Raw genomic sequence first — 71,600 nt, forward strand, 5'->3', positions numbered from 1 at the left:
TTCACACAAGTGTTTGCTTCTTGAGGTGGAGAGAGATAGGTGAACTGACTCAACATAAAAGTAAAAGAAAGGCCCTTCACAGAGGGAAGCATTGATTGCTATATTTGTGCTAGTGATTTGGGAAAACAAGAAACAATTTCGTCAACGGTAGTAATAAAGCATATGTATCATGTAAATTATATCCTACAAGTTGCAAGCCTCATGCATAGTATACTAATAGTGCCCGCACCTTGTCCTAATTAGCTCGGATTACCTGGATTATCATCGCAATACATATGTTTTAACCAAGTGTCACAAAGGGGTACCTCTATGCCGCCTGTACAAAGGTCTAAGGAGAAAGCTCGCATTGGATTTCTCGCTTTTGATTATTCTCAACTTAGACATCCATACCGGGACAACATAGACAACAGATAATGGACTCCTCTTTAATGCTTAAGCATTCAACAATTATTAATTTTCTCATATGAGATTGAGTATATTTGTCCAAAACTGAAACTTCCACCATGGATCATGGCTTTAGTTAGTGGCCCAATGTTCTTCTCTAACATTATGCATGCTCTAACCATTCTAGTGGTAAATCTCCCTTACTTCAGACAAGACAGACATGCATAGGAACTCACATGATATTCAACAAAGAGTAGTTGATGGCGTCCCCAGGAACATGGTTATCGCACAACAAGCAACTTAATAAGAGATAAAGTGCATAAGTACATATTCAATACCACAATAGTTTTTAGGCTATTTGTCCCATGAGCTATATATTGCAAAGGTGAAAAATGGAAATTTTAAAGGTATCACTCAAGCAATTTACTTTGGAATGGCGGAGAAATACCATGTAGTAGGTAGGTATGGTGGACACAAATGGCATAGTGGTTGGCTCAAGGATTTTGGATGCATGAGAAGTATTCCCTCTCGATACAAGGCTTAGGCTAGCAAAGTTATTTGAAACAAACACAAGGATGAACCGGCGCAGCAAAACTCACATAAAAGACATATTGTAAACATTATAAGACTCTACACCGTCTTCCTTGTTGTTCAAACTCTTACTAGAAATTATCTAGACCTTAGAGAGACCAATTATGCAAACCAAATTTTAGCAAGCTCTATGTATTTCTTCATTAATAGGTGCAAAGTATATGATGCAAGAGCTTAAACATGAGCACAAAAATTGCCAAGTATCAAATTATCCAAGACATTTTAGCAATTACTACATGTAGCATTTCCCGATTCCAACCATATAACAATTTAACGAAGAAGATTCAACCTTCGCCATGAATACTATGAGTAAAGCCTAAGGACATATTTGTCCATATGCAACAGCGGAGCGTGTCTCTCTCCCACACAAAGAATGCTAGGATCCATTTTATTCAAACAAAAACAAAAAACAAAAACAAACCGACGCTCCAAGCAAAGTACATAAGATGTGATGGAATAAAAATATAGTTTCACTAGAGGAACCTGATAATGTTGTCGATGAAGAAGGGGATGCCTTGGGCATCCCCAAGCTTAGATGCTTGAGTATTCTTGAAATATGTAGGGGTGAACCACCGGGGCATCCCCAAGCTTAGAGCTTTCACTCTCCTTGATCATATCGTATCATCTCCCTCTTTTGATCCTTGAAAACTTCCTCGACACCAAACTCAAAACAACTCATTAGAGGGTTAGTGCACAATCAAAATTTACATGTTCAGAGGTGACATAATCATTCTTAACACTTTTGGATATTGCACAAAGCTACTGAAAGTCAATGGAATCGAAAAATCCATCAAGCATAGCAAAATAGGCAATGCGAAATAAAAGGCAGAATCTGTCAAAACAGAACAGCTCGTAAAGACGAATTTTATTGAGGCACCAGACTTGCTCAAATGAAAATGCTCAAATTGAATGAAAGTTGCGTACATATCTGAGGATCACTCACGTAAATTGGCATAATTTTCTGAGTTACCTACAGAGAATTAGGCCCAGATTCGTGAAAGCAAAGAAATCTGTTTCTGCGAAGTAATCCAAATCTAGTATGAACCTTACTATCAACGACTTTACTTGGCACAACAATGCAACAGAATAAGATAAGGCGAGGTTGCTACAGTAGTAACAACTTCCAAGACTCAAATATAAAATAAAAGTACTGTAGTAAAAACATGGGTTGTCTCCCATAAGCGCTTTTCTTTAACGCCTTTCAGCTAGGCGCAGAAAGTGTGTATCAAGTGTTATCAAGAGACGGTGTATTGACAGCGGGGTTTGGAGTTTTCTCAACCATGCATAGTATTTTGGATACATAGGTTTCAGCGGCTCCCTTTTCATTAGTCTTGGGCTTGCTACTCTCATCAAACAAATTTTCAGGAACAAGCCAAACATAATTATCATCTAGAGCTTCATGCATCGCTAGGAGCTTACATGGTATTGGTGCTTTAATCTCCCCACCATCATTAACATTATTAGTGTACTTAATTCTATCCATATCCATCTTTTCAAGTGTTCTTTTAAAATCGGTGATCATACCAAGCCTCTCATGCTTACTAAAAACTTTCATAGCTTCTTTAGCTATATCCGCAAATTCTTGCACTAGGACTTTTAGAACAAAATCTCTCTTGTCTCCCCGCTCCATATCAGAAAGTGTAAGAAATATGTGTTGTATCATGGGGTTGAGACTAATAAATATAGCTTCCATCATGCGTACCAAACAAACAGAGGCATCTTCATAAGTAGGGACAGCTTTTGCAAGGGGTATATCTTTAAGATCTTCATGCATACTAACGTGGGTGAATTTTTTTTCTATATTATCTCTTACAATTATAGACCCTTGTCCCACAGGTATATCTTTTACAGTAAAATTAAAAGGAAACATGTTGAAATAAGTAAAGCAAATGCAAGTAACTAATTTTTTTGTATTTTTGATATAGAGTGCAAAACAGTAAATAAAGTAAAACTAGCAACTACTTTTTTTGTATTTTGATATAATGCAGCAAACAAGAAAGTAAATAAAATAAAGCAAGACAAAACAAAGTAAAGAGATTGGATTGTGGAGACTCCCCTTGCAGCGTGTCTTGATCTCCCCGGCAACGGCGCCAGAAAAAGAGCTTGATACGCGTACATCACGCGTCCGTTGGGAACCCCAAGAGGAAGGTGTGATGCGTACAGCGGCAAGTTTTCCCTCAGTAAGAAACCAAGGTTTATCGAACCAGTAGGAGCCAAGAAGCACGTTGAAGGTTGATGGCGACGAGATGTAGTGCGGCGCAACACCAGCGATTCCGGCGCCAACGTGGAACCTGCACAACACAACGAAATTACTTTGCCCCAACGTGACAGTGAGGTTGTCAATCTCACCGGCTTCCTGTAACAAAGGATTAGATGTATAGTGTGGATGATGATGTTTGCAGAAAATAGTAGAACAAGTATTGCAGTATATTGTATTCGATTAAAAGAATGGACCGGGGTCCACAGTTCACTAGAGGCGTCTCTCCCATAAGATAAATAGCATGTTGGGTGAACAAATTACAGTTGGGCAATTGACAAATAAAGAGGGCATGACCATGCACATACATGATATGATGAGTATAGTGAGATTTAATTGGGCATTACGACAAAGTACATAGACCGCTATCCAGCATGCATCTATGCCAAAAAAGTCCACCTTCAGGTTATCATCCGAACCCCTTGCAGTATTAAGTTGCAAACAACAGACAATTGCATTAAGTATGGTGCGTAATGTAATCAACAACTACATCCTCGGACATAGCATCGATGTTTTATCCCTAGTGGCAACAGCACATTCACAACCTTAGAACTTTCTGTCACATCGTCCTGCATTTAATGGAGGCATGAACCCACTATCGAGCATAAATACTCCCTCTTGGAGTTAAGAGTAAAAACTTGGCCAGAGCCTCTACTAATAACGGAGAGCATGCAAGATCATAAACAACACATAGATAAATTGATAATCAACATAACATAGTATTCTCTATCCATCGGATCCCAACAAACACAACATGCAGCATTACAGATAGATGATCTTGATCATGTTAGGCAGCTCACAAGACCCGACAATGAAGCACATAAGGAGAAGACGACCATCTAGCTACTGCTATGGACCCATAGTCCAGGGATAGACTACTCACTCATCACTCCGGAGGCGACCATGGCGGTGAAGAGTCCTCCGGGAGATGATTCCCCTCTCCGGCAGGGTGCCGGAGGCGATCTCCTGAATCCCCCGAGATGGGATTGGCGGCGGCGGCGTCTCTGGAAGGTTTTCCGTATCGTGGCTCTCGGTACTGGGGGTTTCGCGACGAAGGCTTTAAGTAGGCGGAGGAGATAGGTCAGGGGGCCACACGAGGGCCCCACACAACAGGCCGGCGTAGCCAAGGGCCAGGCCACGCCGCCCTGGTGTGTCACCACCTCGTGGCCCCACTTCGTGACTCCTTCGGTCTTCTGGAAGCTTCGTGCAAAAATAGGCCCCTGGGCGTTGATTTCGTCCAATTCCGAGAATATTTCCTTACTAGGATTTCTGAAACCAAAAATAGCAGAAAACAGCAACTGGCTCTTCGGCATCTCGTTAATAGGTTAGTGCCGGAAAATGCATAAATATGACATAAAGTATGCATAAAACATGTAGATATCATCAATAATGTGGCATGGAACATAAGAAATTATCGATACGTCGGAGACGTATCAGCCAACAAAGGTGGGAGCTACCCTAACAACAAAGAGTTGCTGTCAGGGCCACCTCAACCACTATACCAAACCCAACAGAGAAGCCATGCACAAATATCATCACCCAGATGGGTTCAAAAGAAAGCTAGGGTTCCCAACAGATGTTGGCATCCCTCTAGCTCAATCAAATTAACTGTTAGATGATCACAACTGCAAGCAGTTCACATTATTTATCCACTTAGCCAAGCAAGACAACACAGATAAATGAATATACAAGTAATCAATATAACAGAGCCTTGCAGTGGATCCAAGGGATCACTGCAAGCAACAGCAATTGCTTAAGCCAACCACAGCACACACCAATACTAATCTGTAACCACACACATCTCAAATTGAGCACTGGTAAGGTACAAGATGGAGCACCACATCTCTTACAAGCAACTGATGATCATAGGATCATCAGAAGCTTGCTAGAGCATGCTAGAGCATCACTGGCATCACACAGGAATAATATAAATTAAACAGCCACAGTTAAGCAACAATTGAATCACAGACTAGCACATAAATCACTTTTATGATTGTATCCAGAAGCATATCATCAAGGAATTGATGTATATGGACAACAATTAAGCAAGGCCAAGCCTACCATGAGCCAGAACTCAATAATCATCACACAAACCACACTGTCTCTTGCTAAACAGCAAGAATCACTCACAGTAATGAACCAGGGGAGCCAAAACATATCACAGCACAAGCCAGCAAGCAACAGCAATGGCTAGTGATGCTCAGATGAGCATCTAGACAGATAATAGCATGTATAACCACAAGGGTGAGCAGAGACTAGAAACAAAGGAAGCACACGCCACAGTAAGATTTGCACACGAGCATAGACTAGGGCAAGCATGGCGATGGCAAAGACAAGAAGAAGCATACGCACAGCAAAGAGAGCTCGGCACAGCATAGGCACAAGGAACAGCAGGCCAGTGGCCAGAGCTAGCTTAGAAGGACAGGAGAAGAGGAAGAACAAGCAGTAGAGCAGAAGGGAGGCGGTGAGCACTTACCAATTAGACGGAGAAGGGCACGGCCATGGCGGCATGGCGGCACACGCCGGGCGAATGGCGGCGCTAGGCCATGGCCAAGCCAAGCCAGTTCATCACCGAAGCGCAGGGGCTCCAACGCAACCACGGCGGGGCACGAGGCCACACCACGGCGCCAGGCTCGTCGGCAACGACGAGATCGCCGCGGATTTCCCCACGGCCATGTCGCAGGAGGATTGGGGAAGAACGGTGGCGGCGAGGGAAAGCAGATCGGCACGGATCAATCGGAGCGCCGTCGAACGGCGGTTCGATTGGCACCGATCTCGCCGCCGGAGTTGGCCGGAGACGGCCGGAATATTTCGGCGAAGGCGGCGGCGACCACGGCATCGCGAGAGAGGCATGGGGAGGTTAGGGTTTCTGCGCGAGGAAGAGAGAAAGGGGCGAGTGGGCCGACCGAGCCCAAGTGTGGCTCGGGTTAGGGTTAACCCGCTGGGCCACCCTGACAGGTGGGCCCAGGGGCATTATTGTCTTTTCACAAATCCTTTAAATTACAGAAACTTTGAAAATACACAAGAAATATTTAATAGCTCTAAAAAATAATTAAAAATATGAAAATTGATCAGCATAAAATGCTCTATCTGAATAAAATATCAAAGTGAATTTTTGAAGACAACTATGAATAAGTACAAATTTGAGGATTAAAATAATCATTCAAATCATATATATTATTTTCAATAATGAAAATAAGTCCCTAAATTCATTTGGACTTTAAAAACACCTTGACAACATTTCAAGGTTGTATTTTGCCCTAAACAGAGTATCCCCAAATCATTCTTAGTATTAACCTCTTACATGAAATAATAATGACATCGGAAGGGGGGAACAAACCCTAAAACTGGAATCATGCATAATTGCTTCTTTAACCATTGCCCTTATCAGACAATGATGATATTTTTCAGAAACAGAGGAGAAGGGTCAGTCCACACCATCCAACTGCAAAACTTTGCAGTGTTCAGGCAAGTTCATCACTTGCTCATGTCATTTGAGTATTTCTATCAAATTACTTGCAAAGTACTATGGTTATCACTATTGCATAAAAACCAAAACCACTATTTTCATAACTATGAATATGACTATGTGGTGGGCAATGGAACCATGGATTGTGTTGATATGGTGGAGGTTCCATTGCAAGGGTTTATATCCATCTAGGATTAAACAACAAATGTCGTCCAGTGATTCTTGTGCCGCAATACCCGTGTTAACCATAAGATCCGGAGTGGGACGGAGTAGTCAAAAGTGTTTCCACCTCTCGTTCATCAACGGATGCTCATTACCGGGTGCACATGATCTTGCGAGACATGATGCAGGGGTGGGAACCCGTATAAGTCCCAACGGTAATGGGGTCTATGATGGGTTGCAACTGCCGGCGTAGGAATGTATGGTAGAGCCCTGCATTGACGTCGTGGTCGGAGTCCACCCTGAAATCTATGGGAATAATGGGGCCAGCGCGGACCCAGGGTCGGAGTTTGCAGCAAAGGGTGGGTGTTCGAGGTAGCGGAGGAACATGATTGGCTAGACCTTATACCGGGCCTCACACCATAGGAAGTGTGGACGGGAAAGCTGCCCGGTTGGCACCAAGGTTAAGATCTCTTATGGGTAAAGCAACACACCTCTGCAGAGTGTAAAGAATCGTGACTCGTCACTCCCCTCGTTCGGGATATGGAACTGCGAACGCGGCCGGAAAGGAGCTCCATGAAGTTCTAGTAAACCGGTGAAGGCTGACGGACATAGCTCTTTGAAATAAAAGCAACCTTTTGAAGAAATGTTTATCAAAACCTGCATTGGTATTAGACTTTCTGGTCTAATATCGTAGCTAGTGCATTAAACACCTCTTATCTACAATGAACTTGTTGAGTACGCTCGTACTCATCCCACTCTTAAATCCCTTGCTTAGATTGTCTGAACCGTCTGGAGGAGGACTACGACAACCCTGAAGGAGCCGAGATCATCGGCTATGAAGAACCAGACCTCTGTGGAGGTGTTGAAGGCGTAGACTACCTTATAGTCTACGGAACCGGGGAGGCTTCCGGAGGAGATCAAGCCTAGAAGCACCGAGTAGTAGTAGTAGCCGAGCAGTGCGAACTCTTAGTACTTAGCTGCTCGAGGAAATAAATGTATAACCTAGTGAGACTTCTATATTGTAAGTTAAGTTGGGTTCGCCTCGAACCTAGGAGTATTCCTCTTAGGACCCAAGAGGAGCTCCGAGACGATATGTATATTATGCTTGTAATAATAAATGAATGAGTTATGGACCTGCTATGTTCTGTTGTACTACTCTGAGGGATGTAATATTTGCGGAATGGTACTTCGTGAATGTTATATCAACGACTGGCATACTACAACATGCAGTGGTATGCAGGGTCACCACAGGATCCTGGGGCCTGGAGTTGTTACTGACCATGACCTCTTGATGGTAGGAGGGTTTTCATTTTTTTTCCAGACTCTTTGCATTATCTTTTTTAGGATGGTGAGACGGCAGCTACATCCTGAAGTTAAAATACGGTCCTCCCCGCCCTATCCTCGCTCTAGTGGTGCGTCCACCATCGGCGGAGGACGCGTGGAGTCGTGTGCCTAGCATATCTCTTGGGATCCTCCCGGTTCTCGTGCTCATTGGTGTAGTTTCAGGTTAGTCTTTTCTGGTCTATTGTTGTCATCTTTGGCGGTAATTGTTGCTCTGGTGCGTTGGTTCTTTGGGCCCTTAGCACGAAGACTTCTTATTTTGTCTACTACAACATGCTCTAAAACGAAAAGTTTTACCCATCTCCGGTGATGGAGGGACAAGAATGGTGGTACGCCTTCGGCTCGTGTCAGTGTATTTAGTCGTTGCTAGGTGGTCCAATGACGTACTTGTAACTTTATTGCTTTTGAGTTTGTTTGTACCGCTATTTATTATTATCAATAGATTGGCAAAATTTTCGCAAAAGGAGAAAGCTACTTAAACTAGTGTATGCAATTTTACTAACACAATTAGTGGAAAACAAGGTGTGGCGGAGCTTGGGCCAAGTATCTCGAGGTGCCGGGAATAGGCTGGGTAGGTGTTCTTGTCCAATTAAGTGTGTAATGAACCACTTAGCTAGGGTTCATAGGCCAATTTTTCATGGGCTCGGGGAAACCCCTCCCCCATTCAATAGTTTCACCATTGAATACAATACATCAAAGCAACATAATTGAGTAACAAGTGATAAGTGATTCTCCCCAGGTTATTGGAGACTTAATTGGCAACATATGTTAGAGCACTAAAAGTCAACTTGAGAGACTTAGGTTAGCCTCAGTGGCGGTTGCACTAGCGCAGTGACACTTCGACCCTTGAGACGGATTCCAAACCCAATTATAATGGAATGGCCATACATTCTAAATGTTTATGCAGGGATCTCTAAACCTACATTTGCCAGTTTGCTGTCAAGCACCAAGACTACTCTGTAATTATAAGAGAATAACCGCAAGTATATCATCCATTCACTTGAAAAATTGTAAAGATGGCTTCCATTCATTAAGAAAACGTTGCAAATGGAGAAAATACATTTACACAGCACATATGATATATCCAAAACCACGTCTTCCTATTGTCAGCTGGAACGCATCGAACCTTGTAAGGATGATGTCCTTTGAACCACTGCAGTCGGCCTACCTCCACGAGGCCTTAATTTGTGTTTCATGCATCATAATGTTTCTGCATTTCATGTATATATTGCAAAAATATAAGTATCACAAATAATTCAAACGCTTTCTTTGCCCAAGAAATATAAAATTCATTTGTTTCATCTTTAAATCTTAAAAGGTGTTGCTTTAGAATACGCACTTTCAAATCATGATGCAAGATTTTCCAATCCATAAACTTCAAACTTAGTTCGTGATCATTTGAACTTCAGGTATATATTCTAAAAACAAGTCTAAAGTTATATTGAAGCTTCATACCCATTATCATAACACCTTCATGAGATGAACTTGTCCTAATAAAAGCATTGTCATGATAAATATTATAGAAAGCATTGCTATGGCAAATTCATAAATAGCTCACGAATTGATTTGTCAATTACCATATTTTTTATATATCTCCACATTACCACCACAATTTACTACGTGGATATGGGCAAGCATTTTAAATAGTAGATATCTCAAAATTTTCACAATCTACCCCAATATCCATAATCCATCACAATTCTTTCTAGATCTCTCCACATAACTACCACAATCTCCATGATATCTTCGTGAATATCGTCATAATAGTCCAGGGATACTCTAACCCGACCCAGGACACAACACATAATACTTATCACGAGAAACACACCTCATATCTTTCGAGATATGCATAAAAACCAATTCACTCCAATACTTGGAAACAAATCGTTTGTTCTTTCGTGGCATCATATTGTTGCATATCTTCCACATAAGCAATTAAACAAATCGTCACGTAAGCAATTGTCACAAGAAGATGCAACTCACACCTTCGAAGATATGTGTGGAAACTAGCCCACTCAAACTGGAGACTATAAACAGAACTCGAGCACGAGGGAGGCCGGATTTTGGAGAACTTCAAGATTTTCATGTTCCAAAAAGTGCATGAAGATGTCTAGCATGTACATATTTTTGATACAGTTACGCTTTCAGATGCGAACAACAAAAAAAAAATGCCAAATATGTGGACCACCATGGATATTTCTAATGTCTACATGAAACCGTATTTTTGTGTAATCTAAAATACAATTCAATTTCAACAAAATTTTCATCTTTATATGAATAAACTTTATGTGTTGTGCAACAAGAAGTCATATTTCCGAAAACTTATAAACACCATTTCTTGTTTTTTCAAAAATAATGCTATGTACCTTCAAATTCTTGTGCGGCTTCGACGTGTGAGATTATCAAATCGAACCCATGACGTTGAATCTCCTGGATTGCGCGATATACTCTAGAGGACACTTGCACATCATGCTAGATAGCAATCAGATAAGCACCCTCTCTTATTTGGATGAAAAAAAAAAGATATGCACCTTCTTCGGAGCATCTCTATCGGCGTTCCCGATAGAGCTCCCAATAGCTCTATTAGAATTCTAGTGAGAGAATGCGCCCGCACCGACGCTCCCAAAGAGCACCGGCATGTTTTGGAGCCCCATAAAACAGCCGGCACTCCGGAAAGGATCCCTATGTTAAGGGTTTTGATTGGGAGCGCCGACATCAAATTTCTTCACAAAAAATGCTAGCCGGCCACCATATAGGGGACGCCGGTGTGGGAACATCATCCCCAAATAGAGGATGTTGTGCCGGCGCCCCATACGGTAGTGTCAACGCCCCTGCCGGCGTATATTTGGGAGGCACCGGTGGAGATGCTCTCACGTTGCAACAAAACCTCTCTTCTTTGGATGAAAAAAGATAAGCACCCTCTTCATGACGCAACAAAACAGGTGCTTGGTGCCATGCCACACATCATGGATTCCTCCAAAGGTTGCTGTTCGCTGGCTGGTTCTCCACGATGAGAGGAGACCAATACGGCAAAACTGCACAGGACCATCCCATACGTGTCTCGTCACCAGGCAGCGCTGATGCTCTCGGTCTCACCCAATCAATCGGCACACGTTTCCTTTTCCGAGCTGCACGCCATGACGCAACCACCCACGCCAAACACAGAAATTCCCTTTTGCTCCCTCACAGCCCCCATCCCAGCCGCCAAACGCAGATCCGACGGCGCCCAGGATCGCCACGTGTGAGTTAATCGGTAACGCAAGCGCAGGGGCCAATCTGCAAAAAAGCCGGTCGCTAGATACTGGCCCGGCGTCCGTGCGCGTTTAATATTCGGCAGAGTATATTTCCGCTGCCCCGGAATATATTTTCTCTCATTATTTTCTTTTCTCCGAGAGACGAGAGACAGAGCGCGCACGCCCAAGGCGACGAGCGAGCGAGAGAGAGAGAAAAATAACGAAATAGTAAAAAGAAATAGGAAGATCTAAAATAAAAAACGACGCAGGATACCCTAGGGCCGCGAAGGCGGCGGCGGCGGCGGCCGTGATCTCGGCGGCGGCGCGTCCGCTGGTGGGTGGGGGCGATCGCGGGGCGCCGTCACGCGCCCATGTGAGGAGATGCTGGGCGGCGCGAGGCGGACGGAGGCGGGCCGCGAGGAGGGGGAGCTCCAGCTCCACGACGGCGGCGGCGGCCCGGGAGCGCGCGGCGGCGACGAGCTCTTTGATCCCGACTCGCTCACGTACATCGTAAGCGATTGCTTCTCCGTCTCCGTCCGCTTCCTGTTTGTTTTTGTTTTGTGTTCTTCTCCGCGTAGATTGGATTGGATTGGATTGGATTGGATGGCTCATGAGCTGACGGTGCCGTGCCGTGCTCGTCTTGTTGGTTCGTGCGGCGGCGATTTTGCTGCTACTACCTCGGTCGTGGCAATGTGAAATCGTGCGCTAGTTTTGCTCTCTGTATCCGCGGCTGGTTGACGACGCGATTACTGATCAGTGCCGCTGTTCCTTTAAATCTAGAACGTATTTACCATGGCTGGGGTTTTGCAAATTCGGGGCAATCGCCTGCCCCCTGCGGCCAGACGAAAATGCGGCCAATGTGTTGGCCTCAGCTGATTTCCTGGGAATTATGTGTGGGGTAATGAAATTGGAGCCGAAGCGGGGCTGTCCAATTAGTTCATGAAAATTTACTATGCTGCTATATTAGTTTACAGTTACTTCCGGCACATCCTTTAGGTGAGTTCAGGAGCTTTCATAATTTTAAGCCGCAAATAGTTGTTTTTGTCGCCTGCATCGTCTCAGCACATGATGAAACTATAATGGTTTCGCTTACATTTTGTATTGGTGACAAGTGTGCGAGGCGGCCACTTGTTGTGTATAAATAGAATGGAGTAATTGGTGCGGGAGTTGACGTGGTCACGTGGCACCGGAGCCGTATACGTTGTTGTGCCAAGTTCATGCTTATTAAATATGATAGCGTATTTATCTTTTGAATGGTAGATTCTGTACATCACTATCCACATTTGTCAACGCGCATAAAAGAAGATCTACCGGTCAAGCCAAACCACTTGCTGTTGTCTCATAGTTGCTTCTGATAAGCTTGCCTGTCAGCTTCTAACCTAGAAGCAAAGTAAACTTGGTAAAACATATCTGTTATTGTTTTTTGGTTGGATTATATCTTTTATAAGATCATAAAGAATAAAAATGATCTGTTAGAAGCTTCAGATTGATGCCAAATAATTGGGTATACCTGTATTTTATCGTTCGTTAGCTGACAACATTGTGCATTCACATGACTCCTGCTTCAAACATTAGCTGACAACTTTTTTGATTGCTATGTTTGTAATCATACACTTTACCATTCCTTATTTATTACACATGTGAATATGTGTGCTAGTAGGGTTGGTAGAAATATGAGCACTGATTTTGTGCATCAGGAGTTTGAGTACCAGGTTGCATACAGAAAGTTCTGCTTTTGGCAAAAGTAGAGTGTTCTATACACAGATCTATGAGCCCCTGTACATGGGATGGGCTCCCCTACCTGTACCGTATAAGCTCTACTTATGTCGCACAAATGGGCTGGTTAGGTCACATACTCGCTGTTAGGTGGGTGATCAAACGGATACCGATTACCAAATTTTTAGAACCTTGCAGAGATAAGAGCTGAATAGTTGATGGATTAGGAATGCAGTATCCTATGAGATTTTCGTTGTATATTAGAAATTTGATTCAGTATCCAAAATGGTTTTCAGGTGGATAATTGTTATTTTGTTGCTTGGTATGCCTGCGTCTTTGCAGACCTATTGGTGCAATGGTCTAAAATGACATACCAATAATACCATATCCCATAGATACATATATCAAGTATAGAGCTATTCATGGTCTGCATTCTGGATCCTACTTTCATTACTAAAAGTGAGGCATGTGCTGATGCTACTTCTGGCATATGGATCACATAACTCATATGGGTTTGTTTGAATTAAGTGAGATGGATATTCTGGACTTCTGCACTCCTTATCTCTTGGTTAATATTTGAATTTCAGCATTTTTCTGGCATGGACCTTTCTTGGTGGACATATTTAACTGTTGTTAATGAGCTGTAGAAACCAGGTCTTCATTTTGAGTAATTGAGTTGCTGTGCGTGCTCTTAAATAGCGCTTTTTTTTTCTTTCACATATGCTCCTTATCTTTTGTATGAATTCTTAAGCAAGCATTTTTCTCTTTATTGAAGCTTAACTTTTAAGCGAAATATATCTCTGCAGGATGAAAAACTTCAAAAATTGTTGGGTCATTTCCAGAAGGACTATGAAGGTGGAGTATGTGCTGAGAACTCGGGTAAGAGGAAACAAAGCTGCCACCCTGCCTGCTCTGTAGAGGTACTGTTCATGGATTGCTGTATCTGAAAAATCTTTTCACTACATAGGGTCACAAATGGGAGGTTATGGTTCATTCTTGTACCCCCAGCGTTCTCTGTCTATTATATCTCAATCTAGAAGTCCCGCAGTTCCTCCAAACCATGGCAATGCCTCTAGATCACCTTATGTTCCAGTGGAGGTATACTTCTGCAAATTTCACCTTTATATGTTGACTTAATAGGATCCATGCTGTACTGCCTATATACTAGCACCGTATGAAATTTTATTATGTACTTCCAGAGTGCACAGAAGAGTCACTTTGTCAAGACTGAATTAGATAGCAAGAGAAAAGATGATTATTGTCGAAGAACATCGAATGGGATCAATGGTAATCCTCATCAACAGATTTTGAACAGAGCAGCCAATGGTCCTGAGCAAAAGGCACCTAAAATACGTATCAAGGTGAACAGCAGTAGAAGTTTGGCAAGAAATACTGCTGCTGTCTACAGTGGTCTGGGCCTCGACATTTCTCCTTCATCCTCTATGGATGACAGCCTTGGTGGGAGCGCTGGAGCTCCTGAGCCCAAAAATTTACCAGATGCATCTCCGCATACCATTTTACAGGTTACATTTTGCTCCATTAATAAATTTAATCTTGGTGAAAAAATAGTAGATGATTGATTTAAAAGAGTTATCCACTGTGTTGTTTGAACAGATAATGACCTGCCATCCTATTCCTGGAGGATTCTTGCTTTCACCACTTGCAGACAATATTATGGCGCTGAGAAAAAAGTCAGCATCTGTAACAAAGGAACATGAAGCACCTGAATTTGATTATGACAAAGCAGAACTGAACAGAAACTGTTGTCCCACGACCTCTGCTGCAGGAGATAACAAAAATAAGGTGTCAAATAAAAATAAGTATGTTGAAAAGAAAGATCACCTCCCAAGTATCAAGAATTCACAATGCAGACATAATGATTCAGCAATTGTGAATAAGGGGACTATGCCTCAGTTACTGGATATGTCAGATGATGCAGGTTCAGTCCTCTTACCTAGAAGCATGAAGACAGAACAACATTCAGTTGAGGAATCAGAAAAATTGGTGGCTGATATTCCCAATCACCTGAAGGAAACAAAGAATGGTCCACTGAAAGCACGAGGTAGGGACGCGAGTTCTGTCAGAGATATTGAGTCAATAGTAGATGTTAAAGCTGTTTCAGCAAATGATGATAATCATAAAAAGGGTAAAGCAAATTTAAAAGCAAGTATAGATTTGAGCAAGGACAGTAAGACAGGACCTACATTTAATGAAGGATTTTTGGATAAAATCAAATATGATTCTGATGGATATAATGATCGACCTTCTACAACTCCAAGTCAACCGCCAAATGTTCCTCCTAACAAAACATCACTTGACAGAGACAAAAGAAAAGTTTTGCATGTAAAAGATGAACAATCTCAGTGCGAAAGTAAGGGCATGGGGGGTCTAGTTAGTGCAGTATCCATGGATATCATCACAGAAAATGTAGGTGGAAATCCTTCTGGAATGCTGAAAAGGAAAAAGAAAATTTCCTCCTCGCAAACTGCTCTGCCTGGGAAGAAGCTGAAGCTTAAGGCACACAAACAGTTGAGCGAATTCACTAGAAAATCTTATGTCAGTGATACGAGTGTGAAGCCTGAGAAGGAGACTGTTTCATCTGGAGAAACTGATAAGGGCAAGTCAGATGGTGGAAATGACCATGACCACAAGATCTCTCCCTTTAGTTTTGACAGATCAGCTCCGGTGCCATCAGCATGTGCGAATAAGGCTATGGAATTATCCGTGGCTGCGCCTGTTGTGGAACCTGTTGTAATAAACGAACAATGGGTTTGCTGTGACAAGTGTGAGAAATGGCGCCTTTTACCCTATGGGATGAATCCAGATATACTTCCCAAAAAATGGCGTTGTAGCATGCAGAGTTGGCTCCTGTAAGTTTCTGCAAGTGACATTACTCCCTGTTTTATGCAGTTTTAGATCTTCCCCTGTCTTTTCTTAGTCATACTCTTTTATATATTCTCTAAACTGCAATATAACTCACTGGACTAAGTGTTCTTTCGTGTTATTTTTAGACTTTTTTGGGGTGCAATATTTCTAACTGTTCTGTTTCCTTAGAGCAACAAAATATATTGAATTCATTCTGGTTTATTTTGGAATTTGTATGTTTGTGTTCTGCTTCCAGAAATTTCTTCAAACTTAATCTCTAGCACTGCTGAATATGCTGTTCGCTTCTGGAATTTGTATGTTTGTGGTCATGTATAGATTATTGGGTGTGCAAGCACTGCTGAATATGCTGTTTGCTTTACATCTCCATGATTTTTTAACGGTTTTTTTAATAATTTCTTGTAGGCCTGGAATGAATAACTGCAAAATAAGTGAGGATGAGACCACAAAAGCCCTTCGCGCGCCTGAAAATAACATTAGTTTGGGTGTTCGCCATGATGTTGCTACATCAGGAGTATGCACAACTATGACTTCACGAACTGTTGAGGGCGATATGAAGTCCACTACATCTGGGACGCCGAAAGTTGAATCCAATGCAAATGTATCAAATATAGCTGAGATGCCAAAGTCTTCAAAGAAGCTACAGACTTCTACAAGTAGAAATCCTGATGATGTTGACCACTTCCGTAAACACAGGGAAAAACGAAAGCGCATGGGATTTTCAGATAAAGGTACAAGGCCTAATCATTTTTCTCTATCTAATTTCAGTAGTTTGATTCTAATGGTTTAATTTCTGCAGCAGAAACTATTGCAGAAGATAAGACACATCCAGAATCGAAGAGTAGTGTTGATCATGATAATCTTAGGGCATCAAAGAAAATGAAGAAGGAATTCAGTGAGCCAGCCAAGCGCCGTCTTTCTGAGCTTGAAATTAGCAAAAGCAGTCCTTCAATCAAGGAAAGTCCAAAAAACTTGCAGCCTGATAGTGGTGTTTCATCTAGCATGGGAAAATATGGTCCATCTTCATCAATTAAATGCAATGATGATAAATTTATCTCAGACGGGGGCATTAGAACTTCAGATAAGGGGCGATCTGATCGTCCAGAATTATCCATTAAGATAAGGAAATCAAAACAAAGACAATTAAGCAAGCGTGGTCTTGAGCCTGTAGCTAGCGATGCATTTTCAAAGCATATTGTAACAGAAGGTGAAAGTAATGGTGCCAAGGAAAAGCCCATACAAGAGCTGAAGTTTTCAAAGACAGATGATAGGAAAGCTGCCAACTCCAGACCCCCCGTTTCTGGGACTGGTAGTGATACAATATATGCTGAGAAAGAGTGTTTAAGTGAGCAACACCACGAGAATATCCATCTCCAGCATTCATTAGTCTCTGAAAGCTCCATGCGGAGGAATATGTCATCTACAGCTGCCGCCTCCAGTTCATCTAAGGTGTCTAGCTCCCACAAGAGTAAAGTTGATTTTCAAGAAACAAGGGCCTCTCCTGTAGAATCAGTTTCTTCTTCACCCTTGAGAACTTCTGATAAGAATCTTGTGGATCAACATAAAAGGCACCCATGTGTTGTCGCAGAAACTGTGCCTTCGCAAGAGTCAGGGAAAAGTGGTTTGTCATTTTCCAAGGAAAACTATGATTTGGGATCCAATCCTGATCATTCCAAGGCTCATGGTTCTGGTTGCTTTAATGGAGACTTGCATCCTCATGTTTTGAAGGATGGGGAGTTGGAGGACAAAAAAGACAACCAATGCTCAAAAAATGAAGATTCTGGACTTGGTACAAGGAACAGTCAATTGAATCCATCTAAGGCACAGAAAGTTAATTCACATATCCTTCCGGTTCATAGCAATGGCGATGACAAACAGACACCGTCCATTCAAAATGGAGAAAGACCGCCTCGTTTAAACTCAAACCAATGTGACCATGCAAAGTTGACTTCCGGGAAGCATCCAACTCAGGTTAAGCCTGATAAAGAGAATGCAGAACACAAGGACCTGAAAATACCTTTGTCAACTGTCAAAGGAAGTAAGCAACAGCCAGCATTAAATAATACAGCAAATGGCGATGTCTCCTACAAGGCAAAACAATTAAAGAAGGCTGTTATCGAAAATACAAAGCAAGCAACTCTGAGTCGCGATGTGCCGAATCCAATAAACACATCTGTCCTACTGAAGGAGGCTCGAGATTTGAAGCACTTGTCCAAACGTTTAAAGGTTTGAATGTTTGGTACATTACTTGAAACATTTTCTACTATGTTTTTGATGCAGACTCTGATGTCCTTCACGTGCATCCCTTGCTGCAGGAAAAGGGCGATGACCTTGAGAGCGCAAGCATGTGCTTTGAGGCTGGCCTGAAATTCCTCCATGTTGCATCTCTTTTGGAGGCTCCAAGTATTGATAGCTCCAAACAAGGGGATTCTATACAAGCTATGAGACTATATTCTGAAACAGGAAACCTTTGTGGGTAAGCAACAAAGTCGTCTCTAAGATGCAGACAGTAGTTACAATCTGTTGATAGTATTTGGTTTGATGTACCCTGCCTTTATTGCCTACTTATTCCTGCTGCTCTATACTTAGTATGTTAGGGCTTCCATCTTTTGCAAGCACCTTTCGCTTTATTACAGAAAGTCTGCATATTTAGTGGCTAGTTGATTATTCCAGCTCTTATGTACATATTTCAATACCATGGGATGCTTACTAGCAGTTACCTATGTTAATATCTCACTGTTGACTTGTTTCAATAGATTTTGTGCCCGGGAATTTGAGCGACTTAAGAAAATGGCAAATGCTGCTTTGGCCTATAAATGTGTGGAAGTGGCATATATGAAGGCTGCCTTCTACAAACATCCTGGTGCAATTAAAGACAAACATGCATTGCAAGCAACGTCTTTGATGGTTCTTCCAGGTTTTTCCGCATATGCTTTAACTCATCTAGTTGCTTAGTTATTTAAATAGTTCCCGAAACCTCTGCTATTAGTTAAGGGCTTGCTATGTTTGAGGAATAAATTTCTGGAATAGTTTGGTGCATCGCCAGGCAGGCAATCTGATTTTTGTGGAACTATTTTGTTCCTCATTTTTATGGAATTGTATGGTGATGAAAACCAATATATCCTATTTCTTGACCCAACGTAAATTTCAGTTTCAGGGTTACCATTCCACGAACCAAATATACCACCAAAACTAGTAAACTTTAATATCTGAGTATCTGATCTCTACTCTTTCTATCATAAAGTGAAGTGTAACAGCTTTTATTTTGAAAGCATTATTTGAAAAGTTATTTTTTTCACACGCAACCAGTTAAGGACTGAGGTGAAGTAAGGTTTCAATCCATGATCATGGTGCACCTCTTATGTGAAATTTTAAATGCATCTCTTTTCAGAATGGGGAGATGTCTAAACATCTGCTCCAGTATCAGATTTATTAGACAAAGCCAACTTTTGTCTTATCTGGTCATATCAGCGTAAATAAGTATGTCATTCATCTTTCTTTGAATCGATTGACCTTCTGATAGCTCAAATTCTTCTCTCTTTTTTTTGGGCTAGCTGAGTCGCCGTCATCTTCTGCTTCAGATGTTGACAATTTAAATTACCAGAGTACAGCTGCTAAGGCTGTTTCTGCAAGAGCTTTGTACTCTCCTCAGATTGCTGGAAATTCCATACCTCGGAACAATCATCACTTGATGGGGTTGCTTGCTTATGTAAGTGTTTTTGACATTCAGTATCAGAATTGCAAGTTATACATTGGATGTGTAGGAGCTAATGCTCATGATAAATCAAAATCGACTTTAGTTAGCCAATAATTCTAAAACGTTTCATTGCGCAAACTAGTTTTTCTCTATTGATGATAGATCATTCAGTTTAGTGTGGGAAAATACTGCTGATTGTAATATTATCATGGAACTCAATGTTTGCAAATTGTGCCATCTTGCTGTTCTGGTGGAATCTTTTTCTGATCTTTTCAGTTTTCTAGATGGCATGCAATGGTACTAAAGAGCGTTCATATGCAAAAACTAGTGTGTACGCTACATATAGGCCATCCTACTCTTTTCGTTTCGCTACCTATGTGTCAGAAGATTCAGGTCTAATTATAAAGGATTACCTGACACTGAGGTTTGACTAGGCACCAACGTTCCCAAATTATGTCCCTTACATATAGTACAAACCATCATATACTATTTTGTCCTGATTCCTTAATTTTTGTGGAATTCTTTTGACTTGATTCTCATACACATGGTGAAGCAGTCCCCTATTTTTGTGCAAATGCACCTGTGCACCTGTGCACTTGTTTGAATATGCATGCACTTGTTTGGCAATTGTTGTGACACCACTCTGCATGATTGGGGGAAAAATGAAGTGTTGCTCTACTTTAAATTCAGGTTGTTCATATTCACGAATACCAACAATCTTCTTGTTGTGAAGTGTATAAGTGAATTGTACCAGCCCTTTCCATCAATTTGGACTTTTGGTTGCGTTGGCTAGTGCATTAAGCTTGACACTTCTAACCATTTGGTATATTATGTGTGAATTGTCTTGTTAGTTCAGGTTGGCTAGTTCTTGGTAACTACAAGACAACAAACACCCCCTTGTTGTGGTGGACTACTTGTAATGCATGACAATGTCTCACGAATTATCTTTATGATCATCCAGTGAAGTCCTGCTCGATTTGCTAGTATCGAGTATTTTTTCTTGACTCAGTTTTTTACAGGCAGATGACATTAATTATGCATTTGATGGAACAAGAAAATCACAAAATTCATTTGCTGCTTATGTTGCTGATATTGGAAAGAGTCAGGTTGATGGCATTGCTCTTGTAAGAGAAGTCCTTGAATTCAGTTTCCACAATGTCATGGCGCTGCTGCAACTGATTCGTCAGTCGTTGGAATCTATCAACCATGAAAGTGTTAAATAACAGAACAAACATTCTTCCTGTGAATAGTGATATGTCATGGCAAGTTGCTTTGGCATCTCCCCACAATGATACCACCAAGAGTCTGTCAGGATGAATCAGTATATTGATCTGAATGGATCTATGGAGGGGAGTCACCTTGCCATGGTTATGGATCATAATTTTGACAATTGCCAAATGGGTTTAAAGTCGAGAGTCTCCTGCGACATTAATTGCTACATTCAAAATTCTCAGTGTTGACATATGACAAATTACAGAATCCATGTTATTGAAGTCAACTGAATTTCCAACTGTTGTACTGGTAAGAAATGTTTGTGAAATTATGTTTTTCCTTAGAACCTCGCCTCTTGTTTTGTACTACAATATGCATGCCCTAGTGTCCACTAAGTTGTAATTTCCTTCCTATTTTTCCTGCAGGATGATGTAATTTTTTTTTCCATGTATGTTTATTTCTAACAGATATACATGCTTTGTCAAACAGGGAGAAGATTTCAGCAGGAGGATGTAAAACATATAACTTTTTAACTTATAGTTCCTACAGAAGCTTAGATGAGGGCTCAGGAGAACATTCTAAATTCCCCCACCTTCTGTTTTTGGTGTCAGTCATGAAGGTACCGAAGGTACCAACAGGCAAGAATCTTCACCTACGCTCACTATTTGCTTATATTTATCTGCTTAGTTTAATCATTTTGGATAATTAAATCAGAAAGGGTTGCATAATTACATGTTTTTGGTGTTTGTGCACTTGATATGTTACCTCAGATAGATAGGCTAAGTAGCAATGTTTGCAAACAAAAATGAGGATTATCTTGAAGGCGAGAAATAGGGGTCATGAATTTTAGTGGTTTATTTATTGAACTGCCTTGGATTAATTTTGATCCCTGTTTACATTTAAAAAAAGCCACTGTAACTTCACTGCACTCTGGTCACGTTGGATTGAATTATGTACCCAAATCTTATTACATATTCAGCTGTACTGATTTTGTTAGAAGCGGTTCTTGCTACAAACATACAGGGATATTGTTGATTGTTAAGTTGACACGAGACCTCTTCTATTGCATCCAGTTTTGGACTCAACAGGAAATGAAACCTCTAATGAGGGAACTTGCAGAGGCTGGGCGAGGACGCAGCAACCACCTGACTCTTTAACTTGTGTATATTTGCACCACCCTGAGTTAATTGCTGCCATTTTTTCTGATACCTGTGTACATTTATATAGAATATCACCAAAAGGCAAAAAGGATTTTTTAATATGATTTTGGCTGACGTATGTGTTATTTTACTTGACAAAGTTCATTCTGTTGCTGCTAGAGTTAACTGATTATTTAGTTAACATGTAACTAAATGCTTATTTGACTGCTGCAAGCACATTTTTGGGCTAACCTAACAACACATGATGGTGGCAGTGTTTTGCTAATCCGAATGTTGTTTGGGGTCCTGCTTCAGGGATGCCGTTGTACTGATCGGTGATGTAACTGAATGTGCTGCTATTGGCAATGAAAGAATATATGTATTTTGACATGTTCCTTTTTTTTGGGTTCCTTTGGTTGCCATATTCTTCGTGCATTGATTTGAGAGAAAATAGTGAGCGAACTTTTGAGAAACTGGCGTCATGGAGTAATCCAATTCGATTCATCAACATGGAGAAAAGTACATGCCTAGGAGATATATCAGTTGTGCATAGATTTCAAAGATACATCTGGTCATTCCTCGGGAGCGGCGTTTTGGAACATGGGTGCATATGCTCCCTATATTTCGAAATGCATCTTACATAAAATTGAAACTAAAAGTTTGCACGTACATCTTCACGTGCTACGTGCTCAAAAAGTCATTTCATAAAAAATCGACTTATCATGTGATGTGTGTAAAAAAGACAAAATTAAGTGCTAAAAATAATGTTTTTCACAAGATAAACTTTCTCTTTTTATATAGATCACACAAAATATTGGTTTTTCGTGAAACTTGACGAACGCACGTATATTATGGAGATATACATGTAGAATTTTTTGTCTAAATTTTTCAACATTTCAAAATATGATTTTTAGAAGAGGGAGCATACGCACCCGGGAGCCGAATTGAATTTCCGTCATTCCTCCATCTAGTCATCAACTTATTTGCACCGAATACATCAGGAGTGTGGATTTTGTACACCCAAGCATGGGTGTGGGTGTACTCTGTACCGTTGATCCGAGCCTGGAGATTCGTGCGAAGGCTGGCCTGGTGAAACATTATCCTGCACTTCTCAAATTTTCCTGTCACGTCCGTTCTCCTTTTCTTCCGGCTTTTTGCCACGCGACACGGTACCTGCCAGGGACAGGAGACGCACTAAGGGCATCTCCAACCGGCTGACCCAAACGGACGCGCTGGGCCGTCCGTTTTGGGCCGTTCGCCCCGCGTCCGCGTGTCCGTTTGGGTCGCACGCTGCGCCCAACGCAGCGGCCACCCATTTGGCCATTTGGCGTATTTTTTTGGGAAATAGGCCATCTGGCCACACATACTTATAAATAGTACGTAACAAATATAGAAATAAAAGTAAGTTTTGATAAAAGTAAAAGCTTGCAACCATAAAAACTTGGGATTGGTAAAGTTTCCTAAGTAAATACATTGCACTAGTATAGCTTGCTCATGGTAAAATCTTGCATTGGTACTAGCTTGCATTAGTAGAGCTTGCCTTGAGTGGTACAATTGTCAAAGTGTTCCTCTTCTTCTTCGTAGAAGACCTCTTTCTTCTCGTAGCCTTCAGTACTAGCGTCTATAAACGGATACGAGGATACAATCACCAAACAATACTTGAGTAGACTAAGTAACCATAATGGTTCACACAAGATGACCTATTATCATCACAATCATCCATACTAGGGTTTCCCTTTATTTTATTTCTGGGAGAAGTAATTTCCACTCTTTGAGAATTACTAAGATTTAATATCCTCAAATAGTAGAATATTGGGCTCATGGTGACCAAAGTCACCACTTCATATTTATTCATTTGGGAAAATGATTTAATTGAGATACTACATCTCATACAATTTAAATACTACTTTGAAAATGATTTAATATTCTCAAGTAATAAAATATGAGGTCATGAAGACTAAAGTCATCACCTCACATTGATTTACTTGGGAAACTGATTTAAATGAGAGGCTACATCTCATAAAATTTAACTACTATTTTTAAAATAATTTAAATGAGCTAGAAATGACTACATAGCCATTATTTGAATCCAGCCCATGATCATAGGAAACAACCATGTCATATTTTTACATATTTAGATAGAGTATCTGAAATGTGAATTTTGAGAGGTGGAATCACCTCAAAATGAATTAGGGTTGATTTTATAAAAATGTTTGAATTTGGCAAAGTTAATGCCTTGCTATTTTTACTGCAAGTGTTCTACAATTTTTCTGAGGTTGAAACCAATTTATTTCGCTAGATAATTTCCTAATCTTTCCAGAGAAATTTGAATCAACGAATTTGGCTTAGTAGATATTTTTAAACTTTATTTTGAAAATGCATGCATAGCTAGATCCAAACTAAATTAGAAAATCTCGATTTGAATTAAAAGGGCCACGCGGGAAAACTAACTGGGCCGGCCTAGCTACGCTCCAGTGCGCAGCGGGCTGCCTGACAGGGGGCTCCACCTGTCGGTGGGCTGTTAAAACCCGAAACGGTATGAGCGAGGAGGGCCGTTGGATTAGATGGCGATTGGACAACGCACGGTCGTCTCCATCCACGATAGGAGGACGTCGAGTTCTAACCCTACCGGCGGCGAGGAGGGTTGCTAGGGGGTACCTGGGGCTCCGGCGAGGCTCGGCGATGCGAGCAAATGAACTGCACGACGTCGGTGAGCTGAACGAGGGTCGGGGGAGAGGCTGAGGAAGACGGGAGCGTCGCCTCCTTCTAGCTACTGCCGCGGCGAGCTCCGGCCAAATTCCGGTGAACCGGGAAGCAATGTGGAGGGGCGAATGTGCTAGAGTGCTCAAGGAGGAGAGGGGAGTGAGATGGTGTGCTCAGAATGCTTGGGTAGAGGCTCCTTTTATAGGCTCCGAAGAGGGCCGAGGGTTACGAACATGGCAACGGTGTGGACAGTGCTACAGCAGCGCAGAGGCATGGGCGACGGTGTGGACGGGGCAGCGTCGTCTGGTGAGCGTCAGGGACGTTTCCTTGCAGCGAATGGGACTCTCCATCAACGGGCGTCATGCGGCGTCCTTGCGGAACATTGGCGGCGTTCGGCGACGATGATAACGGCTATAGGGCGCTCTGGGCCAAACGGCGATGTCTGGGCGCGTGCTGGAGGTGAGGTGAAGGTTCGGCAGAAGCTGAGGTCAGGGGGAGGTCGGAGGCGATGGAGCGAGGCCATGCTCTGGCGTGCTCGCGTTGGCGTCCATGCACATCATGGCGTCCCTGGGCTAGCACGGGCACGTCGCGTTCCAGCCGCTACAGTGGTCCACTTGGGTCAAGTCAAGCATGGTGGTGATCAGCGAAGTGAGGCAAGGCTATTTGACAAGGCGAGAGGGACTAGAGGAGTGTGGAGCAAGGGGCATGGTTGAGGTGGTCAAGTGGGTGGCATGATCATGGCATCTCCAAGTTGGTCAAGGAGCAGGGGTAGGAAGGGCATGGCTTGATGCGGAGAGGGTGCAGGGACACCGTGGATGAGCTAGGAGAGTGGGGTGAGGTCAGGTTTGTACCACAAATAGTGATTTGTACCTTATTTGATTCTTGCCCACCAAGTGTTTGTGAAAATGGCCGCAAGAAAATTATTAATTGAATTTGGGGAAACTAAATTTTGTGTGTGTTTGTATAATTACTAAGCATCTCTGAGTAGTTTTGGTTTGCCAAGTGGAAGTGGTTTGATGAATTTCAAAATTGAGGTGATCTTAAATCTGTTTCAGAGTTGCCACTTTGGATGCTTAATTTAAGAATTTGAGAGTGAATCAGCAAGGTTAGCCAACACCAAGTTACTCACCTTCATGTGTACTTATGATCTGGGCAAGAAGGTTACGAGGTTTGGTTTAGAAAAGAATAACCACAGGGGCTCAAAGTAGGCATCCTGATATTATTTTCAGAAGTGACCATTATCACATGTGTTGCTATTTTGATTTTGATTTTTATTTGTTTGGCTTTTCTTTGACCCAAATGTTATTGTTTTGGGTTCAGAGGTATTATGTTGAGGTTATTAATGTTTTCAAACCATCTAAACAAAGTAGAACATGACATATGCTAATATTTGCAAATGTGGCAATTTGCTCATATATGCATCTATTTTTATTAGTTTTTATTTTGCTTTGTTTCTCTTTGATCCAACAAGCATGGTTTTGGTTTAGAAACATTTTCAAACATTTCAAACAAACATTCATGGCCTAAGCAAACATTCATTCCTTCACATAATAGAAAATAATTTGAAATAGTCAAGTTTTTGTTAACCCTAAAAATTGGATAAATGAAAATATGGTTCTTATTTATTTCAAAATTTTGGGGTGTTACACTCTGGGATCATGAAAGTTGTCTTGTACCCTGATATTTGCACTAATAACTTCTACCTAGCATGCCATCAAGTATCTTCGATCATCGCGGGTGCACCTGAAGCGTCATAAGAATATGACTCCCTTGGCAATCCCCTTTGAACCCTGAGGACATCGCCATGAGAAGGGGTAGGCGGTGAAGAATCCCACCCGAAGGTGACCGCAATGAGGATCGTGAAGCCGAAGATGACCGTGGTGAAAATCGCGAAACCGGTGACCAACGCACCAGAGATCGGATCCAAGTTCGGATCCCGCTAGAAACTTTGGACAAGGCAAGACAAGCTATGAGTGGCGCAGTCCCTATGGCACCAGACGCAACCCGAGAAGAGCTTATGGCATACCAACACCTGCTCCATCGACAGAAGTGCGAGTTGATCAAGACAAAGCGACAACTCGACAAGCGAAGGAAAGCAGCCAATGAATCGAGCCTTCGTTGGGCGTAGTTAAGTTCTACCGTAAACATAAGTTTCGGAGCAGGTGGACAACCGAGGAGGGCCAGTTCTCGGTTGAGTGCCATCCCCGACAATGAGAGGTAAAATTTGGTGAGAGATCTTGATCTACCCTTCATGTCGATGGACTCAAGGGGAAACATAAAGCCACACTCGCCATGATTTCCTAGCCCTGGACGACGAAGCCCCCGCGGATTATATCTCTAGACACGTGGACTACGCCGAGGAATTGTCTATTCGATTGTTGGAGCAATGATGAGATATTCTCGTGGCTAGGAGGTATCACCTAGTTACAGGGATCACCAGATTATCATTGTCATCGAGCTCTTCCACTTTACTAGGTGAGTTGATATCTACCGAATCCCGTTAGTGCAACTAGATAGTATAGATCTAGGATATTCTTGTAGATGTAATTTTTTGAAATACATACACAATGCCCTTAAGTGGTCAGAGCATATCTATCTTTAGTTGCTTTATTTCGATATAGCAAGCACATGTGTGCTAGTAGTATCATCTTCTGTTGCTTCTCGCTGCTATGCATCTTGTCGAACTCCTGATGTATGAAGGCTATGAACTTGAGTGGTCTCTACATTCTGTCACAAATATCCGTTGGCCACCACATACAAACATGGACCTGGACTTCCTTGATCTCCGTTGGCCACCAAATACGAACAAAAACAGACATAATAACTATCCAAAATGCGATGATCATGGAAAAATGAAGTGTGTTTTATTGAAGCAAAATAATTTTTCATGAGGTGTGACCTAAGATATTTTTCCTATAGAATTTGCACTACATTTTTTTAATAAAATTATTTCCTATATGATATGTTCCTATGAATCAAATAACTTATGTAGATTTTTTTGTAAGATCTAAATTATGCACAATTTCTATATTATTTCTATAAATCAAATATGCCTATATTGGGGTCGCAGCTGAGACGTCTCACTCGTCTCTCATTGGGTCGTACCTTTCCCGAGTTCTAGTTCTAGACAGAAATATTTAGGAACTAGATGGACACGCGCGCTTCGCCGCGCCATCTGCTAGACGTTGTTACATGCCCTGGCTTATGTGGTGCACCTGTGCGGCATTCAGTTTATTACCCTTTTTCATGGTGTAGACACGGTGTGTGAAGTGATGTCAATAATGTTTAGTGAGTCAGTTAAGTGTTGTAGATGGGGTTTAGTGAATTAGTTAAGTGTAGAGGCGGACACCTATGCAACAAAAATGTTGTATCTACCACTTGCCAGCTAAATATACACTGACCTGACAGATCTAAATGAGTATTGCACATAATGAAATCATTTACCGATCCATACATAAAATCAGCCAAGACTAATCTTAATGTGCCCACATCCACAGCCGAACATACATGGTGTCACACAAGACCACACTATACAAACAACGGGGCGTTTTTGCACCTAGGAGCACATGCTCCTAATTTTAAAATAACTTTTAAACGTAATTTGAAATATTAAAATATTCTGAACAAAAAATTAATGCGGACATCTGGACTTCTACCTGCTCATAAAGTCAATTTGCAGCATCATAATATTTTTGTGTTGTGTGCAAAAAAGACAAACTCTAATGCTTAAAAAAGCTTTTTAGATACATATTTTAATATTTTTACAAAAGACATCAAAATATCAGTTTCCATGAAGTTGGCGTGCACACATATGATGTCAACATATACGTGCTAAATTTTAGTTCATATTTTTTAAATTTTTAAATGCTTTTCTTATGAGCATATGCTCCTAAGTTTAAAAGTGGATTTCCAATTCCTGTATCTATTTCAAAAAGTACCATAGCCAAAAAATACATGGAGTCACACATACCCACGCCAGCACAATCCACCCCACCTGGAGCTCGCGCTATATTTGTCATACACCAAAACACCAGCATCTTTTTCAGCAAAACACCAGCTACTGAACGTGCCTACAACAGATGCCCAATCAGGACGACCACGGCACAATACAAAAAGCTCACCGGAGCACATCTAGCACACCCGCACGCTCTACCTTCCCCAGCACTGCCATCAACCTGGTGGTGCCCCTATTTACCCTATCCAACATGCGCTCCAAAAGAACATGCACCCGTCAATCATCTTGCAAGATCAGCGGTACCACTCGCTAAGACCTAGGTTAGCATATGCCACAGAGGAGGGCTCCTCGCACGTGCCACAAATGGAGATCAAATCGTCGATGGAGACCAACCCCTGCTCCAGCAAACAAAGCCTTCTCAACCGCCTGCTGCTTCTTGCCAAGGCAGTCAGAACAACTGATCGGAGCTGGACCGCTTGTTGGCGCATCCCTCCTAGGAGCACAGCTATCCACTGCCGACACAAATCCACCAGACTTCCGGTAGGTGCAGTACCTTGCGTCGGTGCCAACATCTCTCAACAGTGCTTCTCTAAGCATCATACAACTCCAAATATGCACCACCATCTGGTCTTCTTCTGCATGCAAGAACGACATATCAACAAAGGAAGCATATGCAAAAAAAAAAAAAAAACCTGAGAGCCCTGATCGATCACTCTTCAGGTGGAGGCCAACACTTTGATCGGAAGACATACTGCATTCTAATAGTTAAATCAAATCCAGTTAAAAAAAGACGTACTTATCAGGTTAATTGATATCTCACTTGGAGATATTTGGTTCCAGAGATGGAGAAGTTGTAATGCACTGACAACATAGATCATTAATTGACACGTTTTTTTAGGCTAACGTAACCTCTTGAGACAAAGGACAGGGCAAAGAACTTCACTAATGATGGCATTAGAAATTCTCTAAAGCCATATCTAATAGCAACAGTGTCCATTTAAGGGAAACAACATAAGATATACCAGGATATGGTACCATTACGCATGCAAGTGTAGTCACGCCATCGCCGAGTGCTAAGGCTAATGAGAAAGAAGAGAGAACATAGTGACTCTACAATGATTGGTTGGGCATCTGCTAATAATGTACAGATTCATGAGTGTTTCTGTAGGGCAAAATGCAGGCTGACATGTAGATAGTAATTCACATACTTCAAACAATAAGAAAATACTGCATACATATAAATATTGGTTCAATGTGCAAAGGAGTGAACATTATATGGGAATCATGGAACCCAAATGACATGAATATTTTTACTGCATATAAGACATCAACCAGCAGGACAAAATATAACAAAAAAGCAAGACTGGAAAAGTGGAAAAAGAACACGCCTTAGAGAAGGAAGGAGAACGCAGAAACCACTAAATAACAGAACACAAGCGGAAATCGACAGGAGTAAGAGAAACAAAGAGTTTATAACTTTTTTTTAGAGCTCCAGAAATACAGTCGAAGTGGGACCCCCTCCCTCCCAAGACCAAGCACTTTAGAAGTGAACCTAAAACAACTAAGAAAATAAATCTATAGAAAGCAAATTCAAGAAATTGGGCATAGGTGATATATGCAGTCCAATGGGTCTCCCTGTCCTAAAAACAACAAAAGAGGAACAATTGTATGACATTGACAAAAAAGAACATCATGCGAGTATTTTATTTTGCATTGATGGAAGAATGGTTACATTTTTGTTAGAAAAGGGGAACAGCAACAGCCTCTGCATTAAAGTGATGGATACGACCTCTTATTTCAAAAAAAAACTAATGCATTGTGTGGGGATAAACGCTAATTTTTTGGGCTTGAGACATTTAACATTTAATTGCTTAAAAAGTTAAAAGTTAAACACCAAGCTCAAGTAAAAAAAACTAATATATCGTGTGGGGATAAACACTAAGTGTTCTCATATTTCCGCAAATTTGATCATTTGATGATTGACACCTAAATGAATGCAATCATCACAACAATATAACCGCAATTCTGTAAATTATCTTATTATCCTATATATCTAGGGGTTAATTCTACTGAATTTTTGTAATATGAAGCTGTTAAATGGCCTCCCCTCACAGATAACAATGTTGATGATTTTCTGAAATCAAAGGAAATGGATAAAACTTTGCTACTGTGAGAGGATCTCTTTTCTTTTCCCCAACGGATCACAAGGTATATGATTTTCTTGCGACATGTCTTCAAAACAATATAATTCTATCCTTTCCATGTAAGATAAAAATAAGTAAAACATATTCAAATAATTTCATTATCTTTCATTACTTAATACAAGTACTAAGCAAAAGTGGAAAAAGGATGACTGCAAAACAAACAACACTGCTTTAAATAGAGGCAAGATTTTCGATGCCTAAGTCAATCTGCCTAGAGAAGCATAGAAATGCCACATCTGCTCTATTTAATACACAAAATAAATATTCTATTTTGAACTCCTAACATAACAAAGAAGTTATTCCTGACAGATAGCTTATCACTTCAGCAGATATGATATAGCCAGAACAAACCAACTTACACATTTTGAAGCCCTCTAACTTTATGTGAAAATTACATTCCAACTATGATTGGCTTTGTAAATGGATGGAGAGTTATAAAACAAAGGAAACCAGATATGATTTTAGTATATTCAGTAGACCTTTGAAAAACGCGAAATCATTTTCAGTATATATCAATTGGCTTTGTAAATGGATGTAGAGTTATAAACAAATCAAACCAGATATTTGATTTAGAACAGTATGGTCAACTGTATATTCACATCATTTTCCCATAAAAAATTGTAAGATCAATGAACACAAAATGATCTCGTGAAGCTACTATAGTCAGAAATCGAAAGGCCCAAGTGGAGAGGAAAATATATATAAGCAATTTCCCATAATAGAGATGATGTTACCATAATCAGGCATGACTTTTCATTGAAATGCAAAGAGAACTTACGGTAGCCGCACAAGATTTTGGGTGAAGACGTGACTGCGACTGGGACCACGACACAAACACCAACAGCAGGGTAGTGCATGAGGAGAAGCGGAAGGGGAGTCAGGTCTGCTAGCTGGAGAGTCGAGGAGCGGCACCGACAATCTGAAGGTTGGCCTCCCCACATCATCCGTGCCGAGCGTGGTGTCGTCGTTTGCGGGGAACTGGTCGGCGAGGAACTGCAGCACCGTAGCGGCCGCACTCTAGCTCGCCCCTGCCCTTAATCGACTCCATTATTTGAATCTCATCTCTTCATCCTTTAGATACATGGTATGTACATATACGCTTAATTAGCAAGATGCAGCTCATTTGAACCAGAAACAATAACTTGGTAGAAATTGTTAAAAATGAATACAACAGACAAAACTAAAAGAAAAGAAAGTTTCATAAACCTTGCCGACAAATGCATATTCTCACCTACACTACAATATGGTTTTCTCCGTCTCTGAGATGATTAAATCAGGAATCAAATAACAAATCTATGTACTATTTACGTGACATATTATAATAAATTTGACCTCAATAATTACTTGCATTTGCGAGAAACACGTCTGGCTAAAATCTAGAAGAAATTACTTGAACTAAATAAGGCATATGAAGAACAATTAATTCGGAACCCATAAATAATCGGCAAGGTAGCAAATGCCAGCGTGAGGGGATGTTAAAATACCAATTCTTGGATAATCGCTGATCACCAAGAACCTTGATCACACGTATTGTATCAGCACAGATCTGCCTGTATACCTTGGCGGGTGTGTGGAATCAAGGTGTGCCTGATGTCATCGGTATGGTGGCGGCGATGTGTTCCTCTCTTCCGCTGCGATGGGCATCCTCCCCAACGGCGTGGTCATCGTCCCTTCCGGCACCGGTGATTCTCTGCCCTGCTGGCTGGCCGGCCTGCCTGCTCCCTCTCAGCTCTAGCGGCGCAGGGTCTCTTCCTCTCCTCCAAGACGGTGGAATCCCCTTCCTCCACGGCTTCGTCCCCGAAGAGACCAAGCTGCAGCCGCCGATTCGTTCTCATGCATACTGCCTCCTTGGCACCATGACCCCCACCTGGAGCATGACTTCCCCAAACCCCTGTGCCTTGTTATGTGGTGGTCGATTTGAAGCCGATGGAGGCAGAAAAAGGGGGCGCGGCTACGCATGCTGAGCGGGGCGTCGGCCGGAGATCCATAGGCCGTGGCCAGAGATTTGGGAGAAGATGCGTGGGAGATGAAGCGGAAGAGAGAGAGAAACCGAGGGAGTGGTCTGGGGTCAAACTTACGCTTCCACCGTCCACATCGATCAGCATCCAGGGGTATATATGATGCCCCCCACGGAGCCACCACGTTCGTTTGGATTCTGAGCCATCCGATGGAGCCTTCCAGCAGATTTCGTCCGTTGATCTTTTTTCACCAGGCCCATATAAAATGAGCAGCCCACAGTGAAAACCTAGCATCCTCCGAGACACCCGCGCTCCCTTCCCTTGTCGGCGCCTGCGCCTGCGCTCGCTGGCCACGGAAGGGCGGCGGCGGACTCGTCTCCTCCCTCCACCCCCAATCAACTCTCGCGTCCCCTCCACCTCCCCTATAGCAGGCGCAGCGGGATGGCCAAGAAGCCCGCCGGAGACGCGGAGGCGGAAGAGCGGCGGCGCCTGCGCTCGCTGGCCGCGGAACAGCGGCGGCTGGCCGGCCCTGGAGTAGCACGCGAGGGATCAGCGGTCGAAGCTCTGCCACCGAGCCCTCCTCCGCTATCCTCGGTGACCCTTGGTCGTTGCCTCCAAGCTCTCCTATTAGGCTACCATGGCGGCCTACAGTGGCAGGAGATGTCACGTCTGCAGGTGTCTAGGGTCTGCTCTTCATCCTCCTCCTGCTCCTCCTCTCTCTCTCTCTCTCTCTCTCTCTCTCTGAATCATATATGTTTGAGCAGATTATATGCACATATGCATTCAAGGTGTTTGACAAAATTCCAAGAAGATTCCTGTTATATTTTGTTTCATTGTCTTCTGATTCTTGGTTGAATTGAGATACACAATCAAAACTGAGTTGTTTGGTCAACAAATTTATGTTTTGGTTAGCACTTCTATACACCTATATTGTGCCTATAGAAAGGTAAACAAGTTTAGTTTCTTATTCGGTTCCATAATTTTGCTCGCGTATGGTATAGTCATATCTTGCGGTGAACCTTCTCATCAAGTGGGTATTGTTGTTGCAGACGTTGCGCTAATTTCGTCATATTTCTGTGCAGGCTGTAACATGGACAATAGATGCAGTACTAAATACAATCAACGGCTATCTTGTGTTGGATTTCTTCTCATCAGAGCTATGAGGTCCATTTTATGGATATGTTCTCTGTGTGGCAGCACTTCAAGGCCTAATATGTAGCATGCTACATCAATGCATGGTAAATACTCCATTTTGCCTATTTTTCTTGTCTGTACATTAGAGAGAACTTCATACATTTTATTGCTTCGTTGGTAGATTCCTTTTGGGTGAAAACAAAATGATATTTCATATTGTCAAAGTTCTGGATCAAAAACTCTAAGCTACACATTTTAGATTTATCATTTGCTGATCGTGCAGGTATGAGAGAACCGGGATGCAAATGCTACATGCAGCTTCTGTACCAAGCTTGAAGAAATTCAGAAATTAAGGAAGCATAAAAAATTCAAGATCTTTTACATCAGAATGTTGCTGCATGGTATACCCTTTGCCTTTTCATCACTATCAATTCTAATGAAACTTATATTTTGTATTGTCTTCAACTTTGATTTAACTAATCTTTAGAAAATTCCATATCCAAATGACGTGTTAAGCCCACAGTTTAAAACCTTAAAAACTGTAGTGATACTTATGACGCTCATGCTCTTATCAGTGCCCAGTTTCTTATTGTGTAATTTGGTGCTTTTTAGTTTTGTATAGATTGGTAATGCGCAGCAGCTGCAAGAGGTTACAATTGTAGGTAATCACTTCTACTACTACTATGTGAAGAAGATCAATTATACATGTTCAATGTTGTACCTGCAAGGGAGGTCATCGAATTTTGATTAATCCCATTTAGAACTGCAGATTACTCTGTTGGAAATACGCGCCCTCATGACCCCTTCAGCGTGGCATTATCACTCCATGTCACCATGTCGTATGCACAGGTAACCGACTCAATCTTGTGGCCTACTCCTCCTTGCATCAGTAGTCTTCAAGCCTGTCATAGATTAGAGTGGTGGATTTGCAGATTTTCATTGGAGACTAGCCAATGAAGATTGATTGTCGTTTCTTGGATTTCTTGTGATTTGAGGCATTATTCCCATTGATTGGTACTTTCCCCAAACTATTTCAGTATGATGCAGTCTTGATGTGCTCAGATGACTATTTCCTTGTATTTTGTGTGTGTTGGACTTGCTGTAGTGATGCATATAGTTCTCTGGATCCACAGTACTCTTCTTTGCCTATGTTGGATTTGATGCAGTTGCTAATTTTGCCAAGAAAGCTAAAAGACCACTGTTAAATTCAATATTTCCCCATACTATCACCTTTAGGTATTTTTTGTCACCATAATTCATTTTCTTCGATGAATTTCGAAAATTTTCTCAAAATTTTCAGTAGATGTTTTCTCCTTTGTCACCATAATCCATTTGATTCTTAGAATTTTGAAGTGTTCAGCAATTCTCATTAAATATTATTCTTTTTTATCTTAATGTTTCATTTTCTTCTTACACTTTAATGATCTTCCTTTTGGTTATCATAACCCGTTCTAAGTATTCTTTTGACTCATGCAAAAAAATTCGTTACTGATAATGAAACGAAATTTTCTAGAGGTAGCCTTCTGGTATGTGTCATACTATATACATTTTTGTGTGCCTGGTGATTTCTGGAATGGTACCATATACATTGCTTGGTGAAGATGCTCCCTTGGCTGAGGCTTTTGCTGCTAAGAGGTTGAGATTTGTTACTGTGTTGAGCATTGGAGCTGTTGCTGATCTTACTACAACACTTCTTGTTGGTCTGTATGTTCAGGTAACCTCTAATGTTATTATCTAGCACTAATAGTTTCTTCTAAGTCATGTTGTTTAGGTGTATGTTCCTGTCATGGAGTTCATATGGTCTCCGTGTTCTCTGCTTTCTTCATTATGTGTTTATTTGCTTAGGTTAGTACCATTTTTATTCTGGCAATTTCATTAAAAAAGTTTAGTGCTTTCCCCCTGTGGCGGTACGGTACCTTCATAGCCCTTTTTAACTAACAATCATTGTGACTAAGGGCAACTGATAATGACATAGCATAAGGTGAATTGATCACCAAAACAGCTCACCTCTTCCAGGTTTAGGATGCACACCAAAACAACTGAACTTAGATTGCTATTTTATTTTCTGTCCAGTCCGTTCATTTTTCATGATGCTTTATAAAGTTAAACATGGATTTTTGGTTCCTTCTATTTTACAAGCTATACCAATGTCACTTCATTTTATTATAATACATGCTACTCGATCTTGCAGTTCCCGAAGTCCTCATCTGCCAGAAGCACAACTATCTGGTTGACTGGTCCTCTTTGCTTCTTCCACCCTTGCCGCCAGAGGACGCCACCCATCAGCACAGAGCGTTTTGGCTCAGGTGATGTTCTTTACATTTATTCTATTTCTCTCTTTCATGATTCCTTTCTTCTCCTCTTTCTATTTCTGATTTTTTCTCTTTTCGTCTTGAGTTCTTTGTTCTCTTCTCTTTCAAATTTTGGTTTTATGTCATTGGTTTCCATATGGGGCCCATCAACATTTGAATTTGTTGAAATTTTCAGAGGCTATTTTGAGCAGTGCTGCCAGAAGATGCAGATCAGGAAGGAAGCAGAGCAACCAGGCGCGAGTAATGGTATCATCAGGGCTGCCTCATAGGTGATCCTGATGACCTGATCAAAGTCTTATCAAGGCGTATTTAATTCTTCCACCGTAATTTGTTTTTGCTACCAATTTTAAGATACTAAACTATGGAAAGTTACTGATGTTTCTTTTGCAGGTTGATTTAAAAAGGGTACAGTATCCAGAAAAGAGGATTTTTTAGCTTGAAAAGACTATTCCACTGCACCATCGCTGGTCAATTATTACACTACATACCTCGCATGGAAAATTGTCACGTTGCTGGATTTTGCTTCAAAAGCTCATTGAACGAAATAATAGCAATCAAGAACACGTACGTGAGCTGCTAGCTCTTAAATTGTTCAATATTCCAGTTTTGCTACCAAGTTCTGCTCGCCCTAGCTAGAAGTGTAGCTATTGAATGCTTAGAAGCTTTGTTGAACGTTGTTTTTCATAGAGGTGAATCTCCGCTGTAACTTGCTTGCTGACGACACCATCAAGGCCATGGCGAAGACGGACTGAGTAGGCGACATGTACCTTCTGCCGCCTCCTGAATTCTCCTGAATTCTGACCCAATAAAATATCAGAAGCTATATAATGCGCTAGAGATCGTAACACAGTGTGTACATATTACTATATGGAGAGGTTGAAATGCATATTTTCTTCGTGGCAGAATAGCGAGTAATAAGGATTGTACGCTACATGATTTATAATTCAGTACAATCGGAATAAGCAATTCGAAAGATGCATTTCAAAATTCGAAATAGAAATTTACATAATGGTTTCCTGCACACAAGTTTACTTTAGCTTTCATTATTAATTGCTTATGTCATATTACTCATCTTTGTACTTTGTTGTTGTTCAAACAAGTGTGAAACTCCAATCTGAATCTGAACTCTGTATTTACACTTGAAGTATCCGTTAATCCTTTAAAATCTCGCTAAACTTTGCTCCTTTTGTTAGTTCTGCCGTGTAACTTGGACTCTGTTATTTGTGATTTATGAAGATCAATATGCCTATATATTCATCATATTATTACTTTTTAGCGCCTTCTCTTAATTTTACTGTCATCTGCTGTTTCAGGTGCTGCTTCATCAGGCCAATTCTTCCGCGCAAGACGCGGAGGCCTTCATCGAGCTTCGCGGAAACCTTCGCAGGTCAGATTCTGTTCATCGCTTGCTTGCTTATCATCCTCGAAACATTCCTGGCGCACCGCTAAATATAGTCCAGCAATGTAGCAACCAATTTCAACTCACACTCTTGAACACTTATCTAAGCATTTCCAGAAACTAGAAACAAAAGTAAGCTGCAGGTAAATATTCAATTGCATCATAGTAACATCATAGCACTGATTTGTACCGATTTGTACCGATTTAATATATCCGAAGTCTGCGTCCTACAAAACTATATAGCTGATAAAAGCATATGGTATACAAGTCAGCATGCTGCTGGACAATACTTAACTCATCTTCTTTTATCTTTTACTTCAATCCATTTCAATCATAAACTTCTTAACATGTGTTCTGTAGTTCTTAGAGTACTTATTCATATACATACTCCTAACTTCATGTTGCTCTACCTTCTTTCGCCGTTCTACTTCATGATCAAATAATATTTGTATGTCTATAACAACTTCCATGGAGACTGTAAAGATTCCAACAGATGAGCTTCTGGAAGCCATGCTAAAGAAGCTGGGTCTTCCATGTCCCAGGTACGACAACAAGCACGCTGGCGGAGGATGCTTTGAAGTAACCCTGACATACTACCCTCCTTGGCATTATCTGCAATCTTTGATTCCTCCGCACTCAGTTAGTACCTTTCCAGTGAAGTCCTTGGCTTTACTTAATTCGACATGATTTTTATTTGGTTTGGTTGCAAGTATCTCACTATATTTTGTTTTGTGATTTTGTCCAACACATATTTTGCCTGACAATGGTCGTTTTCTCTCAAAGTCAACCATTGTTCTTTTCTTTTCAGTTATCTCTTTACTGTTTGTTATTGTGAAACAAAGATTGGATGTGTGTCTATTCTTTTATGCTGCCTGCATTTTTGGAAAACAAATTTTATGGTTTGGTAAGTGTTTGCAAACAACTTAGGTTGCCGGAGTACTGTGCAAGTCCATGAGAGTTTAGGAGGACTAATGAACAAAACTGGATTTGTTTTGTGCTTGCAGAAATAGAGGTCTGCGGGGTGGTTATCGAGGATGGCGAGTTCATGTGCAAGTGGATATTTGTGTTGAGCGGGACCAGGAAGGCCAAGTGCATCTTTGTTGCTGAGCACATCAAGGAATCTGTATATCAGTCAGCTAATATTCAGCCTCCATATACATACCAGCGCTGCATTAGCCTTCTGTGCATTCATCGTCGAACAGCATACAAACATTTATCTTCTTTCCCCAGGAGAAAAAGGGCACCTTTCAGCGCTCTAGGTTTCTGTTGAAGGTGCTACATCTGCTGCGGGGTGATTACTTGTCAAAGATGGCAACTACATCGGTGGACCAAACTGCACATTCTTTAGTTATGGTGAATGCAACTATCTAACCATTTCAAGGATGTGTTAAAAGCAGGCTCAGTTTATGCTATAGAATTCTTCATGGATAAAGGAGATTATGACCTAGCCAAAAATAGCTTGCCACCGTTTTATGATACATTAATGCTAACTTTAATATACTCTTTTATCCTAATATAAGACCTAGATATAAGAAAATTATTGGTGTCCTGCATTTTTTAGTGTTTTATAAAATAAAAACTGATGTGAAGTCATGGGATCGATCATGAGATCGTGCGCCAAGGAGTGCACTTGTGATGAGCTGCATCTATATTGTGTTGGTTACCTTTGGTGCCGTATTTCTTTGCATATAACTTCTACCCCACCCACAAAACTAAAAAAAGACTTCTACCCCTACTGTGTGCACTATTTATCGCTATATGTTATGTTTCAAACTGGCTCACGAGTAGCTACTCATATTTTCATGTTTCCTTTGCATCTGTATGCAAACTAACTTTTGTTTGCATGCCTTTGGTTCTATCGTAAAATTTACATGATATTTTCTGATCCGCGTGGCTATGTCATATTTTTTGTTAGTTAGTAAGCTTGCGTGAGTTAACAAATATCTAAAATTACCTCTCAGGGTCTGTCTACAGATCATTTAAACTTTGTTCTTTTGGTGCGCTTGAAAATAAACCAGTACAAAATGTATAACGATTTTTTGAACTTATTTCTATCGTTGTTTTATAAAATGTAAATCAACGCAAATTTCACGGGGTCGTGCGCCAAGGCGCACATCTAAATCTAGTAGGCCCACAACCAGCCACCCACACTCGCGGCAAGTGGCCTGAGAACACACCGGCCAATTACGGAACGGCCGCCACCTACACCTGCGATGACCCACCGCTCACGCGCACCGTCAAAACGCTGGGAATTAAGGCAGCGATTGCAACAGTTAGATAACTAGTTGATTCCTCGCACGTTGCCGCGAGCATTGGAGATGATTTTCATAAACGCCAAAGCATGAATAGAATATGAATATAATGCTCATTTGTATAACATTGATGCAGGACATTAGTGCAATATATTAAGAGATGCAAAATGTGTGTTGGAGTTATTCATTTCCTGGAAAATATTTAGAGTAAGGTCCAATTTAATCAAGAAATATGGATGAGAAAAATCTGAGTACGTAAATCTATACAAATCTGAGTCACTTATTTCCGAACCGAGAGAGTACATTTTTATAAGAACTGATCAGTGATCATGGTACCTCAACCCTACATGCAAAGAGCCGATTAAGCAATGCAACCACCAACACTATACGATAGAAATTATAGCTCTTGGTGGTGTAACACAACGAACATCTTCATATTGTACCATAGCAAATTGAATATATGGTAATTAAGCTGGCCAACGTGGGCGTGGATGATTTAAAAACAACGATGTGGCACATGCCGAAGAGTGGCTTCGTGGTATTTTATCAGTACGTACTGAAACTTCAAGGTAGTACGATGGAGATTCATTTTTAGCACATATTCACTCCAATAAATCTAGACCTACGGACTACTGTGGCTACGGAAAGTTTACGGACAAACGTGGACTCAATTGAGTGGCTGAACTTGCTTAATAATCGGGAGCAGTTTCTGTTTCAGCCCAACGTGATGTGCCACGTTTGAGTCTGTAAGATTATTTTGTAAAACTTCTCCGTATGTGTAGCGTTACTCTATTCACTCTGAGGCAGAGTGCATGTCCTCCGAGCTGCAGCTACGGCAACAATGGACTGGGAAGAGATGCGGGAGGATGCGCGTCGGCAACGCGCAGCGTGCAGGTAATCCCACTATGAAGGAACCTTGCTGACATGTGACACTGACACCTCGCTGTACAATTCGCTGCTGTTAAGAGCTGTGACCCTGAATCAACTTAATCTTAATCAAAAGAAGCTTGGAAGAATATAAAAGGAAGCCAAACAGCAGCCTGACCAGCGCCTCACTTTGTTGCTCAACCATCGCCTGCCCTCTGCGCGCAACTTGTCAGACGGCACGAACGCATCCGGCGAAGAGCACGATGGCGAGAACCGAACGGCAGCCCACGCCGAAGGCAGAGAAGAGCATGGCAGCGACAAGCGGGGAGCCCGTAGCGACCGTGCGACCAGGCGTTGGGCGGCGAAGAGTGGCGGCGGCGACCTGTAGTATTGGTGGATCGTGCACACTTCAATGTCATCGTTGCTTGAGAGCAAGGCGCCTGCAGAGGTGCTAGCACAGTAGCGGTAGTGCAGATGAAAAGTTGCAGGGAGGGGAGTTTATGTAATTCCATGGCAGCCTTACAGCTTCTACGTTTCCAGAAAAATGAAAAGAAGTGGGTTGTCAATGCGGCGATAGTGGGGACTGGGGAGATAAAGCGGTTGCGTCGTCGTTTGGTTTCATGCCCCATGATAATGAAAATAGACTGCACCGCTAGATAGTTAAAACGTGACCATGCAAAAAATCCAGTGCGTCTATAATTGATCAAACAGCTCAGGCAAATTGAGGTGACGTGGCTTACCGTGAAAACAGCTTGCAAACATTAAATGCAGAAAGTGGGGATCAACTTTATAGATACTAGATAACACCCCGCGCGTTGCTGCGGAAATGAAGCCAAATAATATAAATTATTTTGAATAAACTATTTGGTTAAAGCATAGTCATTGAAAAGTCGGCAACAAATGTGTCAAACACAATCTATTTGTAATAGACTACTATACTAAATAGAAAGAGTGTTGGGTATACTGTTTAAACTTACAAATAAGCGATGACAGTAGTCAGCCAGCGAGAATAAAGCATCATTGCTATTGTAAAGTAATACACATAAATTGCTGGTATGATTTAGTTCTTATAAGGTATCAAGCTCCATGCAATTGGTATATCCAACAATCTCTTCTACAAAGGCAAGAACAACACAATGTAGTTTACCTTCCATTAATACAATACACATCACCCAATACTTGAAATTTTATTTGATACAAAAGTAGATGAATTACATGCAACCAGTTTGCATGTAACAGTAAATTTCTCCTGTCCCGGAATAAAACAGAATCACACAGATTCAGATCACTAACGTGGGGATATACAATTTTACACGCTTATGGTAGTAGAGAAATCATCATGTGCCAACATCGATATTGTTTCTGCAAATGGTTTCTGAAATGCAGACCGGGACACATCCTGTATGTTTCTTAATAAGAAACTTGACATCGTTACACGTAAGATAGTCAATAAGAACTTGGAAAGGGTTAAGCAGCCAAACTATGGCAGAACTGAGGATTCCTGTAAGGGGACAACAAAGGAGCTAATGTGAGGGAACACTGATAAATCTTCAATTCAAGAAAAATTATGACATGTGAAAGATTAAATTGCCTGATATAAAAAACAATTTCGATTAGATTTGTAAGCGCCATCTGTCGAATACCTACAGTGCAGAAGGACGATCAGTAATCATATGACATGAATGAGTCACAACACAGAAAGAAAGGAGAAACTAAATATTGGATCGCACAACATACAGAAGAAAGAAAAGTGTGAAACGCACATCTGTAAGCTGGTACCGTTTTGGAGCCTTGCAGGGTGCTATCCCATTTCCCTTGATACTTAGCTGAACCAAACAGAGGACCAAACACCCATCAGGCGTGGGGAGAGATGACAGAACTTCAATTTTGTCTATTCAAAGCGGTGGTTTCCCAAAGACAGAAATCTGCTGAATCTGTAAAATCTCGAATAGAGGAGGACGGATACGGAGCAGCTCTCGAGCAAGAGGCGAGCAGGAGGTGTGGAGAGGATGGAAACGGAGCAAGTGCAGAATTTATATTGGAGAGCCACCCTCCATTAATTAGTGCTGCAGCTCTTAGACGTGGAAGATGAAGGAGATGGGAACATCATCAGTTTCTTCCGCACCAGAGAAACGGGATCTGGTGGTGTAGAAGATGAATAGGGGGATGGAAATTAATAATTGGTAAAGTAATTTTAGAGTTAGAGAAGAGCGTGGCTGCGTTTGGTGATAACTCCTCCATGTGGGGAATATGAAACGAACAGACACGGACTGAACGGCACGCCCAATTTTTTTTAATGGCGTCAGAAGATGACATGGCATCAGCTATAAGACGTGGACCAATTAGAGATATGCTGATGTGGGTAGCCTGCATGTTAAGAGAAATAAGGTAGTGGGGGATTCCTATTTAGAGATAGAAGATTATAGATTTAGGAGGGTCAATTTTTTTTTTTTGAGCTTATTAGGAGGGTTAATTAATGCTGTACCATTCATAATGGGCTACTTCTATTTTCTAGCACCGGGCTAGAATAGGCCCTGAGAAAACAGCGAGGAGTAGCCCAATTACGCCCGCACAAGCCAATCCTTCCGAAACCCTAGCCCATCAGTCTCAGCTATATAACCTCAAAGGTTCCCTCCTGGTTTCAGCATTCTCTTTCCCTGGCGCCGCCGCCGCAACTCAGCCTGTGAACCCGATCTGTCTCTTATTTTCGTAACCAAGATCTACAAATTTTATCCTTCTCCGTTAGGGTATGCTTGATTTCTGCTCGTCGTTTGCTTTTCTCCTGTCGTTCTTTCCCTAGAAGTTTGTGGCTGCTGTGATGCTATGGTAAAGGGATTTTCTGAGGGAAGGAACTTCGTTTTCTTCCTCCTGATTGATAGAAACCAATGGATCCTTCTGAGCCCGCCACTGAAGTTTACTACAGTTTTCTTTCTTGGTCTTTGCTTTTCCCTTCTACCTTGTCCAGCGCAGGTTGATGTGAGGATAAACCTTTTCAGAAACTTACTGTTGTGTTGACCAAAATACAGACTACAATTATCTGATCAACCATGAAACTTTTGCTCTGAAGATTTTCTTGATTTTCGTTTGCCTTAATTATTTGTGAATTTTTGCCGTGCACAACAAGCCGATGCTCTGGACCGAGGTAGGAAGGAAGCATGGTACTGTGCACGGAGAGCACCGGTACCGGTGGTCTGCATATGTCTGCTCGCCTTGATGCCTTCGGGCCTTGATCTCGCGGGCCTGGATTTGACCAACATTTATCTCCAGTTTGATAGTTAATACGTTTTGTTTCTTCAGAAACAATTTAGCCTGTGACGCTGAATGAAAAAGTAGAACAAATTTAGCCAATTTGCAGAGCAAAGGGGCCTGAAAAAGTGGCGAATCTTTGCATTGAAGGTTGGCCATAACAAATGCAGTTCTCCGTGCCGCTCAGATTTTCTCTGCTGTGACGGCCTCGAACAATCTGCTACATCTCCATCACGTAGTTGCTTACTGGATTTTCTTGTACCATCTATTGTCTGATTCTAAATCTTTGATAACGATTATTTTGCCTGTATGACGCTTATTCTAAGGCTGTTTGTCATAAAAAATGAAGAATTTAGCCAATTTGCAGAGCAAAGGGGCCTGTTTAAGTGGCGAATCTTTGCATTGAAGGTTGGTGATATCAACTGCAGTTCTCCGTGCCGCTCAGAATTTTCAATGCTGTGACGGCCTCGAACAATCTGCTACATCTTCATTTCGGAGAAGCTCACTGTACTTTCGTGTACTATCTATTGTCTGATGCTAAATCTTTGATACTGATTATCTTGCTTGTCTGATCTTTTATCAAAGTCTGTTGTTACAACAAGGAACAATTGCAGTTCTCCGTGCTACTCAGATTTTTCCCCGTTATAAATTTCTTGAACAATATGTCACCTTTACTTGATCGAGAAATGCATTTGTGTGAATAATTATTTTTCCTCAAGAACTACATGTCCATTACTTTCTGAACTGTGTTAATCTTGTTTTCAAATGTAATGGAAACAGTGTGCAGCTAATATGCTTTAATGACATTGCACGAATAAACATTTCAATTTGCATGAAATCCTTTCGGCTTTGCGTTGGTATTATCTATTGAGAATTAAAAATAGTCACCAGCTCGCCTTAATCGGCCGCGCCAGTTAATTTATCTGGTTAATCAGATTTACCATTGGTCCACTGCAATGCGTTGTTCAACAGAGTAATACATCTTAACAGAGTTAGCCTTGACAAGAAAATCGTACAGAAGTTGACACTTCGAAGGAAAAATCTTGAATAACTTCCATGTACATGAAAACAGTTAATTTAATGCTCGTAAGCAATTCAACATGATACTAATTTATGGCTTATAACTGCAAAGTGTTGAAAATGGAAATAATAAAATAGGAAGAATTGGTTGTACTTAGGACCGAAATATCCACCTATTTCAATCCAGAAAGAGACTATCCAAACTTCGTTATTTTAGTTATTTGGACGAAACCAAATGTAATTTATGACTTCACTGAACAAATGCCCAAATTATATGTCACACGGATATCCCAAATCAAGAACATGGCCTTTGGGTTGAAGGCGCAATGCGCTAGCGCATTCTCATACCGTGGCAATAATTATGTTGTTAGGCACCCGGGAGTTGCCATAGATCCTTGTTGAAGAAACTGGGTGTCAACGGAGCGGCTAGCAGGGTCTTTTGCTGGGCAAGTGAAGCCGCCGTCTTCTTCTCCTGCTCCACCACCTTTCGCTCCGCCGTCTACAATTTGCGATGCAGATAGTCTTTCTGCCACCTTTTAATGGTCTAGCTGTTCAGCTTTGTCTTTGCTGCTGGTGCCTTCCATGGCGAAGGGTGCCTTCGGCCCCTTCGTTACTGTCTCCTTGATCGGTGGCTTGATAGCCGATTGCTGGGCCACCTTTTTGGCGCGTGTTGATGCCATGGCTGGGAAAGAGTAGCGGCGACGGGGGGAGAGAGCAGCGGCGGCGGAAGGGTGTGAAATGTTTTGATGGGGGAGAGAAATGTGCAGCTGGCGAAGGTAAGTGGTAGGAGGGCGTGATGTGGTGGGAAATTGGTTAAATTTCAATGGGTCAATGATAATTAGCACTAATATAATTCTATTAATACTCCAACTCATCATACTGTCACACCTAATCAATCTGGATGAGACAATTTCAAAAAGCTCTCCTGTTGTTGTTATTTTTGAAATTAAACTTAAACCATTTAGAATTTCTTTAAAAAATCAACACGAAAAAATTGCGCCTAATCAATATCTTTTCAACAAAATTTCATTTGGAATCTGGTGCGTCCGGAGCGTCTCCCGTGGGGCGGGAACTGGTTTGAGGTGCCACACAACATATTGGACCGCGCCGGGCGGAAGGGGTGTTTAGGGCACTCTACTGGGGCCGAAAAATATCCAATGTGCCCAAATACTTTGGAGAATGTGACTGGAGATGCTCTTAGTTCTTTCTACGCAGCATCAAACTCATCTACTGGGAGCCTCTACACCTTTTAAAAATCTTCAAATGTTTCTTGGCTGCTCTAAATGTTCCTAAGATATTCCTTAGCTTTCTTCAGGACATGGCACTTGCCAACACGATGCAAAGCATTGGGAAAAACTGCAGCCACTGCCATGAGCTAGCAATTATTTGGAACATAATGTACCAAAATCAAAAGCATGAATTATGCGCACAAAAAAGGAGCACACAAACTGGCATGTAGGTATATACTTTCAGCATCCATGACTGGAAATACCAGAGGGAAACCTACCACGAACAACCAAAAAAAAGAAGAAAGTAAAAACAGTAGCCGAGGACACACAGTGTGCAGGTCGTCCTTGTAGACGAATTCGCATGTTCAGCAACAAAGTTGCTCGCCCACCAGCCCTTTGACCTTGAGATTCACCACCTCCATCCTGTGCTCTTGCCTTCGACCTGGTCAGCGAGCTCCTCGTGGGCAACACTGTCGCAGCCATGGTGACGTCCGAAGCGGTAGAGTCCAGGTATGGAAAAGATCAGGGCCTCCTTCTGGGAGGAACTTTGGTAGGGGAAGGGACTGGGGCAAGTGGAATCTAAAGGTATATATGATGCCCCCCATAGGGGGCCTCACAGAGATTAGCTGCTCGTAGCCGTTGGATCTTCTCCATCTGGCAATCTTGTCCGTCCATTTTTTCACTGGTGGAGTAGTCCAGGACGAGGCCCTCGTGCGAACCCGTTTTTTATCCACGGGTCGATGAAGCCCGCTCGGCCCGGCGTTGGCGCGTCGTGCCCTAGCCGTCTCTCCCCAATCGCCGCGCACTCCCTCTCTCCAATCCCTGCTCTGCTCGTTGCCTTCTCCTCCCCCAATCCGCCAATCGTGGATAGCTGGTGTTCCTCACCCCGAAGCTCCATCTCCCGCCGCCTCCTCCTTCCCTGCTCCCGCTCCCGCTACCCATCTTCTATCCGACGAGCCGTCGCCGGTCTCCTCTCCGGCGGGCGCCATCAGCCGCGTCTTCCCACTCCGGGTGCGGCAGCAGTCGTACGACAGCAGGACCTCCTCATGGTATGACGAGGCAGCGATGTGCAGAGGACCTTATCTCCTCCGATTTGTGGGCACAGCACCCCAGCGTTGCAGCCCCACTCCAGCCGCCGCCTCGCCCTCCTCCCCTAAGGTTTCTGAGGCGCTTCTGCCCTCCTCCCCTTCATCCTGCTCAGCAAAGGAGGGAGGAAGTGCAGCAAGAACGCGGGAGGGACGAGGTCCGGCGGTGCGGCACCTCGGGGAGCTCGTCCACCACCGTATCTCCTCTGATTTGTGGGCGCAGCAGCCCAACGTTGCAGCCCCACTCGAGCCGCCACCTCGCCCTCCTCCCCTAGGCTGAATACAAGGTTTGTTAGGCGATGCTGCCCTCCTCCCCTTCATCCTGCTTGGTGATCAAAAGGATTAGCACATGTTTGGAAGTAACGCCAATGATGCCAGGAGCGGACGAGTTATCTCTGTGTGTGCTTACACTGATAATTTGATTAATCTCGGTTTTGATCGGTATGTAATTGATCATCCCTTTCTTATTTCTCACCACTCATGATGTGCAGGTTTGTCGTACGGATATATGAAACATGTAGATACACTATGGAAATCATGGAAGGTGATGCTCACGTGCTTTTGCCTTCTATATCTGAGGATCTTTTGCTTATTATTTTTAAGTTTCCATTGATGTTAGCTCTATCTACAAAGGAATGGTTGTAATGCCTTAATTGTACTTTGTTCTCTTATATATTTATCTGTGAAATAGGTTATGTGTGGAAATTTGTTTGATACGTAAATATGGTAAACTTATAGTTAGTTGTTCAGATCAAAATAGTGTCCCCAATGCATAAGCTATTTTTTCCGAGTACATAAAGTTTTATTTTGCTTCAGTTTGGTGTAAAACAAATGATCAGTTGTGCGTATGAAAATACATATGTCTTTCGAGCAATTAATCATCTTATTATGAGAATTGATGTTTTCTAAAACGAAGTATGCATCTTATTTGTCCCTTATAAGGACCAGAAGCGTGCTTATTTTAATTTCCCTCATAGTGTATATTTAAGTTTTTGCCATACGACTGATTCTTCCTTTGCTATGTTCAGGGTAAGAACTAAAGAGAAGAGTCTCCGTGTTGTTGAGGATATCAGAATTGGTCCCCTAGATTTTGTATTATTAAGATAAAGAGAAGGATCTGAAGCTACAACCCCTTCTAACATTTTATTGTCTGTAGGACATGGTGCACTCTCTTGGTTTAAATAGATAATTATCCAGTTTTAAAACTTAATTGTACTGCTCCTTGGTCGTACGGATTCATTGGCACCTTTGCTTTGTGCAGTTCTAATTTCAGTATACATATTTATTTGTCGGTTCTGCTTTTCGATGTTCAGATTTAGGTTTGGCTTTCATCTACCTTGAGACCGGCCATGACACCTGGTTTGCTGACCAATAGCATGGGGGCTACATGTCGAGGATCTGATTATATGAAATTTTGCTTATCAGGTTGGCATTCAATTTTATAAACTATAATTCTGTCTGAACAGCTTTTCAGTGGCTTTCTTAATAGTCTATTTGTATTCAGTTTGTAATGTTCAGTAAAAACTAAAAAGTATAGCTTCGTTTGGCACTGGCACATACAATCTTGCATTAGTTTGTACACTATTTTCATTTCTACTCTATTGGGTGTGAAATTTGGCCATGCTACTACTGATTTCAGTATACATATTTTTCAAGTTGCAAGTTGCAGAAACTATAAAACCATTCAATCGGTGGGAGCGGATAGACCTGCGATCATATATAACATTATAATCATGTGAAGTTCTTAGTTTTGTGAAGAAACATAATTCTCTTAGATGATCAATGACAATACTTATGATGCTCCGGCTAATTGAAACTAGAGTGCATATTTGCAGCTCTTTGTTTTTTTTTGTAAACCTGCTGTTGTGCCCTGTTGTTGTTCATGAAAGAATGCATATACTTCAGAAATCTGACCAAATTAGTGCAGTTTTTTTGACAGGATGTTATTTTTAATCTGCTAAATGGTTCAACAGTTGAGAAATCCGATGCTTTGATAAGAGAGAGAGAGGGTACACAAATTGTTGCAGGCCGAGGCAGTGCCTGACACCGGTAAAATTTGCTTCTTTCCATGTACTACTCATGAAGGGAGCATAGGTTTCTCATACTGGAAGTTGCAGAAAAAATTCAGGTACATTCATATTCTGTTTGGTGAATATAGAGGAAAAGTATGTCAAGGCTTTAGTATTTAGGGAGAAACACTGTTCGTGTGTGGACCATGTGCTCTACGTGTTTGTTGTTATGTGTGAGGGGTGCTGATCCTATTGTGCTTGGTCGGGGTGTGATGTCTGTTGATTTGCTTCCTATGTGTAATGCATAGGTATGCAAATCTGGCTAGGTTCAGACTTAATGGTGTGGTTGAAGTGAATTTCTGGACTATGTACACTCAACGTAATTTTTCTGTCTTGGATTTTAGTAGGTGGTGTAGATATAGAAAAAATTATGTCGATACTCTCCTCCTCCTGATTCATATCAATAGCCATTCTACTATAATACTATTTGTATGTTCCTGAAGTACGTGCTTTCTTTTTGATTTATTGTGGCGATGAAACTCAGACATAGAGATATTGTTCAGGCTCTTCTCAAAAATCACTCGTAGTCAGGAACTTGTTTATAATGTTTAAAACAGCATCGACTACAGTTATATTCCTTTCAGATAGCTATAATTATAATTGAATTATACACCTTTGCAACAGGTTATGAATTAGGGCAGATGTTTAATCATTAAACAGAAGATTCTGCTAAAGTAGGTACATTATTTACGCCAGCCAATGCATCATTTATGCACTTCTTGTTTGTGCAGATGGTTGGAATGCAGGAACAGGTGTGTAACTTGATCTTCAATTTGTGCAAATGTGTTATTTTCCTTTTAGATTTTCGTCTGAAAAATCATTGAGCTGAATGACAAGCATGTAGCATATGTGACAGATTATTTTCAGAGCCATACACTCTTCCACGTGTTCAGCTGGTTGATACAGTCGTATGCCATTTTTTCTTTATAATAATTAAAATTGCTGCCTCATTCTCAAACTTCTCTTTGTTCAGGCACTTAAAGAAGCCATTGAGGTCTTTTACAGTAAGGGTGTCTCTGTCAGTTCGAGTGATGAGTTACTCGCCACCTTCTATGACAATATTTTGAAGATAGGCTTCGGTGAAAAGGTTAGTGTGATGGAATTGTGTCTGTTCTGATGTGCTTATTTCTGCATTTGAAACACTATAATGGTGTTTATTTAAGATACTTAACTTGATAAGAAAAGGATCCGGTTGGGCCAGTGAAAGATTAGACCTATGGTAGCAATAGAGTATGTCTTGATTTGTCATTTCCTTGTGGATATCATAGTGTAATAAGCTCTGGTATACAGCTTTTGTTTAGTGATATTTATTTTCACTACCAATATATATTCTTTGGTGCTATCACCATCAACCTATTTACAACACTTGTCTTATATATTCTTGCTATTTTTTAATGCAATGAAGTAATGCCAACTACATTTTATCAATTCTGATCTCATAACACAAGCTTGACACTTAATGATGCATTAAGATATTGTTCGCACTACAAAAATTGTTACTATTATGGGAATTGAAAATGGAATAAATATATTGAACCTGTGTTTTCTGCTCTTAGATAATTAACACTTCCACCTTCATGTTATACCCAGATGTTTTATACCTTAATTTTTTCTCATCAGTTTTCACAACTTAATATAGGAGCAGGTTCTCATAATGTAAGAGACTATAGAGAGAACATAAGAATGAATATTAAAACCGTTGACTTGAACAAGTCACTCCTAGCAGCTAGAAAGATCTAAGTGTTGGCATATGGGACCATTAGCAAGGTGTCTGAACAAATGCAATAATGAATATGCACAATGTGAAATATCACTCTATTTCGAAATAATAATTACTGGTACCGAATGTCTCAAATATTGGATCTCAGTATTTTAGGAGAATAGATGATATTTTACACCGGGTGACACAGTTTATGCCATAAGTGTATCAAAAACAAAGAATGGTAGAAATTAACCGAGCTAGCAGAATCTTGATAATAGGCAGTAAGCACATTTTCTCCCTTTGATCTTTTGTTTTTCTATCAGTGAATTAGTCGCAAACTCCCAGGAATAATTTGTTATCGTGTTTTAAGAGATGTTCGTGCAGACTTGTACATCAATTAATGCAAGGTAGAAACCTTTTGGTACCACTGATATAGCAAAGTACATAAGATATAATCCCTAACAAATAGTAAGGCTAAGCAGCCCAGGGCACTTAATGTTCAAATCAACACTCTTAACAGATGAACATAGAAACAGTAGCATATATACATGTCCGCTAGCTGGAATACACTTCAAAATACGAACAAGGCCTGATGAAGCATTTCACTGTGCATTCTTCGTGAATACCTCTAGCTTTAGCAATCGCATGTTGTCTTGCTACTCTTGCACTTCAGGTCCAATACATGTGTTATAGGCGTGTCTCACTGGAACAACATATGTTATTTGTGCCGCGTACACAATTATAACTGAAGTTGTCAGTCCAGACAACACAACACAACACTACTATAGTCATTGATATCCGGTGATAAACCTGGATGGTAGCCATCCGTGTCAAACATACAAAATAGGCTTAGCAAATCTTCAACAAATGTTGGAGTATATAACTCAGTTGGAAGAGCTCCGCTTTTGATTTTGGGTGAGGAGGAGATAGTATATAACACGAAGGTTAACTATAGCAGTGACCGGATGACATCAGTATGGTTTCTTTTCCCTGTTCTTGCAACATCAAGCATCTGATCCAAAACCAACAAGTATGATCTAGGATTACTTACAACAACGTGTCTGCATAATTTACGGTAACCAAGCCAAGAGCACTTTGAGAGAACCTTAATTAGATGGCCAAGAATTTGATTCTCCTTATTTCTGTGTGGCTGACCTCTAAATTTGTTATCGAGAAGAGAACATAGCTGTAGCAGAAGGCCATGAATTGAATTGAATGTAGAAGACTTTGCATGCCGAGGTAAATTTTCATTTCCCGTCTTAGCTGATACAGGAGGATCCAGTATATCAATAACATCATATTGCAGTCGCTCATTAGATATCAAACCAATCAGGGCCCTTGCTGCAAGGACACGCACCCGATAGTTACTCTAGGGAGCACATTTCTGAATAAAGGGTAAATGTAAAAAAAATATTTAAAGGATCCTCACTTCCACGGCTTATAGGTGACGGCTTAAGCCTTGATAAAAGAATAATAGGGCACAAGCTGGGGTGTATGTATGGCTTTTGCAATACGTGGCTCCAAATTGCAAGAAACCCCATCAGCTAGGATTATTAACTTTATACTGGCAACTCCCGTGAGCGCAAGCTCCTCCTTGAATAGTAAAATTATTTAAAATGTTTGAAAAGTAAATGATAATCATTTCTTTTACAAAAACTATGTCCCTTCTTTTATCTGAATGGAAGGTTTCATGAAAGACATATATTGTGCCCTCGGAGAAAAAATAAAGATGGGTGCCCCGAAACTGCAATTTTGGAAACAGAAATATTTTTCAGTATAGGATAGAAAAGTTATCTTCACTAAAGTTTGCATGTACACACATGGGACATGTGTAATTTTTTTTAGATCATTTTGATATTAAGAACTTATTTCACTCAGGAGTGGGTGTACTAATTTTACATCATTCCAAACGAAACCTCAATTACGTATAATTACTTGATTTCAAAGCATACAATTATCTATCTTTAGGCATCAGAGGATACATAGACTGTGAGAAGGGGCAGCATGTGTGATCCCTCGCTCCGACAACCTAGGCCGTAGATGAGTTGTTCCAACTATTTGTTTCTTATAAACCATGTCAAGGTTCATCTTACTTTTAATCAACATTCTGATCTACTTGCATTTTCTGGTGTTTATCCTGAGACTAAAATGGTTATTCCAGGTTACTTGCACTGATAAATGGAGATTGCACTCCATTTTATGGTCTTCTTTTGTAAAGATTGAGCCAATATGCCATCTTCAAGTCAGGGTCATTCTTGAGAGTAATTATGTGAAGTTACAAAAAGTCGGTTCGGAAGAGTAGCCGCAGTGATAAAGGGTAGGACTTTCTGCAGCGGAAAATATGTTTATATCTATTTTTGGATAAGAGTGCACATGGTTAGTATTTTAGATATATACATTCACTAGCTACATTGATATCTCTGAAGTGGATGAAAATCCCAGATAAAACATGGGTGAAGGATCCTGATGTCATTGCTCTTGCAGATTTCATTAAATCAAATTTACCAACATCAAAATTATTCCTTTTATAGATGGTCCGACTTATGTAGATGTTGCTTTTGTTGTTCCTTGCTTGTTTATGTTGATCTTGACATTGTCATTGAGTGTTTTGCTACTATAATATATTCCTTTTTTTTGGAGTGAACTATAATATATTCCTTTTGTTTCCTTGGTTGTATATAAATGTTTCTACTTCATTTATAATTTCGTTTGCTTTATCCTTAGATCATCTGATCGATTCATTTTCTGAAACCGAAGAACAGTTTTCACCTATTTTTTTTAGCAATGGTATATAAAGTGTACATAGGCACAAATTTCACGGGATCGTGCGCCAAGGCGCACATCTAAATCTAGTTGGGGAGAAAAGGAAGAGGGTTGTGCATCGCACATTGTCCTAAACCACACCACCGCTACGGACACATGACCAAGCTATCCAAGAAGTCCACCGCTGAAGCATCAAAAGGAAAACAAATAAAGACGCCCATCTGTTGGCAGCTTGTAAACTTTGACGCTTCCAAAATTCTCAAAGGGCGAAACTGCACATGAGTTCTCCAGTGGCCATCTGATCACCATGAAGGTGTTGACCATGTTGGTAGATCTTCGTGCTAGCATTCCTGCCCAAAACTAAGGATCCTGAATTCCGTCTGGATGAGCCAGCATACTTGTAGCCGCAATGATTTGGTTTCCTCCATTATCCCAGCAATATGGCAAGCTCTGCTGTTTGTTATACAAACTTTCCGGTGCAGTGATCCCGTACGCTGCACTTCTGAATGAACCCATCGGGGTACCCTTTGAATTTATATGACGCTTGGGAAGGGGTCATCAACCATTTCTCATGCATAAGTTCTGTAAGACTACTGGTTAGACACGCATATCACCATAATGACACATGAGGGTACATGGTAATAACATGATCTTTAACTTCCAGAATAGTTTCTAAGACTACTCATAGTGGGAGTAACATAGGTAGTAACATCACACACTCCAAAGCATTTTGGTGACATGGCATGACAATAAATAAATAAAAAAGTGAGGTGGTAACTAGCTATGTTACCATAACATCACACTTCTCAATAAAAGATGAGTCTACAATCTAATAAATACAACATACATGATACCACATATATGTAACTATCCACTATGAAGGTAGTAACATAGAGTAGTAACATGCATCATGTTACTACTCTATGTTACTACAACATACATGATACCACATATATGTAACTATCCACTATGAAGGTTCTCTCTCTTTGGGACAAATTGCATGGAGCATGTTGCACCCATGAATGATATTCCTATAATTTTTTAGTGATCTAAAACAATACTCTTTTTGATGTATATTAGAAGTTACTGAGAACATCTCTAACTGGTCCCTTAAAATTTAGTCTCTTATTTGGTCGAGTAAACTCAGCTTTTTAAAGGACGGCAGTTTCTAGATGATCCCTTATATTTAATATCTTATAATATTTTTTTTTATCAATTCTTTTAGCCTTTGTCACATACATATAACTGCATTGATAATAGACATACATATAGTTCATCAAATCAAACAATTGAAATTAAAAAAGTATAAAGTTCATTCAAAAGTCACTACATCGATCAAGTTCACCCCGAAAGAGAAAATATTGATCAAGTTCACCCAAAAAACCCCAGATCGATTGCATTGCTCTTGAATGGATGGTGGCTGATAGAGCTTTGAGTGTGGTTGGATGGATTGGTCATAGTGTTGCTGTTGTAGTCCTTGATCCTACTCCATTTTTTTTTCCTTTAATTGATATGTGCCAACCTTTGCATCAGGTGACACATTCATCCCAGCTTGGCATAAATCGATGTCTTCTTGTGCGCCATGCTTTTGTGTCCTTGATGTTTTCGCGTTTCCTTGAGTGCCTTCTTCCTCGACCACCTCATCCTCTTCGTTGGGAACTACTTCTTCCTCGGTTGCCTCCTCCTCATCGGCCATCACCTCCTCCTCATTGGCGCCATAGTGGAGATCATCGAGGCCAAGCGTGTGAAGAGTCTAGTTTAGTCATGAAATCGTCCACCTCCAAGTCAACCTCACTACTATCAACGGAAAATAACATAAGCATTGTGAACCAACAATGCATCATTGGAGAGTAAAATCTCTTGTCACACTTGTAAAACAATTAGCCTCATAAATGGTTAGTAATTAACACCACAATCTACATAGGGTTTCACATATCATCTCAACTGCAAGTATGGCATGGACCTCACACACCCTCAACAAACCCTCGCATTGTCCTCGGCGTACGACTTGGGGAACCCTATTGCCCCAACCGCCAACCCCCTCCTTGACCTCCCCTTCCCCGCCACCATCAGAGGTGGTCTTCCAACGGTAGACATCACATGGTGGTGGCAGAACGGCCCTGCTCGTTTTCCCGGTTTTTAGCACTTCAGTCTCCATCCCCATCCGATCTGCCTCCACACTCACCGGATTGACCTGGCTCGGCCGACCAACATCCGAGATCACCGGCTCGACCAATTTGTTGCGTACGTGCTGCACGTAGGGGCAAGGTGGGTGCCCATGGATTCACGCCTGGTCTTCAAGGCGTCGGATCCAGTTTCTGGGAGCCAATCTTGCACCAAGAGGTCATCTTCGTCACATGCATCGGGTGGTATAGTACATGGCAGGAAGCTTTGCAGGGGCGGCACGACTTAGCTCCTCGACAAGATCTCCGCGCTGACAGGCTAGCTGTGGATCTACCATCATGGAGCTACTATTGTCAGCACTTTCTGGTGCGCCATGACATATTTAGCTGTGTTTATCATGGTGCTGGCAATCATGAGGAATGTCAAGTTGGTTGCATCGGTTGAACACTAGATCTTGATGGCTCAATTCAGTTCGTGATCAAAAGTGATGGTACAGGTGAGTTTGGAGGTGGTGAAGTCCTTGATCTGGATGATTCGTGTTTTGCAGCAGTCTCGGCAAGTGGGGCGGGGATTCGTTTTTGGTGGTGCTCTTGGGCACCAAGTATTGATTTCCGGGGTGATAACCCTAGGTTTGACATTTTTTCTGGTTGTACCTGTCAATGTTGGATCTCTTTTCTTCTCCGTGTGGAAGGCATCTGTTGGACTATATTCTAGGTGAAAACTAGATATTTAATCAGGTGACGACGGTGTTTGTGCAATGTTTCCTTCTTGCATGCGTCTTTATTGGAGCATGGTTTGGCCTTTGGTGGTGGTTGTTCCTGGTGCTTTGCTATTCGGTTCGGTATGGCATTTTTTTCTTCCTTTTTTTTATTGTTGTTGTTGTGTGCATCCTTGATGTCTCGACTAACTTTGGATGTCATATTGTTGCACAAGCTAGGTGTAATTGATGTATGTTTGATATTAATATATTTCTCTTATAAAAATATGACATATATAAACAATAAGATTTTTTAACGTGATATCATAGGCACTTTGCTGATGTGCGATGTCATTTAAGGAATAAAGATAGAGCTGTTGTATCTTTGCTAAAATATAACCCTTGCACGCCGTCATAGGAAATATTTTTTGGCTAGTGCAATCACACTCATACACTAGACTAAAAAAATAGTTAAATACAATATCGCTAACAAAGTACACCTAAGACTTAAGAGACAATGAATTTGGGTAGTTGTGTCTCTTATGTTGTAATTGCTCCTATAAAAAGGTTCTAAGAAACTCCCTATCGTCAAAGACCTTAGTATTATTTTTCAAACTAGGGAACGTAGGCTACCTAGCCCCGACCCTCTGCATGGTTCGATGCACACAACCTAATTTATTGCATAATTTTAAGTTTCAGAGGCTACATCTCACGGGTCACATGATGTACACAAAGATCAATTAGTGGAAGAATAGAAAAACAAATTCTGGAACTTTTTCGATACCTCTCCGTAACAATTCCGGTGTTCTCTCTTATTTCTGCAACGATCCCAAATCAATTCCTAAGCATCGAAAACCCTTAAGCGTGCCACCCTACAGTTTAGGAATGTGTATACATGATCTAGACATCTCTCCGATCAATGACCAACAACGGGATCTGGAAACCAAAAATTCTCCCTATTCTTTCCACGAAAAACCTTATAGATGGAACCTTAAACACCGAGTCCTATTCCCGTTGTCTCACGACACTTGGTTTGTCCGAGATCTGATCTTCGGTATTTCCATACCTAGTTCGATGACGTTACCGACAAAAAACATTTACTCGTTCCCGCGATATTACATTCTCGTGACCTAGTCAGATGCTTGCAACCTTCGTAGATGTAATATCGACGAGTGGGCCCAGAGTACATATCCATCACACGGATGGACAAATCCTTATCTTGATGCATACGCCTTAGCGTACCCTGTCGGAATACCTGATAGACACCTTTATGATCACCATGTTATGTTGTGACAGTTGATGCAGTCAAGGCAACCGTCGGTGATCCCGGTTAGATATGATCTCATAGTCTAAGGAGTGGGTTACTATGTTCTCTTACATATAACAATGTTGAACTTTGTGACTGAATCACATTGGAATACTTATTTTGGGTGTGTGTCCATCATATCATTCATCCAATGACATGACTCCATTGTTAATTGACATAAATGTCCATGATCATGAAACCTTGATCATCTGTTAATGAAAGGACGAGATGTTGCCTACAGGGGGGAGTGAATAGGCGTTTTTAAAACTCTTACGAATTTGGCTTGTAAGAATGTAGAATTAAACTAACGTTTATTTTACAAGCACAAACTTTAAATATGCTAGGCTCAACTAAGTGCAACAACAACAGTTAGAGCTAAGCAAGATAGGCACAAGATATATGTAGCACAAGTGATAGCAAGATATATGTACTTCAATAACGATGGCTATCACAAGGAAAGTAAGCTCGGGTATAGAAATAACCGAGGCACGCGGAGACGAAGATGTATTCCCGTGTTCCCTTCCTTTGCAAAAAAGTACGCCACGTTTGAAGAGTTGGGGATCCCACGAAGGATTTCCCAATGCCACGAAGGCTCACTTTATTCTCTGAGCCTATCCCACGAAGGAATAGCCCTTTTATTATGGATAGCTTTTCCTCCACTCCAGAGATGGCAGGCTCCACAACCACTTCACAAGCTCCACGAAGGAGAAGCCCGGGCCCCTTCACAATCTTCCACGGAGAGATCACCGGGACACTAACCAAGCCAACTTGGAGGTCACCCTCCAAGAGTAACAAGCTCATGGTCTCTCACTCGAACAAATCATAGTGAAGAGCTCAACACTATGCAGTGATGCAAAGCAAGAACACTAGAGATGTTCAAATCCTTCACACTTAAATTCCACCAAAGCAACAAAGGCTAGGATGACATTAGAGAGGAAGAACAAAGGAAGAAATCAACAAATGACTCCAAGATCAAGATCCCAAGAGTTCCCCTCACTTAGAGGAGGAATGGATTGGAGGAGGTTATAGATCTAGATCTCCTCTTTTAGATCCCCAAGAATATGCAAGAATCATAGGAGGGAAGGGAGAGGAAGGAAGCTCAAGAGGTTCAACAATGGTGTTAAAAAGCGTGCCTAAGAACCCTAAGAACAATGGGAAAGAAGGACCCTTTTATAGCCCATAAAAATATGACCGTTTGGGGGGAAAATCGAGCCACCCGGCACTGGACCCGGCCCCTGCCGAGCTGGCTGCCGACCTACCCGGCAACAGCATTCGGCCGAGCCACACACCGAAACTGCGATAAATTTTGCATCCGGACTCCGATTTCAATGATTTTGGGCTCGTTGGAATCATGACAACGAGCTCTACAAAATTATGCATAGAAAAATCATAGTCCAAACATTGAGTAAGAAACATAATATAAAAGGTTTTGCCTATCTATAAAAACATCAAACCGGTAAAACCTCCAACCATGAAAACGCAATAGAAGATGCATACGAATTCCATTTTCGATGAACTTGATGAAAGGACACGGATGTAGCCTAGAGGGGAGGGGGGGGGGGGGGGTGAATAGGCGGTTTAAAACTTTTACGAGATGGGCTTAACAAATGCGGAATAAAACTAGCGTTTACTTTGTCAAGCCCAAAGCCTATATACTATGGTTCACCTATGTGCACCAACAACTTATGCTAAGCAATACAAGCAACTTATGTGATAGCAAGATATATAACTTCAAGCACGATGGCTATCACAAAGTAAAGTGCATAAGTAAGGAGCTCGGGTATAGAGATAACCGAGGCACGCGGGAGATGACGATGTAGCCCGAAGTTCACACTCTTGCGAGTGCTACTCTCCGTTGGAGCGGTGTGGAGGACAAGTCACTCCAAAAGCACGAGGGCCACCGTATTCTCCTCGAGAATTCCCACCAAGAGGGATGTCCTCGAACCACTATGTAACCTTAGGGAGGTTACCGAACCCGCACAAAGCTTGGGGCTATCTCCACAACTTAATTGGAGGCTCCCAACAAATTGACACAAAGGCATTGCCCTTGAAGAATCTCCACAACTTAATTGGAGTCCCCAAGAACACCACTAAGATGCCACAAAGGCCTTGCCCTTGAAGATTCTCCACAACTTAATTGGAGTCCCCAAGAACACCACAAAGATGCCACAAAGGCCTAGAATCCGTCTAGGGTTCCAAGAACCCAAGAGTAACAACTTTCTTGCTTTCACCTCCACGAATCACCGTGGAGAACTCAAACGGATGCACCAAATGCAATGGCAAGAACACCACAAAGATGCTCAAGTCCTTCTCTCTCAAATTCCAACAAAGCTACAAAAGCTATTAAAGGAATAAGAGAGGAAGAACAAAGGAATTCACAAAGAACACTAAGATCAAGATCTAGAGAGTTCCACTCACAAAGAGATGGATTTGATTGGTAGAAATGTAGATCTAGATCTCCTCTCTCTTTTCCCTCAAGAATATGCAAGAATCATGGGAGGAATCAAGAACTAGGGCAAGCTTTGAAGTACAACAATGGAGGGGAGAGAGAGAAAGTGAACCAACCAGCCCAAGGAGGAAGAAGGGGGTCTTATATACCCCCTCCCAACGAAATATGACCGTTTGGGACCTCCCAGGCCGGAAAATCCGGCCCCGGGCCGGATTATCCGCCCCCCCCGAAAATCGCCCCTGGACTGGGCCGGATATTTGGCCGGATATTTGCCCTGTTTTGGTCATTCGGGCCGGATTATCCGCCCCCCCAGAAAACTGCAGAAACACCAAAACTAAAACGGGCATAACTTTAGCATCCGGACTCCGATTTTGATGATATTGGGCTTGTTTTGAAGCTAGGAACAAGCTCTACAAGATCATGCAGGAAACCATCATAGTTCAACAAGGGAGGATAGAAACAAATGATGAAAGGTTTGATCTATCTAAAAAAGACACACCGGTAAAACCTCCAATCTCGAAAATGCAACAAGTTGCCCGTGCAAAAACCATTCTTGATGAACTAGAGCTTGTCATGAGAATAAGAACAAGCTCTAAAACATAACATGGATAAGATCCAAATAAAACCAAGAAAGATGATGAACCTAACTCGAAAACGCAACAAATGATCTATGCGAAATCCGTTTTCGATGAACTAGAGCTTGTCATGAGAATAAGCACAAGCTCTAAAACATCACATGGATAAGGTCCAAATAACAACCAAGAAAGATGATGCAAGGATGCAAAGGTTTGAGCTCTCTCCGAACGATACGATCAAGTTACTCACTCGAGAGCCCTCTTGATAGTACGACAACTAAACTATAAACCGGTCTCCAACTACACTATGATACCGGTGAGAAAGAAACCCTATCAAGAGCAAACATTATACTTGCGCATTCCACTTGAGCTCGATGACGACGATCTTGACCTCAACAAGATGGAACGCCTTTCTTGCTTGTGCTTGCTTGACGAAGTCTTGTGGATTGCTCCCCCATAATCCACCATGGGAGAGCTTCTTCTTCGGCGCATCTTCACATAACCATGACCACCATGTGGATTGCTCCCCCATAATCCACCATGGGAGAGCTTCTTCTTCGGCACATCTTCACATATCCATGATCACCATATGGATGACAAGACTCAAGCAAAGGATCTCTTCGAGATGGCTCATCTTGAACTTGCACTTCATTTCTCCATGGCAAGCTTCAAGCTTATGAACTCTTCGAGTTGGATCATCTTGAACTTGCACTTCTTTTCTTCATTCTTCATCACGTTGATGTCTTGAAGTAACTTGAGGGGTCACTTCATCTTCATCTTCAAGACATACTTGACACTTGATATCCTTCATCAATTTCTTCTTCTTGCAACCTTGAAGCCAACATATGGTTCAAGAAATGCCTATGGACAACTCCTACAAATATAACTCAATGCAAACATTAGTCCATAGGGATTGTCATTAATTACCAAAACCACACATGGGGGTTCCATGCACTTTCAATCTCCCCCATTTTGGTAATTGATGACAATCTCTTTGAGAGGGTTTATATAAGGAATTGAAGTAACAAACAAGTTGAATATATAGAGCAAACTCCCCCATAATATATGCGTGTGTGAATGATCTTGAATTTCGTTGCATATATTGGCATTCAAAGCCTAGTGGAGTTTCCTCTAACTATTCAACTATGCAAAGCAACAAGATGCAATGCAATAAAGGCACATGCTTAAGCACAAAGCAAAGACATAACCAAATTCCCTTAAACCCTCCAAACTTCTCCCCCATTGGCACCAATTGCCGAAATGGGTGAAAAATTTAGAAGGCCAATATAGTGAGAGTTCCTCCATTGCGTGTGCATTTCTCATAATTTGAGTGGAATCAAATGCACGTATCCAATGACGAATATTCGGAAGGAATCACACTATAGATAGGATCAAAGATTGCAAAAAGATAACAAAGTCTAGAAGCTTCAACAAATGAAGCAAGCAACCAAATGAACCACAAAGAAGATACCAAAAGAAAGATAGATATTATGATAAGATCAAGAAGATTGCTCTAAATAATATGAGGAAGCTCCCCAAGGTTTGTGCACAAAACTGGACAACTTGTATTGGAGTATAAAGTGCACAAACATGGAATCATCACTCCCATAATATCATTAAAAAAACAAAAGATACCAAGTGAATCAAACTCTAATGATCACCAAAAGATAGTGCTCTAAATCAAATGAGGAAGCTCCCCAAGGTACATGCATAAATTAAAATGTTGTATTTGAATACAATATGCATAACATGGAATCCTCACTCCCTCATTACCATTTAGAACACAAACATTTGCAATAGATCATAGATAGAAAAATAGGCTTAACACTTGCAACAAACAAATAGTTGAGCAACAAGTAAGAGGCACCATAAAAAAAAGGCTCAACCAATAGGATATGTGAAAGGCACGATAAAGCATATTATAAGACTATTACAAGGATGAGCAAAAATCATCATCATAGTCTTCAATGAATTATATGCTTAGCATGACCAATCAACACCCAATAAATAAATAAGATATCAAAAGGAGATGTATCATATCTTATGTGTATAAGTTTCTCTAAGTGGGCAATATCACAAAGATATTTATCCACAAAGAAACATGCACACACAAAATAGATACGCAAGAAATATAGTATGATATCCAAGACGAAGTCATGCAATATACCAATAAGAATTTTTGCTTAATAGCATGGCCAAAGGCTCAATTTTATCTTATTGTACATTCATGAACTTCAACCACAAACAACTAAAATACATCACAAATATCAACAAGGGATAGAAGATACTTGGGATGCATTTGAGAAAGGCAACAAGTATCACAAACGAGGATACCAAAAGAAATAAATAAATTTGCACTTTCATCTATATTGCACATGTGAGAGCCTTGAGGAATTGATATGCAATAAAATTGCTAGATAGGCATAGTTGGGATGGATGAATCATGAGCATGATTTAAAATACTTCCCAACAAATGCACTCATCTAAAATTACTCACATTCACAATAAAGAGGTTTCATTAAGACTTTTGCAAGAAGCACAACATTTGCAAATCAAGAGATTCATGCCAAGATGCAACCACATGGTTGGATGCTAGAAAAATGTGCATGAGAAGATACTTGTTACCAAGATAACATTGGTGTGGATGTAGTAGATATGTGTTCGTTGACCATTCTAGCTTGCCTCAAGTTACCATTGAGTCACCACTTCTTTCCAAGAGTGAGACAAGCATCCAATGCATATCCATTGTACCTAACACAAAGGTAAGTACAAAATGGTCCCCAAACTAATTGGGTCCGAAGTAGTTAGACACACTACAACATATAGGACAAACTCCACAATTTTATGTGCATATAGATATAAAATTGAATTTCATGCATATCTTAATCAAATTAGGATTTGATGGAGTTTACCCTATATATTGGATCAAAGAAAGTAACACATTCCATAATATATACATATATTAAATATGCATGCACAATACTTTCAAAAACCAAAGGAAGATACAATTTGGACAAAACACCAAATAAACCAAGAGACAATGGTTGTCCAAATTATATCAAAGAATCAAATCAACACAAGATTGACTCCAAAGAATTATCTCATTATAAGAAGCTAATTAAACCTAAACACAAAGGAATGAGATAACCAAATCCCAAGAGAGCAAGGTTCCAACAAATAAACCAAACCCTCGAAACTTTTTATGATGGCACAAAGTACCAAAAAGAAAATTTATGTCTCCCAAAACCAAATTTTTGATAATGATCAAGAGAAGTTTAAGCATTATAACAAATATAGGAGAGCTCCCCCAAGATTAGTGCATTATCTAGGATTTAGAATATGGATACAAAATGCACAAAACTAGGATCATCACGCTACCTATATCTACTAAAAATGCTAAGAAAGTTTGAATAGACAAATTAGATCCATGAGATGCAAGGAAGACACATGGGAGTCAAAGCACAACAAATTCATGGCAATGAATAAGGCAATTTAAACACACGAGGCAATGTAGATATGATCAATAAATATCTACCTCATAATGATTACCAATTGTCCTAGGACAAGAGGTATTAGGAAATATTTCCCGGTGGTAGTTTGTAAGTATACATAAGATCATATTTACAACAAACAAAGCATATGGTAAAAGATAAGAGTTAACCATCATGCAAAGAAAGTTTCTTGATAGCTTCAATTAGTCATACCAACATGCAAAGCAATTAATAGTATGACTTGAAGCACATGGTTTTCCAAAAATGTATTGAGGGACACGTTGTGAAAAACCATGCCAAGAAAAACTTTCACAAATAAGATCTACAAATATATTAGCAATGAAGCCATTTAAGCAAATTGGAGCTTGTTTGAGCAAACATGCCACATAGGCGAGAGATAAATTACGGTATCAATTCTATGTGACAAAACCTCAAATGTTCACATTTTCTAGGCTTGTAATATGCACAAAGCTTATTACTCCTCCATAATGTGATAAGGAATTTATTTTTACAAGAGGCAAATAAGATCCAAGTAGAGATATTAATGGACATTAGAATTTGAATTTCTCATGAAGATGACATACCACATAGAGACTAGATAATCTCGCAATATCAATTCTAAGTGATATTCCTCATGTACACACATTGTTTAGGATCATGAAATTCCCAAAGGAATATCACTCCCCCAAAATGGGATTGTCCATTAATCGCTCATAAGAGCCACATAAGATTCAACAAGATGCAAAGTGGCTCCAACACAAACACAAATACATGGTGTGCAACCCAACATGCATAGACTTGATTTCTCAAGAAAAGCAAGTAGGAAGCACAACATATACAAACACATGTTAGGAACAAAAACTAACACATGCAAAGGGGCGAGTAACTTTCAATATAAATGAGTTGAGCACATGTTACCGCAAGGAGGAACATTGATCATATGATAGAAGCAAGATAACCAAGACTTGGCTTGAGAGAATATAAATGATGATGATCCCTTAATTCTTCATGATGTAGCCAAGTCTCGAATGCCCTCCAACAAGCACCTATTGATCAAGTTTTGAATTGTTGGTCCCCAACTAAGTTGGGTCCTAAGAGTTTAGTCACAATAGGCTTGGCAACCCAAATGGTTCTTTTCTTGACACCACTTTGAGCACCAACATATTTGGCAAACACATTGCCACCCTCATCCTTACGAAGAGAATAAACATCATCAATGGTGATAGAGTTGGATGAGGTACCAATAGTGCAAAAGGAGGAGATGTGGCCCTTCTCACGGCATATGTAGCAAGTTCTTTTCTTCTCCTTCTTCTCACTAGATTTCTCCACAATGGGAGCATTGGCTTGATTCTTCTTGGGAAGTGGCATTTCTTCAACTTGAGGTTGAATATGAGTTTGAGCTTGAGGCCGCTTTCCTTTTTGCTTCTTCTTCAAAGGGCAAGATCTAACATGATGCCCTTCAATTTTGCACTTGAAGCAAACAATCTTGGCCGGGTGCAACAATAAGAAGAAGGGACAAGTACAAGTCCACTCTTGTCATTGGGGGATTGTTGCACACTTAACATCTTGGCAAGTTTGCATTTCCCTTCATGACTCTTTACCAAGTCGTTCTTCAAAGAAGAGACTTGGGCCTTGAGCTCTTTGATTTCCTCTACATGGTTAGTAACAACACAAGTACTAGAGGAAGTAGAACCTTCATTGTTAGAGCAACAAGGCAAGGAAGATAATTCATCACAAGATTTAGCAATACTATGAGTGGATGAATTACTAGGACTAGCACATGGCAATATATCATTTTGGGTAGTAGTGCTAGTATCCACATGGGGCTCACAAGGTGTTGCCTTTGATATGATAGCCTCATGAGCTAACTTTAGCCTATCATGGGAGGCTAGAAGATCCTCATGGGAGCTAGAAAGCTTTCCATGATTTTCTTCCAATTTCCCATAATTGCTAGTTAGCAATTCAAGTTGAGCACTTAGCTCAACATTCTCCTTCAAGATAGATGCTTCACAAGAAGTAGAGTTAGTAGCACAAGCATCATTATTAATAGAAATGGGAGAAGGCAAGTTGTCATGCTCTTTTAGATAAGAAGCTTTAAGTTGCTCATGCGACTCGGTGAGTTTGGTGAGCGCACTCTCAATAGCCCTTGAGCCCTTTTTGAGTTGCTCAAAATCCTCAAGGAGTTTAGCATTAACAAACACAAGCTTATCATTTTTAAGCTTTAGTTCATTTGCCACCTCAAGAGCTCTATCATGGTTTTCCTTTTCTCTAGACAATTCTAGAGCAAAGGTTTCCTCAAGAGCTTCCTTGGTGGTTTGTTCTTCTTCAAGTTCATCCTTTAGAGATGCCACATCATTGGCATACTGATACGTCTCCGACGTATCGATAATTTCCGATGTTCCATGCTTGTTTTATGACAATACCAACATGTTTTGTTCACACTTTATATCATTTTCATGCATTTTCCGGAACTAACCTATTAACAAGATACCACAGTGCCAGTTCCTGTTTTCTGCTGTTTTTGGTTCCAGAAAGGCTGTTCGGGCAATATTCTCGGAATTGGACGAAATCAACGCCAAACCTCCTATTTTTCCCGGAAGCGTCCAGAACACCGAAGAAGAGTCGGAGAGGGGCCAGGGGGCCACCACACCACATGGCGGCGCGGGCCAGGCCTAGGCCGCGCCGGCCTAGGGTGTGGTGCCCCCAGGTGCCCCCCTGCGCCGCCTCTTCGCCTATAAAAGCCCTTTCGACCTAAAAACGCAGTACCAATTGACGAAACTCCAGAAAGACTCCAGGGGCGCCGCCGCCATCGCGAAACTCCAATTCGGGGGACAGAACTCTCTGTTCCGGCACCCTGCCGGACGGGGAATTGCCCCCGGAGCCATCTCCACCGCCGTCTTCACCACCATCTTCACCGCCATCGCTGCCCCCATGATGAGGAGGGAGTAATTCACCCCTGAGGCTGAGGGCTTCGCTGTAGCTATGTGGTTCATCTCTCTCCCATGTACCTCAATACAATAATCTCATGAGCTGCTTTACATGATTGAGATTCATATGAGTTTTGTATCACAATTCATCTATGTGCTACTCTAACAATGTTATTAAAGTAGTTCTATTCCTCCTGCACGTGTGTAAAGGTGACAGTGTGTGCACCGTGTTAGTACTTGGTTTATGCTATGATCATGATCTCTTGTAGATTGCGAAGTTAACTATTGCTATGATAATATTGATGTGATCTATTCCTCCTACATATGCATGAAGGTGACAGTGTGCATGCTATGCTAGTACTTGGTTTAGTCTTTTGATCTATCTTACACTATAAGGTTACTTAAATATGAACAAATTGTGGAGCTTGTTAACTCCGGCATTGAGGGTTCGTGTAATCCTACGCAATGTGTTCATCATCCAACAAAAGTGTAGAGTATGCATTTATCCTGCTCATTATGTGATCAATGTTGAGAGTGTCCACTAGTGAAAGTGTAATCCCTAGGCCTTGCTCCTAAATATCGCTATCGCTACTTGTTTACTACTGCTGCGTTACTACCGCTTGTTTCTTGTTTCTTTGCGTTACTACTGCTGCAATACTACCACCATCAACTACACGCCAAAGAAGCTATTTTCTCGCACCGTTGCTACTGCTCATATATATTCATACCACCTGTATTTCACTATCTCTTCGCCGAACTAGTGCACCTATTAGGTGTGTTGGGGACACAAGAGACTTCTTGCTTTGTGGTTGCGAGGGTTGCATGAGAGGGATATCTTTGACCTCTTCCTCCCTGAGTTCGATAAACCTTGGGTGATCCACTTAAGGGAAAACTTGCTGCTGTTCTACAAACCTCTGCTCTTGGAGGCCCAACACTGTCTACAGGAAAGGAGGGGGAAAGTAGACATCAAGCACTTTTCTCGGCGCCGTTGCCGGGAGGAAAGGTAAAAGGCACTCATACTTCATTTCCAGGTAAAGTACTTTTCTCGGCGCCATTGTGTTTGTGCTCGAAGCTATTTCCTTTAGATCCTGCAATTGCATCTTTTTGTTTCTTGTTTACACTAGTTAGGCATAATGGAAAACAACAAAAAAATTGGTGAGCTTTTTAATCTTTTTCCTGATTTAGAATTGTTTGATGCGAAAATTAAAAAACCTATGGAACCTTATTTGCATGCTAGTAGCGATGTTATTAGTATGAATGCAATTACTGCTAATACTATGGATAAGTCTAAGCTTGGGGAAGCTAGTTTATATAAGAATAATCTTTTTTGCTCCTCAGCTTTGGAAGAAATATTTTGCTCTGATAATGCTTTATCTCCCATATGCGATAACTCTAATGATGTTTCTGATATTTTAAATCCACCTGCTAAAAGTATTCCGTATAAAATACCTATGAAAATTATCGAATGTGTTATGGACAACCACTATAAAGGGGATGGAACTGTCCATCCTAGAGATCATTTACTGTTTTTGCACGAATTATGCGGGTTATTCAAGTGTGCAGGTATCTCTATGGATGAAGTGAGGAAGAAGATATTCTCTGTTTCTTCACGGTAAAGCGGCGCATTGGTATAAATTGTTGGAGAATAGACATTCTCTTGGTTGGGAGGAAATTGCATCTCTCTTTTATTCTAAGTTTTATCCTCCTCATGAAGTGCATATTGATAGGATTTATATTTATAACTTTTATCCTCGTGATGGAGAGAGTATTTCTCAAGCGTGGGGGAGACTGAAGTCACTAATGCTCAAATGTCCCATTCATGAGCTCCCCCGTAATGTTATTATTAACAATTTTTATGCGAGGCTTTCAGGACAACACAAGGACTATCTGGACGCGTGTTCGGAGGGATCTTTCACAAGCAAGGAGGTTGAAGCTAGGTGGGATCTTCTTGATCGGATTGAGGACAACGCTGAAGGATGGGAGAACGACAAAGGTAAAGAGTCAGGTATAAATTATGATTATGAATGCATTGAAGCTTTTATGGATACCGATAAATTTCGAAATATGAGTGCTACTTATGGTCTTGACTCTCAAGTTGCTGCAAATCTTTATAAAGCCTTTGCTTCTCATTTTGAATTGCCTAAAAATAATTTTGATAAGTATCATGAACCTTTTAAAGAGGCTTGCATGAAGAATGAAATTGTTGTTAATTATTGCAATAAGCATGCTCAAACTCCTAAGAATGCCATTTCCTATAAGCATGTTAATTTTTGTGGAATACATAGACCTTGTGGAATTAATCAAATCAAAGATGAATATTGTATCCATCATGCTAATGAAAAAACTAGAAAGTGGTTTAGGGCTCTAGATGATCTTGGTAAAAAAGTTTGCGCCCTCTATCCTTTTATTTGTGAAGTTTGCCATGAAGTGGGTCATTTTAATTTTCAATGCTCCTCCAATGATAATTTGAACCCAATGAGTGCTGCAAATTTGTATTGTGATGATGAAATTACTCCTAATCAGCATGATGAACTTACTTTATTTTTGGGGTGTGAAGAACTGTCGAGAAAAATCTCTTTGTTACATATGAGTGATCTTGATATTGATGATGTCCTACATGGGTGTTTTTCTTATTGCATTGATAATAGCCATACAAATACTTACATACAAAATATTTTAGAAGATGACACCTTGCCAAAATATGATAGGACATTTGTGTGTTTTCAACTAATTAATGAAAAGGAGGGATCCTCCCAAGTTTCTTCTATTGTTTACGAAAGTAAATCAGGTTATGCGGACAAGCCACCCTTCAAGCCTCTCCCTCCTGAAGAAGGGAACGAGGAAAAGGAGAAGGAGAGGAAGAAGAAGGGAACGAAGAAGAAGAAGAAGAATAAGGGGAATAAAAAGAAAGAGGTAACAGCATATCCCCGCGTATACGAGATAACGATAGGTAACCGTAAGTATGTTGCTCCTGATGATTATTGTGATAATGAATCTGAATACGATGATCTTCCTATGCCCTTTACATACATTAGCAATCATGATTTGAATGAGCACACTACTTTTGATATTGCAAATCTACGGGAAATTAATTCTGAAAATGATGATGATAATGATTGCCATAGTGTCAGTGCTATCCATGCTTCCTCCCATAATGATATAGAAAGCTTTAAGCTTGGGGAAGAGGTGTTTGAAAATCCTTTAGCTACTGGTCATTATGTTCTTGATACATCTCCTTCTAATAACAATGATGGTGTGGGCACAGATAAACCGACTGTGAAAGATAACTATTCTATTTCCTATGATGACACTGTGCCTCCGATCTCTGATGATTATTACAAAGAATGCTATGATATAGGTTCTAACTATCCTTATGAAACTTGTCATAGTCATGATTGGGTTACCAAAAACAATTCCCTTAATATGCAACTTGTTTACCATGTTCAAATTCTTGATAATAATCTTGCTCCAATTACTATTAATGAGAAGAACTCTTCTTATGCCAAAATTAATGATACTTCTATACATATGAACCATGATAAGAATGTTTTAAGTGATGGGTATATTGTGGATTTCATCAATGATGCTACTGAAAGTTATTATGAGAGAGGGAAATATGGTTATATGCATCTTAATGATATTAAGTTTCCCCTCTTTATGTTGAGAATCTTGAAGTTACTCGTGTTTTATCCTCTTATGCTTGTCACTTTGTTCTTCATGAATTCATTTGTGTACAAGATTTCTCTGCATAGGAAGCATGTTAGGCTTAAATGTGTTTTGAATTTGCCTCTTGAAGCTCTCTTTTGCTTCAAATACTATTTCTTGCGAGTGCATCATCAAAACTGCTGAGCCCATCTTAATGGCTATAAAGAAAGAACTTCTTGGGAGATAACCCATGTGTTATTTTACTACAGTACTTTGTTTTTATTTTGTGTCTTGAAAGTTGTTTACTACTGTAGCAACCTCTCCTTATCTTAGTTTTGTGTTTTGTTGTGCCAAGTTAAGCCGTTGATAGAAAAGTAAGTACTAGATTTGGATTACTGCACAGT

General features: G+C 41.0%; 2 protein-coding genes, 2 long non-coding RNA genes and 5 other non-coding genes across 29 annotated transcripts; 8 read left to right on the forward strand and 1 right to left on the reverse strand.

Annotated features, from left to right (window-relative positions):
• Positions 1-11,600: 11,600 nt before the first annotated feature.
• LOC127316884 (cysteine-tryptophan domain-containing zinc finger protein 5) lies at positions 11,601-22,474 on the forward strand. Of its 6 annotated transcripts, none has more exons than XM_071821010.1 (13): positions 11,601-11,947; positions 13,960-14,032; positions 14,121-14,251; positions 14,353-14,676; positions 14,768-16,023; positions 16,442-16,767; positions 16,836-18,262; positions 18,352-18,512; positions 18,793-18,953; positions 19,591-19,745; positions 20,757-21,254; positions 21,435-21,583; positions 22,019-22,474. In XM_071821010.1, exons 1-11 carry the CDS (start codon positions 11,819-11,821, stop codon positions 20,859-20,861), a joined length of 4,248 nt encoding a protein of 1,415 aa, XP_071677111.1. In that variant the 5' UTR covers positions 11,601-11,818; the 3' UTR covers positions 20,862-21,254; positions 21,435-21,583; positions 22,019-22,474. The 6 variants fall into 6 exon arrangements, with proteins under 6 accessions (XP_071677111.1, XP_071677108.1, XP_071677098.1 ...); XM_071821007.1 differs by having other exon boundaries at positions 16,839-18,262; positions 20,753-21,254; XM_071820997.1 differs by having other exon boundaries at positions 11,602-11,947; positions 20,753-21,254; positions 21,969-22,474.
• A 6,215-nt stretch (positions 22,475-28,689) lies between these two features.
• LOC127316908 (uncharacterized) lies at positions 28,690-33,045 on the reverse strand. Its single transcript, XR_007860703.1, has 3 exons — positions 32,505-33,045; positions 31,725-32,017; positions 28,690-29,377 (listed from the first exon to the last, which is right to left on the reverse strand). It is a non-coding gene; the product is annotated as an uncharacterized lncRNA (long non-coding RNA).
• Positions 33,046-33,176: 131 nt separating this feature from the next.
• Positions 33,177-39,354, forward strand: LOC127316920 (uncharacterized). Of its 14 annotated transcripts, none has more exons than XR_007860719.2 (11): positions 33,177-33,588; positions 33,987-34,142; positions 34,322-34,439; positions 34,651-34,700; positions 34,808-34,887; positions 35,552-35,883; positions 36,230-36,344; positions 36,526-36,619; positions 36,741-36,914; positions 37,664-38,328; positions 38,754-39,354. XR_007860719.2 is itself a non-coding variant. In XM_051347408.2 (10 exons), the coding sequence occupies exons 3-9, from the start codon at positions 34,437-34,439 to the stop codon at positions 37,797-37,799; spliced, it is 519 nt and encodes a 172-aa protein (XP_051203368.1). In that variant the 5' UTR covers positions 33,179-33,588; positions 33,987-34,142; positions 34,322-34,436; the 3' UTR covers positions 37,800-38,328; positions 38,754-39,354. The 14 variants fall into 14 exon arrangements, 11 of the variants coding, with proteins under 11 accessions (XP_051203368.1, XP_071677136.1, XP_051203375.1 ...); XR_011746136.1 differs by having other exon boundaries at positions 33,178-33,588; positions 35,552-35,752; positions 36,526-36,653; XR_007860723.2 differs by having other exon boundaries at positions 33,179-33,588; positions 35,552-35,738.
• Positions 39,355-43,674: 4,320 nt separating this feature from the next.
• LOC127328048 (small nucleolar RNA R41) lies at positions 43,675-43,775 on the forward strand. Its single transcript, XR_007868955.1, has one exon. It is a non-coding gene; the product is annotated as a small nucleolar RNA R41 (small nucleolar RNA).
• Positions 43,776-43,837: 62 nt separating this feature from the next.
• On the forward strand, positions 43,838-43,915 carry LOC127327974 (small nucleolar RNA Z155). The gene has a single exon (XR_007868890.1). It is a non-coding gene; the product is annotated as a small nucleolar RNA Z155 (small nucleolar RNA).
• A 95-nt stretch (positions 43,916-44,010) lies between these two features.
• LOC127327993 (small nucleolar RNA snoR100) lies at positions 44,011-44,127 on the forward strand. The gene has a single exon (XR_007868907.1). It is a non-coding gene; the product is annotated as a small nucleolar RNA snoR100 (small nucleolar RNA).
• A 95-nt stretch (positions 44,128-44,222) lies between these two features.
• Positions 44,223-44,341, forward strand: LOC127327952 (small nucleolar RNA snoR86). Its single transcript, XR_007868868.1, has one exon. It is a non-coding gene; the product is annotated as a small nucleolar RNA snoR86 (small nucleolar RNA).
• A 139-nt stretch (positions 44,342-44,480) lies between these two features.
• Positions 44,481-44,600, forward strand: LOC127327953 (small nucleolar RNA snoR86). The gene has a single exon (XR_007868869.1). It is a non-coding gene; the product is annotated as a small nucleolar RNA snoR86 (small nucleolar RNA).
• Positions 44,601-47,137: 2,537 nt separating this feature from the next.
• LOC139831725 (uncharacterized) lies at positions 47,138-53,876 on the forward strand. 3 transcript variants are annotated; one of them, XR_011746138.1, is made up of 7 exons: positions 47,138-47,735; positions 47,940-47,992; positions 48,477-48,873; positions 49,376-49,576; positions 50,142-50,269; positions 50,491-50,604; positions 53,381-53,876. It is a non-coding gene; the product is annotated as an uncharacterized lncRNA (long non-coding RNA). The 3 variants fall into 3 exon arrangements; XR_011746139.1 differs by lacking the exon at positions 47,138-47,735 and adding an exon at positions 47,756-47,845; XR_011746140.1 differs by lacking the exon at positions 50,142-50,269.
• The last annotated feature ends 17,724 nt before the right edge of the window (positions 53,877-71,600 follow it).

This window comes from Lolium perenne, chromosome 1 (genome assembly GCF_019359855.2).
Source record: "Lolium perenne isolate Kyuss_39 chromosome 1, Kyuss_2.0, whole genome shotgun sequence".
In the NCBI taxonomy this organism is placed as follows: Eukaryota; Viridiplantae; Streptophyta; class Magnoliopsida; order Poales; family Poaceae; genus Lolium; species Lolium perenne.

Coding starts and splice junctions, on each gene's coding strand:
- LOC127316920 (XM_071821023.1), top strand. CDS start 35,567: ATGTGTCATACTATATACATTTTTGTGTGCCTGGTGATTTCTGGAATG. Junction 36,345..36,525: donor CACAGAGCGTTTTGGCTCAG/GTGATGTTCTTT, acceptor TGAAATTTTCAG/AGGCTATTTTGAGCAGTGCT. Junction 36,620..37,663: donor TCATCAGGGCTGCCTCATAG/GTGATCCTGATG, acceptor CTGCTGTTTCAG/GTGCTGCTTCATCAGGCCAA.
- LOC127316884 (XM_071820997.1), top strand. CDS start 11,819: ATGCTGGGCGGCGCGAGGCGGACGGAGGCGGGCCGCGAGGAGGGGGAG. Junction 16,768..16,835: donor CATGGGATTTTCAGATAAAG/GTACAAGGCCTA, acceptor TAATTTCTGCAG/CAGAAACTATTGCAGAAGAT. Junction 18,954..19,590: donor GTCTTTGATGGTTCTTCCAG/GTTTTTCCGCAT, acceptor TTTTTGGGCTAG/CTGAGTCGCCGTCATCTTCT.